This window comes from Amblyomma mixtum, chromosome 8 (genome assembly GCF_055824585.1).
Source record: "Amblyomma mixtum isolate Tamu chromosome 8, ASM5582458v1, whole genome shotgun sequence".
NCBI classification, from domain to species: domain Eukaryota; kingdom Metazoa; phylum Arthropoda; class Arachnida; order Ixodida; family Ixodidae; genus Amblyomma; species Amblyomma mixtum.
In genome coordinates, this window is record NC_143019.1 from 106,413,227 (window position 1) to 106,485,315 (window position 72,089).

At 48.4% G+C, this 72,089-nt stretch overlaps 5 pseudogenes; 4 read left to right on the forward strand and 1 right to left on the reverse strand.

The window, feature by feature from the left end:
- Positions 1 to 12,570: 12,570 nt before the first annotated feature.
- LOC149333807 (uncharacterized) lies at positions 12,571 to 18,672 on the forward strand (annotated as a pseudogene).
- A 4,123-nt stretch (positions 18,673 to 22,795) lies between these two features.
- On the reverse strand, positions 22,796 to 28,844 carry LOC149333808 (uncharacterized; annotated as a pseudogene).
- Positions 28,845 to 30,977: 2,133 nt separating this feature from the next.
- On the forward strand, positions 30,978 to 34,742 carry LOC149333809 (uncharacterized; annotated as a pseudogene).
- Positions 34,743 to 43,707: 8,965 nt separating this feature from the next.
- LOC149333810 (uncharacterized) lies at positions 43,708 to 45,763 on the forward strand (annotated as a pseudogene).
- A 24,266-nt stretch (positions 45,764 to 70,029) lies between these two features.
- LOC149333811 (uncharacterized) overlaps positions 70,030 to 72,089 on the forward strand; it is a 3,990-nt pseudogene continuing 1,930 nt past the window's right edge.

Sequence of the window (72,089 nt, forward strand, 5' to 3'; positions counted from 1 at the left end):
CAGTGAAAACTGCAGCAGAGAAGCCGCCTTGCAGTCTCCCGGTCCCTGCGGCAACGGCTTTGCCCACGAGAGCAGCTTAATGCTCCACTGGGCCCGCCTCGCAAGCCCTCGGTGGCCGAGGGAAAATGGGTCGACGTGCCTTTGCCACCCCTGCAGAGAGGAAAAAAGGGCGAGCCAAGAGAGAGCGCTTCAACCAGATAAGTGGAGGCCTGCTGTACGCTATGCAACAGGAGAACAGGGGGCGCACTGCCTTGAACCTGCCTGCCACCCGTGCATCCCCAGAAAGCTGCCCTGGCCGACTCATCTTAAGCAGGACCTGCGGTCATCAACCCCCTTCAACCCTTGGCTCCACGGTCGTTCCTGCCGGTCGACTGCAGTGTCTTGCTGTCCTGGAGACCATGGCCTTAGACGACGGTGCCGGTGGCTGTGAGCTGAAACTTTTCTTAATTGGTTTTAAAGTTAAACGTGGTTTCACCGGCCCTACTCGGTACACCCCTTGGTGAACGCGCTTGAAAAGTTTGCGAGGGGAAGGCATTCACGCCGCCGTCGTTTCCTTTCGCACCCTGCGGCGACGCTGCCTGGAGACTTTGCCTCTTTCCCCTCTTAGAACGGAGAGACCTCCTCTCCACAATCCGGGTGAAGGCTTGTTTCTCCCAAGGCTCGCTTGTCTTCTAGTGGGAGCCGTGCACACGCATGGATCAGAGATCTGCCACGGAGACCGCTGCCCTTATCACCCGGCCAGTGCGTGTGACTTGACCGCCGCGGGCCGTGAGCGAGGAGCCACGCGAGGTGAGCGGAACCTTCTTCCCCCACATTTTGCATGCGTTCTTTCCTTTGTGCTTTTCACCCCCGTACGCGAGCGGAACACTCTCCCTCGTTACGGCGGTTGTATTGTTGCTGCTGCATTGTATTGCTCGGGAGCAATAAACGCTCCTCCGAGTAGCATACTCGTGTTTGTCCCCTCTGGCCCAAACCCGCCGTGGTGGCGACTTACCGCACCACGGGTTGGGATTCACAGTTCTGACTGCTAGGGCTGGCACGCCGGTGCTAGAAAGCGACTACTGCTTCTAGCCCTTTGAGCGTTATTACAAGAATAACCCCCATGCACTCAAGTTCCTATACTGTTACAAAATGCTGCAAAAAGAATGCAGCTTAAGAAAAGCCTTTTAAGGGTGCAATTAAAACCCAGAAAATTTGCAAAGTGTACCATGCAATGCGAGAAACAGATAAAATGATTTGATAGGTGATTAAATAGGTTCTTACAAAGATGTAACCACAGTGCACTCTGAATTAGTGGTCATTTCAGCCCACAGTGTTGGACACTCCTCACTTCAAATGCACACTACTGCTGCGCCTTTTTCACCTAATATACTACAATGCGAACTCTTTTTTTATAATTTTTTTTTCAGTAGGGATGCAATCAATCGACATTCAGGTAAACTGGATATTCTTCCATTTTTTGGGTCTGCATTAACAAGGTTTTATTGTACATGATGGTCCATGGCCGGAAAATTGTGTACTGCACTAAACCAGTGGGAGATACAGCACTGAACTTTAACAAGAGATGTTTACGACCAGAATGAAGAGAGGTGCTCAGATATTGCAGACCGCTTCTTCAACTCAGTGTTCTTCCTTTTGTTCTCACATTAAATCAGTTCACAAACAACGCATAACATGCATAACTTAGAAAATGTGCGAAATGAGACAGTTGTGTAACATAGGAAAAACGTGAGAATACAGCACTATTCTAACATTTTTTTAAACACCATAATAGTGCTTTGCAAACCGAAAAAGCAACACAGTCTGTTATGTAATGGTAATACATGTACCTGAAGCTTAGTTTTACCTTACCTCTAAAGTTGTGAAATTTTATGAGATATAGTAGAGATATAGTAGTAATCTCAATGTATATATATATATATATATATATATATATATATATATATATATGTATGTATGTAATAACGTGACAGTCTGTTGGCCTTGTCAATTAGGGGTGGGAGCCCCGTCAAGCTACTGAGTTTGTAGCTTTTTGCTCCAACCCTAGCATTTCTTTTCTGTTCAGGACAAAAAATGCTGAATAAAGTTGATTGATTGATACCTAAGTGGTGCACACAATGGAGGCTTTGTCGGCAGTAGCACTGCAGAGTGGCATGTCTACAGTTTATGGTGTCTACAGCAAGAAAAACAATAAAGCATGTAGTAAATGTCACTATAGTCACACAGATGTGCTGTCGGGAGCAAAAGCGGTGCACTCAAGACGGCAAGCAGCAAAGCAATGCAAAGCTTAAGTCCCTCGATAACTACTCTTATAAGAGTAGTTGTTATTGCAAAGCATCTTTACATGCCAAAACCGAAAAAAGTACAAGGGACTCCTGCTGCATCAATTGTGCAGCTAGCAAGGTAATTCTTGTTGTAATTTTTCTTTCAGACCAAAAAGCTCGGATTAATTGGGGGAACAACTCCTGATGAAGCTACACGCCTCATAATGAAAGCCTTTATCAAAACACCAGTGGCCCTGGAGTACACCTTGGAGGGGCGAAGAGATAAGCCGGCCTTCAAAGACCTAAGGCTCTACAATGTGAGAGTTGGTATGTTTCTGTTTTACACTAATTTTATATGTAACTGACCACATCCTTAGTCCCTGTGCCTGACTTCAGGCGTTATGCTTACATGTGTACTGGCAGTCTACAGTTTGAGTGCATCATCAAGAGCAAATTGTACTGCTACAGTGCGATAAATGTATTAGGTTCGTTCTATAGGTGAATCGAACGAACCTGTTAGTGTGATGTTTAGTTTGGTAGGTCTTAGTGTCTACCAAATATTCAAAAATATTCTGGCATAACCTTCTTTGTTTAGATGTTAAGTGCCAATGAAGTTCTATACCTTGAATATAAAAGTAAATTTTACTATTGGCAGCTGCATAGCTGTTTTGATGCATTGGGGCATTCTTTTCAAATGGTAATAAGATGAGTACCGTATTTTCCGGTGTATAAGACGCGGTTTTTTCTTTCAAAAATCTTGCTGGTGCGTCCTATACAAGGGTGCGTCTTATATGCGAATTTTTCGTTTTTTTTTGTGAGTTCAGAAATTACTCAAGTTCATGTTCAAGCTTTTTCCACAGAAAAAATATCGCTACCAATAACGCGGTTGTAACATGGTTAATACTTCAATACGAGGACCGCCGTGCGCAACTTTTTTAGGTGAATTTTATTATGAAACGGCGGAGTTGACCACTTTTAAACACGCGGCCGTTTTGTGGCCCCAAGCAAAGGTAATGGGAAATGACAAAAGATGGCGACAGTCGCGCTTCTCGCCATTGTCAAGACAAGCAAAGAGAAGCCGATGTTTTTTTTTAGTCACCCTTTGCAAGTATGTAGTGCGGAGATTATGCTTCAGACACGTTGCCTTTTCGATAGCGCGTCCGAAGATGAAGACTTTGAAGGTTTTATGTAAAAATAAATTGTTATGGACAGAGTTCTTTCGCTTTTTTTTACTTTTGTGCTAAAACGTGGGCTGGTATGGCGTGAGTGTTGCATTTTTCGATCACTTAGCGTTGCTTGAGAACTTCTCACACGTACGGTGCATTTGCGATGGTCGCATAAGCATGTTTAATTAAGCCTCACTAGCCTAACTGGGTAAATGGGGGTGCGTCTTATACACGGGTGCGTCTCATATACCAATTTTTTCAATGACACCCTGCATATATGGCGGGTGCGTCTTGTACACCGGAAAATATGGTACTCTTCCAGCTGTCTGAATCGATTGTGTCATAAATGAGATTTATGTGATTTCAGCTGCTGTCCAGTGCTGGATTCCGCATGCGGATGTGGCAGTCATTAATAACCGCATCGGAGGGTACTTGAGAGGGGCCCGGGAACGGGATGGCGGCCGCAGGGCGAGGATGAAGTAGGCTGTGCTACAGCAGGACAGCGATTTTAACTTGGGCTGCCCACCACAGGCGTTTTTTTTTCTTGAAATGAAGTGTGTTAATTTGCATTTTGATGGCTTTGCGTACCTGATCTGTGGGCTGAAGTGGCATAGAAAAATACGTCACTTGCTCACAGAATCTGGCATTCCAGTTAACTATTACAGTTTATCTGAATATCATTGCCGCCACTTGCCTGTTCAGGGGCTTAAGCCAACCTAAGAAACAGTAGTGGCGTAACAGTTGCTAAGGTCCCAGCCCACTTAGGCTGCCCAAGTTAGCCCGTTGTGGATCCCATTAAAGGTGCACTGAAGAGGAATCTGAACTTGTCTTTTTGCCGCGGGAACTCGATCTACACGTTCCTAGCATTCTTAGAAACTGCGACTTATTGCCCTGTATGGCCGATTTCCCAAATTAAATCGAATTACCGTCCGGCTCCCGCCCTTTTTTTTTAATTCTTCCTCGTACGGTGGGCGGAGTCAACTAACGCGTGGAGTGCCTTTCACCTAGTCCCGTGGCGGCTTGCCACTCTGCCATCGGCGGAGTAATACATAGTAGTCCGTAGTAGCAAATAGTCCGCACATATTTTTATTTCTGCGGACTTATTTTGCGGCTATATTATCTGCGAATGAAACTATTTATTCATGGAAACCTAAAAAACAAAATAAAGCGAAAGCAAAGCCTCCACGGAGCTGGCTGAAAGGAACTTCACGCGTTGGTCGACTCCGCCCATTGTACGAGGGAGAATTAAAAAAAAAAGGACGGGAGCCAGACGTTAATTCGATTTAATTAGGGAAATCGGCCATACAGGGCAATAAGTTGCAGTTTCTAAGAATGCTAGGAACGTGTAGATCGAGTTGCTGCGGCAAAAAGACAAGGTCAGAATCCTCTTCAGTGCACCTTTAAGGCAGCCCTGAACCTGCTGTGGGCCCTATTGAGGAAGCCTACATAGGCTGCCCACATCAACCTGCTGTAGGACCGACTTAGGCTGCCGATGTAGGCTGCCCACATCAACCTGCTGTAAAATCCACTTAGGCTGCTGATGTAGGCAGCCCACCTACTTTCGCTGTTGGACCGATCAGACGTGCCTCACTTGGGCTGCCCCGATCGGTCCAAAGTGGGACCAATGGGGTAGCTTGGTGGGCTGCCCTCTTTGGGCCTACCGGGGCCCGAGTTGCAGGGCCTGCGTTGGCCCGACAAGCTAGCCCACATTGTGCTAATTGGGTATATCCCTGTCAAGCGCACAAAATAAAGTGCACTGACGGCCCAATCTAAGCACACTTTCCAAAGTGCGCACTCGGGTTGGAGTGCGTTCACAGAACACACTTTAGGTTTACTCGATTTGGCTGCACTTTCTGAACTAGTTCAGAGAGTGCAGCACCTCTGTACTCGTTTTATCAGTGCAGCGCACGCCCCCTGCACCTCGCTAATTCTCTTGCAAAAGTGCAGGTCTAGGTCAGCGCGAGTTCACAAATTTTCTGAACTGCTTGGCGAGGAAGTGCAGCGAAAGTGTAGCGATGGGCTCTTGCATGCCGAATTCCGAGCAGACGACGATGGTCATTCGTGGTACCGACGGCAGAGAAAAAGACGCTACGATTGTCTAAAATCCTGATGGATCATTCCTGCGGGACGGCAGCGGCTACGTTTATCAGACAGCAGGTGAGTACCGAGGCGCGACTGCCTTGAGTACGGTGTCACGGCTTGAAAACACAAAAAAAAAATAATAATAAACAGTACGCGTGCAGTTTTGAGCGCTATTTATATGCATATTTTCTCTTCGGTGCTCAATTTAATGTCTCGTATTGCACTACGAAATGTGGTCCCTTGCGTTTTAAGGTCGGTCATGTGCGGTTATAATGCGCACGTGTGTGTGGTGCGTGTGCGCGCTGTGCAGACATAATTTTGATTACACAAGTGCATCTTTGAGCGGCATTAGTCGCCTGTTTCGATGTTACCAGTTTTTGAGCGACAGCAGTCGCTTTTTGTGCTTTATTTAGGAAATAAATTTTTACTTACATACAAACACAAAGCAGTCTCGGTGATTCTGGGCGAGCATAAATGTTGGCGCTCGTTAAGGCAGCTGTAGTCTGAAAAGCACTGCTGTCAAAATGTGCTGTGAACGAATTTCATTTTTCTTCTGCAGACAGAGAGCGTTACACGCTGGTATTCTCCCAAGAGGCTGCCGGAACACCCCCCTGCCAGCCCCCCTGCCTTTGAAGCCCCCCTATCTGCTTCGGCCGACCATCCAGATTCTGAGCGGCAAACTGGAGGTCATCAAGGAATCGATTACGACCTTTGGAGCACCCGGAAAACAAAATTTCTTATCAGTAAATATTCTTATAGGCAAGAAAGGGGGATTTCGGTGAGTTGTACGATTGCACTTTTTGTTTACCTTGCATACCATCCATGTATTGTAGATCAGTGCCTTAAACTTAATTATTTGCTTTATACTCAGAACCAAAAAGTTGATGTGGCGGAGGATCACTGACCTTATCAACGTGGAGCTTGGTGGGAGCCTGACGCTGACACTGGCGGAAAATAAATGGAAATCCCTTGAACGGGCCTACAAAAATGCAAAGAAAAAAAACAATTCATCGGGTCATAACCGTGTGATGTGCGACTTTGAAGAGTAAGTTACAGCTATTATATTTTTGTCCTATTTTGCTCTTAGCGCTGCTCTGACTTACTGTGACGTGCAGGGAGCTCTCAGGCCTCCTCGAGAAGGAGCATCACATAAGCCCTCCAGTTGTACTGGTGCCTGGAAGGGCACCACTTTTGTCGCAACCAGGAAATTCGGAGTAAGTGCTGGTTAGTGAGTGATAAGTGACATATTCACAGATTGAGCATCTGTGAATATGTACTTCTAGCAACACCACCGGTGACCCAACCGAGGACACCGAGCAACCGCTGCTTTCCCTGCCAGCTGCGGTTGAAAGGCCAGCACAGCCACAAAGGAAGCGACGTAGTGTGTCGGCTGCATAGAACCTAAGCCGCACTTTGGAAAGGATGGAGGATGGCCGGAAGAAGCGCCACAATGAAAAAATGATGCGGCTGGACCGCCTTATTGATTTGTTTGAGAAGCAAGTTCAGGGCAACAAACCGCAGTGAAGTTAGCGGCAGCGCTACAAGTATAGTACTGTCAGGAGACACCTCCTGTAGAAATTACCGGCATTAAATAAACTTTTTTCAAAGAGCTCAGGTTCATTCTTGGCATGGTGGTATTCTTGTCAGATTCCTTCGCAATCATTCCGAAGCACTAACAAAAGGACATGCAGATTGCTAAAGTCCCCTTGTTACCGGGCCAAATCAACTCCACTCATGACTGAATAATAGTAATGTGTCAAGCAACCAGCCAGGAATGTGGTAGCAGTAATATCCCTCACCTTAACTTCTGCAAAACTTCAGTGTGAACATTCGTTATCGACCAACTAATATAGCATATTCATAGGCGATTTGTTCACCAAAATACTCAACACTTTTGCAACCATCAAGATGACAATGAACACACCATTTGGCAGGGAAACGGAAGAACATTTATTGTTCACTTTAGCACACATCTTAGCACTGCTGCATCGCAGTGGCATATCTCTTGGCTTCGGCGGTGTCTACCAAAGTGCGGTCGACATCGTGCTGCACATCTTCATTGCCGACGTCTTCCTGCTGTGGCACAGATGCTTCTTGCAGAAAATCTCTGTCCTCATTGCACAGGTTGTGCAAAACACATGTTGCCATAACTACGAAGCATGCCTGCATTACTGTCTTTGAATCTGCAAGGTACAGCCTTCTGAAACGCTGTTTCAGGAGGCCAAACGAGTTTTCAATGGTAACTCGCTGTTGGCTGAGCCTCCTATTGAACCTTTTTTTCCACGACGGAAACGTGGCCTCATTATCGCGATATGGGGTGAGCAGCCAAGGCATTAGCGGATACGCACTATCCCCCAATATGTATCCATCGCACAGCGCTGCAGCATTCCCATAAAATGGGCCCTCTCTCAAAACACGGGCGTCATGCACAGATCCCGGAAATCCGATACACACGTCAAGAAATTAGTTTTCATGATCACAAATGCCCTGAAGAATTATCGAGGGCCATTTCTTCCTGTTATAGTAGGAGTGTGTCGACACATCTGGCCTCGAAATTTCTATGTGGGAGCCATCAATGCATCCCACTGTGTTGCGAGGCCCTTATCCAGAACTTTTGGCTAAAAAACCAGCCTTAATGCGGGCGATCTCGGCACCTGTGGGCCAGCGTATGACTTCTCCGCTGATGGAATGTAGAAACTGCACGACTCTCTGCACGCATGCGTTCACCGATGAGTCAGTCACATCAAACTTGTCTGCAATAGAAAACACTGACGTCTGCGAACCAAGGTAGGCCAGCGCAATAAGGCACGTCTTGTCTGCGGGGATTTGCGGCCGTCCTCGTCCAGCACTTGGAAAAAAAGACGACATTTTAAACCGTGAGTACAGGCCTTCAAAAGTTTCCTGTGAAAGCCGGAAATGCCTCTTAAATTCCCAATTGTAATATCTAGTCACAACACCCTCACAGTACATCGGCACACGATTGCGCTGTTGTCTCGAAAGTACACAAGCCACAGCCACGAGCACATTGTCGTCGTCTTCGCTGTATTGCCGCCTCCACATACATGCCTACATTTGGCACGTGCGCCATTCTCTTCGACAGCACGCAGCAGTAAAAGTATCGCGAACCACAGGTCACCGCAGCCCAACACCTCGACAACGCATGGAAATGTGCGCTTCCCTTTGTTTGTGGCGCGCAATGCAGACGACAAGGCCTGCACTGTATGCATTCGTTTTAAGTAGCAAGTGAGGAGCGTTGGTGGCGCTGGCGTCGTGCTGCACTTGAACCAGCTGCACGCCATCTGCACATAGTCAGAACCTTCTCGGAACTTACCAGAACTAGTGCAAACAGGGCAGCCAAAACCTTTTGAGGGGCGAGTGCACAGCCTCGACGGCAGTAATGTTTTGCTCATAAAAGGTATTACGTTACAAAATATGTATACAAGTCGCTTTTACCTGTTGAAGATATTTTTTATTTGTGCAATGACTTCATGACAGCCACTAGTAAAACAGCACACAACAAAAAAACGAGACAATCATGTACGCAACTCACAAAGTGGAGCGTGGTGCGGCACTGCGGCGACGCCATTTTCATCTTGGTGGTGGTTCGCATCGTTTGTTCGTTCTCCAAGTTGGTACAAGGTTTACCTGAGGCATTGTTTTACCATTCTGTGGACCACCATTTCAGCTCTCAGTGTTCCTGCCAAAGTGTTTTTCCTATCTGGTATGTTTCTGTTCATAACTTCTTTCAATTACTGGTTGCAGAAAGCTTGCAGGAAGATCTTTTGTATCGTGTGTTGCCGTACCCATCTGTGCAGTGTGCGGTGAATGCGGCGACAACAATTATGGCAGCTGATAAAAGTTGCTAAAGCATGGAACGGACTATGTGGACCAATGAAGAGACGCGAGCCCTAATTAGAATTTGGGAGGACCTTTTGCCGGACCTCCGCCGAATGGCTCCGTGCTGTTAGCATTAACATTTTCAGTCGGCTATTTTCAAGCATTGACAAAAAAAATAGGATTTCTGTACTCGCGATTGTCTCTTGCTATAAGCGTACCTCCCCGTGGGTGTTATTTGATTTTAGGCAGCTGACAAGAACAAGCCTTCGGACGGGTCAAGGGGCATGCCATGGAAGTTTTATTGGGAACTGCATCAATTTCTTTGTTCCCTGCCAGTCAACGATGCAGGCCTCATGGAGGACAGCATCTGCTACGCAAACGTTAGTGTCTCCCCTGAGGAGGTACAGTATCTCTCATTATACAGCATTTTATAGCTGATGCAGAGCCATTTGGTATTGAGTTGATGTAAACGAAAAAGCTACAAGAAATAGGGGCGTACTTGAACAACATAAAAGGAGCACTGATATATAAATGGAAGAAAGCTGTTTTATTGTTTTCATAGTCACAAGAGAGTTTTTTTTTTTGCATGCAATTAGTTTTAGCCTTCTTTCTTTGTATACCTATACTGCAGAAGCATTACATAATATTCTTTCCTCAGATTTTCAACACGGTGCATGATGAAGTAAGGCAGACTGATGAATAGTGTGGCGACCCTCCAGAAATGGAAGCAAGCAGCGACTCCCTGGAACCAGCACCCATCACTAAGGAGTCAGCTGCACCACAGGCACGTACTTCAGTGATACCCGTGTTACACGGGCATTTTCAACAACAGTTGAGTATTTCAACTATCTTTGAAGTCAACTGGATTCGCTTGCTGTTACACGAGCACTTCGCGTTCAGTTCAGTTAGCACACTAACCACGTGACGTCGCATCTAGAGCAAAAGTGAAAGTAAAGGAAAACAGCGTATACATTTTTATTTGTGCAGTAAATGATTGTTGTGTACATATTCTTTCCTATGGCGACAAATTTTGTGTATTTTTTTTTGCTTTTCAGTAAAAATTTGCGCGACGGTGTCGGTTCGTAGCCAAGACTATCCGATGTGGGTCGGTTCGCTGGTCGTCGTCGTTTTTTTTGTATTTTCTCACTTTGATTGCTCAACGCATGCGCTATGTCTTGAGTTGATCGTGATCGCTGCGATAAGCTGCTGCTTCAGCAGCAGGCTTTGGTTTGGCCAATTCGAGCTGCGTGCTCTACTGAAAAGAAAATCCACCATCAAAAACAAGAGGCAAGCAGCGGAGAAGCGGTGCCACTTACTCGTGGCACGTGCAATGCACTTGTGGGCGAAGGAGCCACGAGTTTGGTCACTGCACCGGCCTCCGTCATGGTACGACACCACCGCGCCAACACTGTCGGAGCAAGATTTCAAAGCCAACTTTCGTGTCTCAAGGCAGACGTTCGCCTATGTTGAGAGTTGCTGCAGGCAGCTTCAGAGAGTCGACACGAATATGAGAAGGGCCATCTCCTCGGAAAAATGCGCCGCAATCTCTCTCTATAGGCTCGCTACTTCGGCAGAAGAAAGGTCTGTGGCCAATCTTTTTCGAGTCAGCCGCCCTTCTATGAACATCATATTCAGAGAATTCTGTGACATTGTTGTTAAAGAATTTGAGCCTGTTGTGATCAAGATGCCAACAAGACATGAAATACAAGACCATATCCGCCAGTTTGAAGCGGTGACTGGTTTTGCACAAGGGTTTGGTGCCCTTGACAGGTGCCACTTCAAAGTTTCACCACCTAAAGAGAATGCCCAAGATTAATACAACTATAAGGGGTGGTACAGCATCATCTTACTGGCACTTGTTGATCACACTTATAAGTTTATGCACATGATTGTGGGATCTCCTGGCGAAAACCATGATTCCAATGTTTATGATTGCACTTTGATACCAAGTTAGCTGACACAGGTTTCTTTACTGTGGCAGCAAAGGTGATGGTAGAAGAGGTTGGAGCTGTCATATTATGTGATCAAGTTTTCCCTCTACTGCCTCATCTAATGAAGCCGTACCCTCACCGGCAAGCAGGGGGTGAAGCTGTCAGCGTGTTCAATTATACACTCTCGAAAGCAAGGCAAGGCGTGCAGTTGAAAATGCTTTCGGAAGATTCAAAGCAAGACGAAAAGGTCTCAGGAGTTGGTCCGTTCAAATGCCAGGTTACACACAGATTGCCGTTGGTGAATCGTGCATGTTCTGTAGTTTATGAACTCCCACTCTCATGCAAAAAAGTCTACACTGGTCAAACAGGTCGCTGTATTAACGTTTGCCTGTGGGAACACCTTAACTCACTTTCAGACTCCAGATACTCACATCTTAAAGATAACTGCCGCGATTGTGGGAAAGAAAACAATGGAAAGAAACAGATAAAGTGCCGACCCTTGGTCACAAAAACTGAAATTTTGTTTCGCCACCGGGATAAATTACCAGGGAAATTATGGAAGCCTATTTCATAAGGAAGAAGCAGTCACTAAAGAGGTATCATTTTTAGATAATTCATGACTTTTTTTCACTTGGGTGTTTGAGGGCTTTTGATCGAACTTCGCCAAGTGTGCGGATGAGTTGCGATTGTTTATGATTTTGCTGGACCAATACTCTGTTTTTGCACGCGATTATGGTGTATATATGTTTGCTCCTTTCAATAAAAAGTCAGTTTCGAGTCAGCGCTCGTCTGTGTAGTCTTCTTGCTTCGTCCTTCGTCTTGTTCGCGCTGTACCCCCCTCGATGATATATGGATTCAGCCTGACACTGATGCAGGATATACTGCGTGTTACAAGAACACCAAACCGAAAAGAAAGTACAGGAATGACACACATGTTCATACAAAGAGAGAGGAAGCACAGCTTTAATCCAGAACTGCACTCACACAGAACGAGTGGGAAAGAACATACTACAGAGCACACTAGTTTTAGAACTGAATGTTATGTTGTGTAAGCTTGAAAAAAAAATAGTCTGTTGTTGTCAGTGCACGTGAAATATTTTTATGCAGTAAAAAGAAATTATTCTGCAGTTTCGTATAACTGGAATCAGACGCCCGTCAGAGATGCGCAGGTACTACGTGTGGTATGCATGTGCGCGACTTTGTGTTGCTGTGGGCATAGCTTTTTTTTTTTTTCTATGCTCTGGCATTTGTGAAAATTGATTCGAAGGTGTCTGACCCATTCAAAAAGCCATGTCTTCAAATGCGCCAGCATTTGTGTATGTGAGGTACGAGGACATTAACAGCTGCGCGGTGGTGCCCGTAGCGGACATCAAGGACTTTGCGCTTGCTAATTCGACTGATTTCGGTCCTCGGACCTACTTGGCCAAATGGACCAATAGAGAAGGAGAAGCGGACTTTTACCCGGCCAGCATTCTTATGCTAGGAGGTAATCAACTGCACTCTTCCGTTTGGTGGCGAGTAGAGCTCATCTCTGTCTCTGTCTTAATTGCAGGGAGCCTTCGAAAATGACGTGTACGCTCCAATCAGGCCGAACCGCCACCCTTTTGTATATGCCTATTGTAACAAATGTCAAAAGTGTTGTCCACCAGTTACATGGCCTATCCTTCCCTGGAACTATAGCTTATACAAGTCGCGATTAATGATTGATGTCCAGCGTGCTTTATTTCATGCAGTTTGGGCCTCGCAGTTAAATGCATTGTAAGATGCCAGCAGCAAAATACGTGCGGGTTTTACGCAGTATGGGCATGAAAAAAGAGAAATTAGTATTGTGAGATGTGCACACACATTCTTTACTCAAGTAGATGTTGGAAGGAGGAAATAATTTTGCGGCTGTGTGCTGAAGTGAAACACAGTGTTAGGATGTTTTTAAGCATGCCTTTACAGAAATTCTACCATTCACATGCAGGAGAAAACGTTCTGCACGGCAGTATATTTTCTGTGTTACTGGTAATTCAATTGCATATAAGTGCATCGAAGTTTTTCTATTTATTGATACTGTGATCTTTTCACACAGCCTTAGCACATATGCAGAGTCTTATTTTTAACATCGGAGCTCCAGAGGCGCCAAAACCGCACTGCAGGTGATATTGCAGAAGCTTTTTGGTGAGCTGTTAATGCTTCAGAATCACCAGCTATCCCTAATCGACGCCTTAATTATCAATTGAGTCACTCGACGCTTCTGTTTGTTCTTGGTTCAGGTGATGCCGATATGGCTATATATCAAGTGTGTCGAAAGTACAGATCAAAACGGCGTATTTTGCAGATTCTGAGGTCAAAATCTTTGAGAAAATAAGAACAAGCCGCCTGCGGATTCAAAAGCGCCTACCGAGCAGCGACAGTGAGGAAGAGATGCAAGAGGTATAACTTGTTTTCCTACAATAATTTGTAGTGCTATTTGCTGCCTTGTGTCATGCTTGCTATTACTGTATTCGTTTCAGCCTTGGTGCTTCCATGTTTATTCTTCTGCATAGTGCACAGCACTGCCGAAAAAACAGAAGGAGGCAACTAATAAGGAGACCTGCTGGCTGTCCTTGAGAAAAAGATGAAAAAAATGGGAACTTCAAGAGATAGAGGTTCGAAGCTGCTTATGGATGAGCTTCAAGGAGCACGCACAAAAATGCAGCTCCAAGATAATCAGATAGAAAAATTGAAAGAACAGTTACTGGAACAACAGGAAAAAATTGACAAGATTACAAAGCTTAATAATTATGGGCTCCAAGAGACCATAACTGCCACAGTTTCAAGGCAAAATTTCAAGGCCACATAATCAGGGCAACATTGATGCAATGAAAAATACTGTCCTCACAACCTATTTTCACACAAGCTCCACGGACGCAAGGCCAGATCATTCGCTGTGCCCAAAAGGTGAAGAAAGCTGGTGTACTTACAACAAGGCCGTGGCAAATAAAGAATCCTCCACCTAAGCACCGATACACCCTGCCAGACTATGTTGCAGAGGCACTGTTGCCTATATATACGCGCCTCTCTGACGAGAAATTGCTTGAACGCTGCCAGAGAAGCAAAACGTCGAATTCAAATGAGTGCCTACAGTCGGTGATATGGTCACTCGTACCAAAAAACAGGCACCCCTCTCTTTATACTGTTGAGAGTATGATGGCAGAAGCTGTCACAAGGTTTAATGCTCGCAAAAGCATGCCAGTGAGGCCATCCTCAGGGAACTATGTGAACAAAAGCAGTGTGAGGCTCCAAAGATGCGCCGAGAGGGACGAGCGCCGGCAGGTAGCATCTGAAAGAAAGCATACAGATGCTGAAAACTTCTGGCAGGCAATGAAAAGAAAATGAGGGGAAGAGATTGATGGCGATTATGTGCCTGGAGGCTCCTAGCATAAGATCCATTGGACTACAAGTCTGAATTTACAGAAAATAAACTCTGGACTTGTTTCAAACTTCTTTCCTTGTTTTCTCAAAACTGACTTTTTAACCATGGCACATACTGTTGCCCAAAATATCTCCAGATGTGGTCGTCAGATTTGGACAATTCTTGTTGCGTTTTAAAGCTTATGAATTACTCTGCAATAAAATGAAAACAATGCAACATTCCTATTCTCAAATTTTATTAAAATGGGGGCTATATTTCAAAAAATAAAAATTTTTGAAACATGCATTTCACACGTCTGTAACTTTTATGTCAGTGAACCAAAAATAAAAATTATGATTATGACTGTACACTCTGGCTTTTGCACAACATATAGAGAGCAAATTTTAATAAATATTTTATGACGAACTTAATGAAACCATGGGCACAGTAATTAGTCATAAATTAATGAATATTTCAAAATCTAAAAACACAGGTAAAAATAGATTGCATATTTGTGATCACAACACAAAAATACGTTAGATATGTTAATTTCATCAATGTATGATAAAATTGTCAAAGTTAGTTTAAGGAGCAGTGTCTCCCCTTAAATCCTGAGTAAAAAAAAATTCCCCTTCGCTTTCAGTGATCTCAAGCAACATTCCAGGACACAGGCAGAGCACTTCACCATGGATGTCCCATTCAATGACTTGAAAAGGTTGCTGCAGACTCTACAGAAAAAAAAACAACGCTTTGCGACCCATTTTGCTCTTGAAGCCCACAGCTTCCTAAACAAGTGTTTTGAACGTGGTCACAGTGTAAAAAGTAGCTTAGGTGACTGAGCGGCGCGGGCTGGGTGCGAAGCGGAGAAGGCGCGGAGTTCTCCTTTCTCCACCCGTCAAGAGAGGGCGCTAGCAACTTGCGCCCGCTGAGACCCCCGCGCTCCCTCTTCATGCATGCCTACATCACCGGCTGGTTACCGCTGTCTTGCTGCCACATGGTTGCTGCACACCGTGTTTCAACGCATTTTTCACTTGGCCGTCAGGTACATCTCAGCCTTCGGACTGTTTCATGAGCCTGCATAACGGGAAAGTGCTTCGTACCGTTTTGCAACACTGGTTACAAGTCTTGCAAAGAAAAGTACTCGCTTTTCAAGCCGCCAACCGAAGAAGCAAGACTTGAAGTATGGAGACGGGCTATACCTCGCAAAGACCACACACTCCAAAGGACGGACCATGTTTGTGAGAAGCATTTCGCTTCTCATTCCATCCTGAAGACGTGGTCTGCGGAAATCGACGGTCATGTGTTGATGTCTGGAACAAGAAGAGCGGGCCTTTCAAAAGACGCTGTGCCGTCAATTTTCGAAGGCACTCCAAGCTACCTCTCGAAAAAGATTAAAAGCCCTCGAAAGCATGTGAAACGGCTAGCACTTCCTGTGGCTGCTTCTGTGAGGGACCGGGACAGTGACAGCAGCAGGATGCTGACATCAGCTAGCGACATAGATGTTTTTCCAGCGGACAGTATGGAAACATCTTCTGACGACAACGCTTGTGTTGCAAAATCCAGTGAGAATGATCCATCTCACTCATCGTTTGAGCAGCTTTTCAGTGCAGTATCTTGCATTAGCCTACCACAGCCTTCATGGGCAGCGCATCTCATCAATGTAGCTGAGAGCAAGGGACGTCGTGTTTATTGACGTTGCGGTAGTGCATAGGACAAGTGACGGATCGTCGGTACTGTTCAACAGGAAGGCGGTGCACATCAAAAGAGACATGACCGGGCAAGTCTACATATTCGACAAGTTGATCGACTCTACTGCAGTGGGCGTAAGCCCCTTCGCCACGTCACCCCTTGAAGTTCAAACCATGCTGAAAGTTGTTGACAACACAGAGGTGTGTGGGGGAGGACCTGGTTTGAAGGACTTCCCTGATGTGTCCCCTGAATGTGCTTTTGTGGACCCTCAAAAAAACTGGAGACACAAATGCCTTTTGGTGACATCTCAAGGTGCCATCTGTCGTCTCTGTTCTGGCCTTGCTGACACCCTAAGGATACATGCTGATCGCCGAGCTGCGCAAGCCAAGCAGGAAATACCTTTCAAGCGTTTCAGGTTGTCGGTGCGGCCTGTCCAGCAACAGAAGCTTTCTGCTTTGAGATGTGCAAGGTCAGTCCTTCAGCGTTCAAGAGCACGACTGGCAAAGCGCAACAAGCTTCTACTGGGGCAGTTGCAGGCGGCGATGAAGCAGCTAACAGATTTGCAGGAACAAGATATCAAGGAGAAACTGAAGGGACTTGATATACTGCCAGCACAGCTGCTTTTGTTAGAAGAATGTATAGCAGCGGCTAAGTGAGCATCAAAAACAAGCAGACGGTACACGGACGACTGGATCCTGTTGTGCCTCTTGCTGCATATACGGAGCCCGGCCACCTACTCTTTTTTTACGGAACAATGACATATTGCCTTTGCCGTGCGTCACCACCGTGAGAAAGTATATTAGCATGGTTGGCCAGAAGTGCGGTTTTGATAAGAACTTCTTCAAAGCCTTCAAGATAAAGGTTGCCGCAAAGACCGCGTTCCACCGGAGGGGAATCCTTATCTTGGATGAAATTCAAGTAAGAAAAGAAGTGGCCGTCAACTCGCAGACAATGACGTACACCGGTCTTGTTGATCATGGAGAAAAAAGTAATCAAAGCAATGAAATCGCAGATCAAGGCCTCGTCTTTGCTTTTGCACCGTTTGGTGAAACATACTTACAGCCAGTAGCCGTGTTTGCGTCGAAAGGACCAACAAAGGGGATGCTGCTTTCTCAACTCCTGATGCAGTGTATCGTACACCTAGAAAACGCCGGCTTGTTCGTCGACGGAGCAGTGTGCGATGGTGCATCCACCAACCGCACGATGTGGAAGCAGCTCGGTATCACTGGTTCTCTGGGTCACGTTCGTAATTCTTTCGAGCACCCAATGGACAGTTCTAGAAGTGTGTACGTACTGTCTGATACATCTCATCTTTTCAAGTGCATCAGAAACAGGCTACTAGACAAGAAGGTTCTCAAAAAAGACGGGAAGCTGATAAGGTGGTCCTGCTATGATGCCTTGTTCGTTGCAGACATCAAGAACAAAAACAGAGCTCAAGGTTTGCCCCAAAATAACATACAGCCACATAAACCCTCCCAAGATGCTGAGGATGACGGTAAAGCTTGCCACGCAGGTATTCAGCAAATCTGTGGCTAAAGGGATTCTTTCTTATGAGGCGTCTAATCAATGTGGAGCCAACGGTCGAAGTCACGCTTTTTTTAAATGACTTGTTTGACGCTTTAAACCGGCGCTTTCCGGCAGAAGGCTTAAAACTGGAATGCAAGGATTTTGGTGTCCTGGAATCTGCATCCGAGTGGCTGGACTCGTGGGAGCAACAGGTCGTGAGCAGTGAAATCCACAAGGACCTCTTTCTGACGCAGTCAACTGCCGAAGGCCTACGTTTAACATTAAAATCTGTGCAGGAGCTGTCAATTCACCTGCTCAAGAACTGCGGCTTCAAGTATGCATTGACGGCAAAGATGAACCAAGACCTGCTGGAGCGCTTCTTTGGCATAATCAGGCAAGCTGGTGGGCAGAATGAGCACGCGACGTTTCCCACCTTCCTACAGCTGTACCGCATGCTCAGGTTATATTCTTTGGTAAAACCACCGAAGTTTGGGAATTTTACGGTGCTTGATAAAAGGCAAGCAGCTGTTGTGACTTTGGCTGACATCAGAGAAATATATAAGGGCTCAGCTGCGCAACATGCGAGAAAGTTGCTTGAACTGAAGCAAAGACTTGACGGGCTCATCAATGATGGAAGCTGGGAGCGCGACGATGTCTTCGATTTCGACGACCCTGACACAGATGCAACTGTAGTTGACTGCATTGTCTACTACGTTACAGGGTTTGTGTCAAGAAAACTTTGCAATGGTACAACCTGCTCCATTTGCAAGGGTGCTTTTGAAGGACAGAACCGCATCCTGAGTCGCATCACGCCGTAGCGGCCGACTGCGAACACGAACAAGCTGTCATTCCAGGGTGTGCACTCGACTTGAAGCAAACAAGATGTAGGCTTGTTACTCTTCCCCTGCAGATATGACTGCGATTTCTTATTTGGGCTAAAATTTGCTTAAATGAGGCGATCACATTCCTCTTTATTTTCATATTATTCCAGAAACCACTGTTCAAACAGAGCTGACGAGCCACCAGCTAGAGGCACTGCAGGCCGACAACCAGCGCTTCAAACAAACATTTGACATCAGAGCTTCAAATCTTGAAGGACAAGAGCGCAGCCATCTCCGAGGCATCGCTGTGTCAAGATGCAGGAAAAGTGTCATTTTAAATAGGATTGTCTAAGTTTGTTACGCTTATTGCAGCTTTTGAATAGGTTCAAGTTTCTGCAAGGCCCACTCAACAGAATGGCTTAGAATAGTTTATTGAATTTGTTATTTTTATGATGAATTTAAAATGCAGCTTTCCCTTGCAGGATCCTGCGTACAGATTTGGAGTGTCATGCTCAACTGTAAGCTGAATACTTGAAAAATGGCTGCATGGGACATTCTCGCAATTGGAGTCACAGATTATAGGGGCATCACAGCAGCTGCTGCAGAGTACAAAGCCACACGCATTTTACGATTCTTTCGGAAGCAAAATAGCCATCGCCATTGACTGCTTTGAAGTAGAGACTGAACGGCCATCTGCCCTTGAGCCTAGGAGTGAGACTTGGTCACAGTAAAAAGGCAGTAACACTGCGAAAGACCTGGTAGGGATTGCTCCACAAGGTGTAATTACTTTCATTTCTGAAGGCTGGGGTGGAAGGGTCTCTGACAAGCACATAACTGAAAACTGCGCCATTCTTGACAATTTGACTCAAGGAGACGTTGTTCTAGCAGATAGAGGATGTGACATAGCAGACATATTGGGTTTGTACTGTGCAGAACTGCACATACCTGCTCTTACAAAGGGCAAGAAGCAGCTCTCAGCCATGGAAGTTGAAAGCACTCGAAGGCTGGCGAATGTTCGCATTCATGTCGAGCGTGTGATAGGCTTAGTTCGCAACAAGTTTGTAACCTTGAAGGATATTCAGCCAGTTAGCTTTGTGACAGCCAGGCATGCAGACAAGTTCACAACACTGGACAAGATAGTAGCAGTCTGCTGTGCTCTTACAAACTCGTGTCCGTCTGCGGTCCCCGCTAATTGAAAAGTCCAGGTTTTGATCAGGCATAACAGGTCAGTGCAGTAGCAAAACTTTGGAATATGCTGCTTTATGCTGTGTAGTGCTTCACTCCTTGAACTGGACAGGCTATCCTACACTGACCATAGTAGGTGTTAAGGGCACATTAGCATGAAAGTTACGCGCTGAGAGAGAGCACAGCTAATTTATATTTGGCGGTATATGATCTGTCTAGCACAAGATATAAAATGGTTTTGGTTTCGTGTAGTTTAACATCCCACCACAACTCAGGCTATGAGGGACGCGATAAATTGGGCTGGGGATGACTGACAGCGCTTGGATATCAAAGCACAAACAGGTTTTTATGCAAGTGACATACATATTGTGCATCTTGACGTACATCTAGAGACATGAGGCAGTCGACGACACCGGTGCACCCATTGTCCCCTAAAACCAGCGCCTTTATGTGACGGCAGGTACGTGCCTACTTTCTCAATGTGCAATATTTGATGCATGTAGTGCACAACATACATGCTTTCCTTTGGTTGCAGACAGCGTGAACGTTTGGCTGAATGTGCCGGCAGCCCCTGCCCCACCTACCACCGAGCCCGAGGAGTTGTGGCCTCGAGCCAAAGTTCTGTTCCTGATTGAAGAATACAAAAATTTCAAACAGACCCTTCTAAATGCCTAAAAACTAAAAGACAACTCTGGGAAAATTCGGCCGATTTGGAGAATTCAAAATTCGCACGCCAATTAACCTACTCGCAAATCGAAAACAAGTGGACGGGTCTTGAGAAAAAATATAAAACTGTGCGTCACCATAACAGCCGATCAGGGACGGGCCGGAGAACATGTGACCTTGAAGATTAGGTAGTATTTGTAGAGCACGATCTCGGTAGAGTCTATTGCATGGAAAACTTATTTCGTTTTCCTGATTATATGCACATGTGACGTTTGCCCCTGAAGCAGTTAAGTCATTCCACAAGCCAGTGAAAAATTTTGTGGCACTTTTTACTTTTTCAGTCGAGGTAAAATGTGAGACAGAACACCTGTACCAATTTTGGATGTCTTTTGTCTAAATAATGCAGTTCGTGTTGTAGTGTGAGGGTGTAATATATCACACAGCAATATTTGTATTATGCATGTCGTAGTTATGGGCTATGCATGTGTCTTGTTTTACTGAAGGTATGCGTGAAATAGCATGTTTGCAAAGAGCTGTATGCATATTACTTATAGACCTTATGCGAAACGCACTGCCATCTAGCGGTCGCCGCGCGCGATCCGCCATGTTGGAGGATAGCCGCCGGATTCACAGCACGTACAGGCACACGCTCGTCGCGCTCGAGTCTCACCGCCCTCAATATACTCACATATTGCTTATTGCCTTGCTGTACGCAGAAGGGTCACAAAAAGCCCAGGGAAAAAAGGCAAGAGCGCTTGATTTGAGCGCATTTCTATTTTTGGACTGCGATCCCCGACATCCGCGACACAAATGTTGCAGAACCGTCCCTACATGTCGAGACATCGCGCAACACATTTCGGTATCGCCATGTAGCAAATGAAATTAGAAATACGATTTGTAGGCAGGAAGAAAATGTCACACAAAAGCTGTTTTTCTGCTGCGATTGCCCGTGAAGTGCTGCGATTATCGGCCTCGCAAGAGAGTAATCGTGATCAGCTGTTCAGTGGTACGGGTCGCGCTTTGTGAGAAGAGAACCGTCGCTCCTAGCGTTATCCGCTGCAGCGGTTACACGCGTTAGTTTTTAGAGCGAATATTTGTTTCGACGGAAACACTAGCAAGGGTCAAGTGCCCGTGGCACAGAATGTTTGCGCTCTGCAAGTCAGTCGATCGTTTTTGTTAGACCAGGGAAAGGTGCCTATTTTGTGGAGCGACGGCTTGTATGCATGTAGCGATTTCACTGAACCGGCCGGTTTCCACGAAACCGTGTTTTGTGTAAAAGAAAAAAGAAAGGACCGTAAGGGCAGCCGCTCAAGCGGTACCATATAGTTCCAACTAGTAGCGGGAATGCATAACGCGTGTAGAATACTCCAAAAATCTCAGTGCACAACTGCTTGCTCGTCGTGGTAAAACCATAGACACTGCTGCATTCACGGACTACGTGTTTTTAACGGCGATAGTCCAAGAATGGCAAGCACTTGTGTAGTGGGGTCGTGCGGCGACCCAGGGGTCTATGTGCCCGGTAATAATAATAAAATGTTTTATCTCTCGGTCTAGGGCAGTAGGGCAAATTAGGGGCTCTAGAGCACTAGGGCAAACAAACAAATGCTGTATGAACTTTTCAAGGAAAATGAAAAGCGTCGCATGTTGAGAGGCCACTTTTTTCGACACTACCAACATGAGCGTGAAGTTTACTATATTTGCTTTCGGCGCCGACACAACACACAGAAAACGCAACCACAACAGCAATTCAAGCAGCATGCCCGTCCGCAAAAAGTATCGAACCAAATAAAAACTGACTCAAACTAGACCGAAATGCGCACATTTTTAGCCGTAAACGAAAATTACACTTTCTTCGAACATTTCTTGGTGTTCAGCGTCGGCAAACTGACATAGGACTCCGTGAAAAACTTGTAGCTCCGTACTCGGTGGCGTTCGGAAAGTGGTTTGGACGCGTAGTAAGTGTCTGCGAAGTCACTTAGAAACTCGGGCAGCAGAAACCCGTCGACTGACCATTCAGCCATGTTTACAGGCTCAAGTGACAGGAAAAAGATTTCGAGCCAGCACAGCAGTAAGAAAGCTAACGCAGGGCACGCCTAGATCCAGACAGCAGAGGCGGAACGAGCTTCTGTCATCCTCCAACATGGCGGATTTCCACTGGTTCTTCTTTTCTCCGATAGATGGCAGCAATTTTGCATAAGGTCTATTAGCTGTATGCACTTGTGCAAAGAACAAGCAATGGGTTTGTAACGTGCATGTGCCACAAGCCCACTCACACTGGTCGGTACCCGAGTTTTCATTCGGCACACCCTGTGGCACATAAACGCTCCGTTGCATCCGCACTTTTCAGCCGCGCTTTCCGCCTTTGCTCAAGCATGAAGAAATTCAGATCCGAACTAAAAATCGTGAGGAAGGACCTTTCCAACAACGGGTAACCTCAAAGTATGATAAGAACTGCAGAACGCCGCTGCTCACGTCAAAACATCGAAGCAACGGCCACCAAAAAAAGTAAGCGGGCAAGCATCCCCTACGCTCCAGGAGTCAACGAGGCCTTAGGCAGGGTCTTCAAGGACTACAAGGTCCATGTTGCCCACGTGCCACCAAGTAAACTGAAGCAAAAAATTTTCAGAGTGAAAGACCCGGTTGAACGAAGCAGATTTCCCCGAGTGGTATACATGATTCCCTGCAAAAACTGCAACGCTTCATACATCGGCGAATCAGGCAATTTCATTAGGCACTTGAAACAACATCAAAATGACGTTGACAAAGGCCACATGAAAGAAAATGCCTTGGCTGAACACTATCAAGCTGCATCACATACCATCGATTGGGACAACGCTTCGGTCATCGCGACGGAGAAGTATTTATCTTCCCGCCTACTTTTAGAATCGCGTCACATTCAAGCGACACCACGTTTTATACAGAACGCGGGGTAATCTTCCTGAGATATACGCATGCCAATTACGCCACCTGCACCGTACATACACCACCTTCGTCAATCCGCTGCATTGTGAACAAGGAACCCGTATGGGCCCCGAAACGTCAATTTGTTTAACCTTTTTTCTTTCTTGGCGAGTGTTTCTATTCTCTGCTGCTATGTTCCCTCCTCGCCAGACGGGATTCCGTCAAACCCTCGACTACTATGCATATTAATTGATGTCATATATGTGTCAAATGGATCCTACATTTTTTTGTTCTCAGGGAGCCCGCTGAAATTTTTTTAGAAAACCCATAGTACCAACCCGCCCTACCTGCTGGGGCCAGGATTGGTGCGGAGCACCCAAGAGTGAGTAAATTTTTTGTGTATTCGGCAATTGCGACAGAAAATTTACACGTACTGTAGCAACTGCATGCACAGCCCCTGCCAAAAGTAACTAGTCAATTGGGTTGCCTCTCAGCAATGTACTGGAGCCCTAGCTTATGGTACCACTACACATGAAAGGCCTCAAATAGTAAGCAATGGATCTCCTAACATATTGTCACAGATGGTCCTTAATCAAAAGGGCTAGGCACAGGCCGCAAACAGGGAAGCAGAGTCCCAGCTCCGAGAGCACGCGAGTCCCTCACTTCTTCGCCCTCTAGGCGCCGCCTGGGGACACCTGGAGGCATTATTCCCCCTCCCCCCAAAAAAGAAAGCAAAAACGTGGGCGCACTTTGAGTGAACGGGAGGAAGTAAGCAAGTGAACAAACGGTCACGTGCCGCTCAACGGCTGCAGGCACAAATAAAAAGAAAACGCTAAAGAGGCGGCACCCGTTACAGCGTAAAGTAAGGCTTCATGCGCAGTACGTGCACGACCTCAGGCTAAGGTCGACGGCGCGAGCTCGGCAGAGTGCCATCGGGGAGGACCTCATACGTCACATCCGTGATGCGGCGCAGCACTGTGTACGGTCCAAAGTAGCGGCTCAGGAGCTTCTCCGACTGGCCTGGGCGACGTACTGGGGTCCATACCCACACTTTGTCGTCGGGGGTAGTACTCTACGTGCCGATGTCGTTGGTTGTAGCGTTGTGCATCCGTGGCCTGCTGCCGTCGGATGTGCATACAGGCCAGTTGCCGGGCTTCCTCTGCGTGCTGAGTAAACTCCTTGGCATCTGACATGAGTGCTTGGTCAGCAGGGGTGCACGGAAGCATGGCGTCGAGCATTGTTTGCACGTCACGCCCGTAGACGGAGGCGAAACGGCGTAAACCGAGTCGATTCCTGAATCGCCGTGTTATAGGCAAACGTCACGTATGGGAGGATCTCGTCCCAGGTCCTGTGCTTTACGTCGACGTACATTGCGAGCATGTCCGCTAAGGTTTTGTTGAGGCGCTCCGTGAGCCCGTTTGACTGCGGGTGGTATGCAGTAGTCTTGCTGTAGGTTGTGTGACTCAGCTGAAACACCTCGTGCAGGAGCTGCGCTGTAAACGCAGTGTCCCTATCAGTGATTACAGAGGACGGGGCGCCGTGTCGTAAAACGATGTGGTGTTTGAAGAAATGCGCGATTTCAGATGATGTACTGCGCGGCACCGCCTTGGTTTCCGCATAGCGCATCAAATAATCAGTCGCAACTATGATCCACTTATTGCCAGAAGATGATACAGGGAATGGGCCCAGAAGATGAATGCCGACTTGGTCAAAAGGTGTGCGAGGTGGTTCAATTGGATGGAGCAAACCTGCAGGCTTTAGCGGTGGCGACTTACGACGCTGGCACTCACGGCAACCTCTGACGTAGCGGTGGATGGTCGCTGCAAGTTTAGGCCAACAATAGGCCTGACTCACTCGAGCGAGCGTGCGTGCAAATCCCAAGTGGCCAGAGGTGGGCTCATCATGATGCACGGAAAGGATGTCATCGCGGACGTCTGATGGCATGACTAGGAGGTAGGTCCGGTCACCGTTGCTTGATTTTTTCATGTAGAGTACGCCATTGCGAATGCAAAAAGAGGAAAAGTGGCAGGAAAAGTGTCGAGGTACGTTGGAAGCATGGCCCTCTAGTCCGAACTGCTGATCCGAACTGATGCCACTAAGTCCGAACTGCTGATCACGCCTAGGAAATGATTGTCATCCTCTGTGCTGTCATCAGCTTGCTCGACGGGTGCGCGCGAGAGCGTATCTGCATCTTCGTGTTTACGTCCGGACTTATAGGCAATTGCAAAATCAAATTCCTGAAGGCGAAGGCACCAGCGTGCTAGGCGGCCTGAGGGGTCCCGGAGATTGGTGAGCCAGCACAAGGAATGGTGGTCTGTGACAACTTTGAAATGGAGACCGTAGATATAAGGCCGAAATTTCATCGTGGCCCAGATAACAGCGAGGCACTCCTTTTCTGAGGTGGAGTAGTTTATTTCGGTGCACGAGAGTGTGCGACTCGCATACGCAATCACACGTTCTACGCCTTCTTGATGTTGAACGAGGACGGCACCAAGCCCAATATTGCTAGCGTCGGTGTGTATCTCGGTGGTAGCCTCCCCATCAAAGTGAGCAAGCACAGGGGTAGTGTGCAGCCGTCGTCGCAGCTCTGTGAAAGCAGCCTGTTGCGCGGCAGTCCAGACGAACAGTGTGTCTTTCCGCATTAAACGGGTCAGTGGTTCAGCGATGTTGGAGAAGTCTGCGATGAAACGGCGGTAGTAGGCGCACAAACCCAAGAAGCGCTTGAGCGCTTTCCTTGTAGTAGGACGGGGAAAGTCGGCTACAGCGGCAGTTTTCTCGGGATCAGGTCTTACACCGTCGGCGCTCACAACATGGCCGAGAAACTTGAGCTCTTTGTAACCAAAGTGGCACTTCTAGGGTTTAAGGGTCAAGTCGGCCGATCGCAGGGCATCCAGCACGGTCCAAAGGCGTTCAAGGTGTTGGTCGAAGGTTTCTGAAAACACCACCACGTCATCTAAGTAAACTAAACAGGTTTGCCATTTGAGGTCAGCCAGGACAGTGCCATCATGCGCTGAAACGTCGCCGGCGCTGAACAAAGGCCGAAGGGCAACACCTTAAATTCATATAGGTCGTGGGGTGTGACGAATGCAGTTTTTTCGCGGTCTCGTTCATCAACCTCAATCTGCCAATATCCGCTCTTTAGGTCGATCGACGAAAAATACTTGGCGCGGCGAAGTCTGTCGAGTGAGCCGTCGATGCGAGGCAGCGGGTAGACGTCCTTTTTCGTTACGGCGTTCAGCTTACGATAATCAACGCAAAAGCGCAATGTCCCATCCTTCTTCTTTACCAGAACAACAGGCGACGACCACGGGCTCTTAGAAGGCTAAATAATGCCGTCTGTAAGCATCTCCTTTACCTGCGTTTGGATGGCGTCGCGTTCCTTCAGGGAAATGCGGTACGGCTGCTGTCGTATGGGGCGAGCATCATCGGAAGTGATGATTCTATGCTTCGTGACCGCCGTCTGCCGCACTTTCGAGGAGGATGCGAAGCAGGTTTTGTATTGGAGCAGTAGGGCACGTTATGTCGTGCTGTTGAGTCGCTGAGAGACCGGAGCTAATATTGATACGATCCAGGGACGTGTCCGGATGTACCATGGCCTCAGACGCAAAGCACTCAGTAACATTGGCCAATTGGTCGGCCCACCCGATGGCAGTAGCTCGGAAAAGGCTACGAGGTTCATCCGTAAAATTGGTAATCAGGAGCTCCGACCGACCGTTATGGATGTGGACAAGGCTTCGGGCCGAGCAAATACCGTGTGTCAACAGCAAGGAAAGGTTGCCCTCGGCGACTGCAGGTCCATCACGTAGCCCATCATCGCATTCGACGCTTGCAAAAACACTGGCGCGCGGCGGGATCAAAACAGTCTAAGTGGAAATACGAAGGGCGGAGCTGCGTTGGCAAACGCCGGAGGAGTCGTCGGCTTTCGCTGGAGAAAACGTAACAGTTCTGTTCCGCAGGTCGATAATGGCACCATTCTCACGGAGAAAATCTACGCCCAAAATAAAGTCAAGAGAACAGTTGCCGAGCACCAGGCAGCTAACTATGAACGTCGAGTCGATCTTGAACCTAGCCGTGCACTGTCCTAGCGGAGTAACAATATGGCCCCCCGCCTTCCGGATCTGCATGCCAGAGCAGGGAGTCGTGACTTTCTTGAGAAGCGCTGCCAGTTTGCCACTAATAATTGAAAACTCTGCTCCTGTGTCCAGCAATGCGCTAATGCTGTGACCGTCGAGAAGCACGGGTATGTCGAGTGAGAATCCCTCCTTTAGAAATGGACGGACCGTTTCCTGGCGGATTTTATTGGCTGCAGCACGACCGGAGCCCAATACACACTGCGTGCCTTGCAGAAGCTACCCTTGACTCTTGCGGAGTGCTGAGACTACCATGGCCTCCAAGTGGTGTCGACCTCAATCCAGTTGAGAATATGTGGGGCCTGATGAAAAGGCGCCTCAGTGCTCAAAGTCGCCGCATTGCCAATGCAGACGCTCTTTGGAGAAAGATTCAAGTGGCCCGGAACGCGCTGCGCGCAGACACGGACACTGTTCCTTCTCTGTACGCATCCATTCCGCACAGAATTACCAAAGTTATAGCTGCAGAGGGCCACTACACAGGTCACTAATTTTGTTGCCTTTTGTGGGGACGCCTTCATCCCCTGCGTTCGCTTTCCCTCAACTCACTTGTTCCCTGTGCTTAGCTTCCCCGCAACGCACTCCCTTTAGTGGAGTTACTTCTAACTAACAGGGGAGGGCGCTTGCGTCGCAGCGACACCAGGACCACGGATGGCGTTTCGCTGCGCGCTCGCGGGGAGCGACGGGGTCTCTTCTGCTCGGCACCGGGATGGCGTGTGGACGTTCACGCGCAAAGCTCCGCTCTTCGCCGCGGGTGACCTCGTGTGGAAACATATTCCCCTCAGCTCGCCCCGTCCGGCCTCGGAGATATTCCCTCTGCCCTACCGTGGGCAAACGTTCGCTCGTAACCGTGCTGGTGAGTCGGACATCCTAAATTCCTCAGTGTATTTTGTTGCTAGCTGGCGTTATTGTTGTTATAGCAATAAATGCCTTGTTTGTGTCCGCCAGTGTGTCGTTCCTTTGTTCCCGCAGAGCAAGGCTCGCCGTGGTCGCCGTGCGCTCGGTAGCGCTCGGTATCGCATGCGACCACGGGGTGGGGTCCACGCGGCTTCGAACTGTGTCAGCCGCGCTTAAGCGGGGAGAACGGATTTATCTCCCCATTTATAAACCCCACACTTTATGCTCTTTTGTTTGTGTTTGTCTAGGCAAAGCAACTCATTCTGAATACATCTTTTCCACTGCCATCAATTGCATGCTTCTTTTTCCCACCAGGAAGGAGCTTGGTATAGCCTAATGCTCAAAATGAATCATTGGCACGTTATTTAGAGCAGTTCACACCGGCGCCACCATGGAGGTTTGGAGGCGTACACATTCTACACTTAAGCATTACCACAGGACAAATTATGGTAACATTTTCTCCGAGCGGAATACAAGAACCAATGCGCCGTGGGATAAGAGAAATGACTAAATAAAAATATGACCGTTCAGTGCAGACAACCTCCACAGAAGTCCTTATAAATGGAGCGAAACTTCATATCACGTTTATATAAAAGATCATCAATTCGTATTAGATTTCTCATGCGTCAACGCGAAGGTATTCACCCCAGTGGACAGAGTGTAGTCATAAAATAGACTAGACAAACCTATAGAATTTTTTTCATTTCTTTGTAGCAACATGCATTGCAGAAATAGAGACAAACTTAGCTCCCAAAGCTAGCTTCCTTTAAATGACCGCAGGTGCAATTATATAAAGGCTACTCATTAAGGTCAAGTTGCATATTCCCTTGCATATGCAGGTATAACACATCCCACATCGAGACTCGAAACATCGTTAAGCGGGCCCTTGGTGTTTACAAGCCTTGTTTGGACGTAGGGCTGCAAACCCACCCCTTCCAAAAAAAAGAAACACCATCGCAGCATGTGCAGCCTAGCAGAATTTGGTCTGCTTTTTGAATTTGGTCTTAGCGGCTCTGAATTTGGTTGAATAGTGGTCTGAATTTGGTCTTAGCGGCTCGGTTGCAGCTCGATCACGATGACCAGCGCTGTTCGACCACCTCATGCACTTTTAGGCATGAGGTGGTTACGCAGCCTGGCTTATTTCGGCCCGTTCCTTTTCGTGATTAAGGTGAAGAAAACAAAATGAACCCTCAAAAAAAGCTGCTGGCCAAATGCCTATGCCTGACGGCAGTCTTCAATTGACCATGGTGGGGCATCTGGCAGACAGCTTTCAAGGCGACGTGATGCAGGAGTTACCTATGAAGGCAACGGTACCAGCGGTTAGACAAGTTGCTGGACATTTTGCTACAGTACACCATTGCAGGCTAATGGTTGGTTTATGGTTTGGTTTATGGGGTTTAACGTCCCAAAGCGACTAAGGCTATGAGAGACGCCGTAGTGAAGGGCTCCGGAAATTTCGACCACCTGGGGTTCTTTAACGTGCACTGACATCGCACAGTACACGGGCCTCTAGAATTTCTCCTCCAAAGAAATTCCAGCCGCCGCGGCCGGGATCGAACCCGCGTCTTTCGGGTCAGCAGCCGAGCACCATAACCGCTGAGCCACCGCGGCGGCCGTTCATTGCAGGCTAATGAAGCAGCTTGTTTAACAGGAGAGGGCCAGGGCAAATCACTACCGCACTGCACACTTGTCGTTATCTCAAAATGTGGTGCAAGCAAAGCACCTAATGGTTGCTGGTTTGTGCAGTCGAAATCCTTGCAACAATTGCAGCACTGAGTAGTAAAGGGGAGCTCACCAAGCAAAAATTCCAGGAACAGCTGCAACATATGTTTCCACACCTTGCAATGTTCATGCTTGCACTACAAGTGGCACTGAAGATTGTGCAAGCACATTCATGCAGTTGCACAAGAAAATCAAGCTTTCAGGACCCAGGTGAAGACTTAGTGTTGCCTTCAACTTCTGCACAGAACAGTTCATTTCCACTGCATGAGGCTCAGCCACTTCTTGATAGCGTCCAGGCTGGTATGATCACATCGCCACAAAATTCCAATAGCGCGGACATTCGACCACTAGCTGCAGCGATTGTACAAGTCTTCATGAACAAACAAGACTGTGTTGATTCGGCAATGAGAGAATTGGTGAAAAAGAAACTTCGCGAAGTCAACAAGCTAGCAAAGTGACTCCCAGATTGTGACGTAGTGCAAGTCATGCACACGCGCCTAGCCGCACAGAAGCCGCCCCCATTTCTGTTATCTAACCGCTTGCCTATATAACCGCTCGCCTTCTTGAATAAAGCGTCACTCATGCACCATGCTTCGTCGTGTCCACATGGTGTCAGAAGTGGCCGGTTAGCGACCGTGCAACGCAACCGGGCAACATAACCGACGGCAGAAGCACAGCAATCCGGGAGGCCCGGGTAATTGCATCGGACCAGAGCCATGACAGACGCCGAGCAGCACGTCCCCCAGCCTACCGCCCCCGTCACTTCGCTGCTGCCACCACCGAAGGCCGTGGATACAACGGGAGATGTCTGGCATAGCTGGGAAGCATGGAGGCAAGAGTTCGAGCTCTTCTCAACTGCAACCTACCTGGACCAACAACCGAAAGAGGTACAGGCAGCAACTTTTCTCATCAGTATTGGAGAAGACGCACGCAAAACGTACAGCACTTTCGTATTTGATGCTGGAGAGGATAAAAGCGACATTGCTGTACTGAAGCGAAAGTTTGAAGCGTTCTACAAACCAGCACTAAACCTAGCTTATCACGAGTTTCGATTTGGAAAGTGTGACCAGAAGGAAGACGAACATTTTAACGATTGGTTAACGGAGCTGCGTGTACTAGCAAAAAGCTGTGAATTCGGCGAGCTGGAAGAACGCATGCTAAGAAGCAGAATCATTCTGGGAATGAGAGACAAGAAACTTCAAGAAACGCTTCTTTCAGAAAATGCTTCCTTGGCCAAAACTGTTGAAATGTGTCGAGCTCGGGAACACGGCAAAGTGCAAAGTGAAGAAATATACTCCAGCAAGAACCGTCAAGTGGAGGTCAATGCAGTCCTCCAAATGAAAAGTCGCTGTAACAAATGTGCTCGTGTTCACAACAGTGCAACATGCCCTGCAAAGGGACGCACGTGATTAAAATGTGGCAAAAGAAATCATTTTGCAGCTGCGTGCAAAACGAAAAACCTCTGCGTGAAAGCGCAAAAAGTGGCTTCACTAGAAGCAAATTCAGACGGACAGACAGATAATTTCTGGTTGGAAACTTTATCGCCAAGCAGCAAGAAAGATGACCGCTGGACTGCAATCGTGAAAATAGAAGAAACGCCAGTTGCCTGCAAGCTTGATACAGGAGCCAATTGCTCGGTCATATCACGCAGCCAGCTGCAGAAGATAACTCAAAAGCAACCCAAAAACTGCGCTGTCATGCTGAACACATTTTTTGGCTTTCAGAAAAAAGCAACGAAACGTAGTCACCTTCATGTGACCGGACCCGAGGAAACATTTGAAACGATATTCTTCGTAATGGAAGACGACATAACCGTGACTCTTAGCGGCTCGGTTGCCGAGAAGCTAGGCTTGATTCGCCGAATTGCTTCACTGGAGCACAAAGAGCTGTACAACGTAGGCAAGCCGTATGAAGACGTCTTCTCCGGATTAGGCGAGTTCAGGGGTGTCGTCTACCACCTGAAGCTCAAGCAAGGTTCTCAAGGAGTGGTCAAAGCAGCACGCCGGATTCCGTTTGCAGTCGAGGACAGAGTAAAGGCGGAACTGGACTGCATGGAAGCAGCCGGAGTAGTTTCCAAGGTGACCGAGCTAACCGAATGGTCCAGCCACATGGTTACCGTCATAAAGAACGACAAGGTACGCATATGTCTCGATCCATCTGATTTGAACAAAGTGCTGCTGAGGGAACATTATCCTATGCCAACGCTAGAAGACATTGCACCGTCTCTGTGTGGAGCACAATACTTTTCGACTTTGGATGCCGCTACGGGATTTTGGCAGATAAAACTGGATGAGGAAAGCTCCAAAATTTGCACAATGAGCACTCCGTACGGTCGTTACAGGTTCCTACGTATGCCTTTCGGCATTTCTTCGGCTCCGGAAATATTTCAGCGTGCCATGCACAAAGTACTAGAAGGTCTCACTGGCACAGCAGTCGTAATGGACGACATTCTAGTCTGGGGTGGCACTAAAGAAGAGCATGACGCAAATCTTGTCAATGTGCTGACAAGATGTCAAGAGCACAACTTGAAACTGAACAAAAAAAAGTAACTTCTTGCATGAATCTGTCAAGTACCTAGGCCACGTGTTGACGCGCGACGGGTTGAGCCTGGATCCAGGGAGACTGGAAGATATTTTCCACGTGCAGGCCCCTTGCAACCGGAAAGAGCTACAGACATTCTTGGGTATGGTGAACTTCGTTTCCCGCTTCATTCCTAATATGTTAACACTCACAGCATCGTTCCGAGAACTTTTGAAAAAGAATGCCGCATGGGTTTGGGAAGACAGACATCAAAAGAGCTTTGAAGCAGTGCGCGAAGCACTAGCAACGGCTCCCATATTGGCATATTACCAGAAGGGCAAGCCAATCACCCTATCTGTAGACGCCAGCCAACACGGAATCGGCGCTGTGATAATGCAGGATGGACACCCCTTAGCTTACTCATCTCGCTCGCTGACAGAAGCGTAGCAAAGGTACACGCAGATAGAGAAAGAGATGCTAGCAATCGTCCACGGCTGTGAAAAATTCAAAGACTACATTTTTGGACAGCCAGAAGTCATCGTGGAATCTGATCACAAGCCGCTCGAAATGATTTTCAAGAAGCCATTATGCCAGTGCCCTCTTAGCCTGCAGCGTATGCGTCTAAACCCACAAAAATACCTTATAAATGTCAAGTACACTCCGGGAAAACAACTGTTCATCGCTGACGTGTTATCACGTTTTCCTAATAAAGCACAGCTCGTAGAACAGTGCACGCATTTCCACGTTAACACTATCGCTTGTCTTCAAGCTTTAGACAGGTGCCTGGAACAAGTTCTGCGCGAGATGGACCATGACCCAAGCATGGTGAAACTTCGACAGTATGCAAGCACAGCGTGGCCCATTGACAAGGCTGACGTCACTCCCGAGCTAGGCAGCTACTGGAGCTTCCGCGACGGGCTGCATACTGAATCCGGCCTTGTGTTCGGGAGCAATCGCCTTATCATTCCTGCCAGACTGCGCAGTGAGGTACTGGCTTCTCTTCATGCTGCGCACACAGGAGCAGAAAAAATGAAGGCACGCGCCCGAACCGTTGTCTTCTGGCCAAGTATAAACAGCGATATTGAGGAAGTCGCTCAACGCTGTCAAACATGCCAAAAGTACAAATCAAGAAATGCGCGACTACCGCTGTTAAGTCACGAGATACCAACTCTGCCCTGGGAGTCAGTAGGAGCTGATATCTGTCATCACGACGGTGCCGAGTACTTAATTGTTGTTGACTTCTACTCTTTCCTTTTTGAAATCAGGCTTGTGCAAGCGCCGTCAGCTAACAAGGTTATTGCAGCATGCAATGACATCTTCGCAACACATGGCTTCCCAAGGCGACTTTGCACAGACAACGGACCACCCTTCAGTAGCCAACAGTTCAAGGATTACGCCGATAAGATTGGCCTGCAACACGTCCGGTCTAGTCCGTACTATCCCCGCTCGAATGGAATGGCAGAAAGAGCAGTACAGGAAGCTAAGAAGCTGTTAAGGCGGTTCCGTTTCGGCAGCACTGAATTTTGTGCCGCATTGCTTCAGTGCCGAAATTCACCTCGGGACTCTTCTCTGAAGTCCCCTGTGCAGAGGCTCATGGGTTGACAGACAAGAACGCTGCTTCCTGTACCAACCAGCCACCTACAGCCACAAACAATGCCACCGAAGACCGTGCGACGAAGGCTAGAAGACATTAAGAGCAAGCAACGCTGCTTCTACAACAGAGGTACACTGCCTCTTCCAGAGCTTCGCACTGGCTCGACCGCAACTATGTACAACGCGCCCTCAAGATCATGCTCCCCTGTCACGGTCGTAAGGCGGGCTGAGACTCCTCGTGCCTACATCATCAAAACGGAAGAGGGTCAACAGTTTCAGCGCACAACACAACACCTCAATCCGGCTCCTCCTCCCTCGTATCCAGACCACGAGACACCCGCGCCACTGCCAGCTGTGCAAGCCCAAGACACTACAGGGACATCAGAATCTACACAACTCCGCAGGAGTGAACGGAAGCGCCAACCGCCACGAAGATATCCGGCGCCAGAGTTATAAAACTCTGCTTGTTTCAACGATAAAAAAAAAAGAGGGGAGATGTGACGTAGTGCAAGTCATGCACACGCGCCTAGCCGGACAGAAGCCGCCCCCATTTCTGTTATCTAACCGCTCGCATATATAACCGCTCGCCTTCTTGAATAAAGCGTCATTCATGCACCATGCTTCGTCGTGTCCACACAGATAAGCAGCCATCAGTACTGAAGACCACTGTTAGCAATGAAAATCCAGGAAATGAGCCCGAGATTATTCGCCATAAAGCCCCAAACCTCTGCTTCCACTGCGTCTGCACGTGTTCCAGCTCCTATGCCTCTGCAGCAAGACTATTTAAAACAACTGCAGCAGGACGATTTGTAGGCGCGTGTCAGTACTACAGACAATCACCATTAATATTAGCATTGTTGCAACAAGGTGTACAGCAAGCTCATAGTCGTCATAACTCTGGTGCAATTATCAGACACAGTGCAAGATATGACATTTTGGCTTACATCGCGCCTCATTTTAAAGGAAATTTTATCAGAGGAAAAAATGTTTGAAATTTTTTTTAACTATACGGAGTCAAGCAGCGAGTATACAAAAGCAACCTCAGCTCAAAAAAAAAAACTTCACAAAGGAGCAGATGCAAGAGAGACTTCGAATCCCAACAAATCATCTTCAGTGATGAGTCAACGTTCAGGACATACTGGGACCAAGAGAAATGTGTATGGCACTCGCTGAGAAGCAAATTTCAGTGATCACACTCATAGGCAACTAAAAACGTGGATGAAGCCAGACGAGTGTACTTCTTTAGCACTGTAGTGGACAAATCCCTAAAGCTGCCGAAGCAGCTGCGAGGTCACTACACAAAAGGCTCAAGGCAAACGAGTTCACCGAAAGAACTGGGAGCAGCTATGGTCTTGGTGGCAAAGCGGTCATGGGAGTTTAGTCAAGCGATTAAGTTTTATAGAGACTGCCGCCGACCCAGAAATTAAGCACTGAACGCACATTTATTTCTGATATTACGTGCTAACAGATTTGTGCCAGCCATTGTACGGTATGTTATGCAAGGTCCCGAGCCACTTTCATGACAGTTGTATCTATAGTGTGTACAAGTGTGTATACAGAGATAGTTACTACAGGTGCACAGTGCAAAATCTGTCTATACAGTCAAACCTCATTTATTTGGCCCCTGTTAATTTAAATATTTTGACCTGCTGCTCCCTCCCTTCAAAAACCTGCATAGATCCATAGCAGAGAACTCATTAATTCGGCGTGCACCGATTAACGGCTGGTGCTGAAGCGAGTTTTAGGAGTACAAGTACAAAATTGGAAATGAGGAGCAGATGGACCCCGATGACTTTGTCAGTATGCAGATGTGGATCCATGCCCTGGAAGAAAGCCCAGATTCAGGATTGCTATAAGCTGATAAAGACTTGCTATCACAAAAAGATGTCAAGAACATTAACATGGACCTTAAAACCTGCACCCAGAGGGAAATGTAGCTCCGCTATGGCGGCAAGGCTGTCTGCATTGACTCAACCCACGGCACCAACTCTCACGGGCTACAACTTACGACTGTGCTTGTAATTGCAGCTGACCGGACAGGCATTCCTTCAGCCCATCTTACAAGTACAAGTACAAAACTGGAAATGAGGAGCAGATAGACCCCAATGACTTTGTCAGTATGCAGATGTGGATCCATGCCCTGGAAGAAAGCCCAGATTCAGGATTGCTATAAGCTGATAAAGAGTTGCTCTCACAAAAATACGTCAAGAACATTAACATGGACCTTATAACTTGCACCCAGAGGGAAATGTAGCTCCGCTATGGCGGCAAGGCTGTCTGCATTGACTCAACCCACGGCACCAACTCTCACGGGCTACAACTTACGACTGTGCTTGTAATTGCAGCTGACCGGACAGGCATTCCTTCCGCCTATCTTACAAGTACAAGTACAAAACTGGAAATGAGGAGCAGATAGACCCCAATGACTTTGTCAGTATGCAGATGTGGATCCATGCCCTGGAAGAAAGCCCAGATTCAGGATTGCTATAAGCTGATAAAGAGTTGCTCTCACAAAAAGACGTCAAGAACATTAACATGGACCTTATAACTTGTACCCAGAGGGAAATGTAGCTCCGCTATGGCGGCAAGGCAGTCTGCATTGACTCAACCCACGGCACCAACTCTCACGGGCTCCAACTTACGACTGTGCTTGTAATTGCAGCTGACTGGACAGACATTCCTTCCGCCTATCTTACAAGTACAACTACAAAACTGGAAATGAGGAGCAGATATTTGAGCAGGAGCAGATAAATGAGGAGCAGATATAAGGAGCAGGCCACGCTTATTTTTCAGGTGAAAGGCTGTAGCCTATCGCAGCTATTGAGCGCGAGCATAAACATGTCTACGACTAGACATTCAGACCGTCCACCACGTCAATACGTGAGTGCCCAGCGCGGCGATAACTCCACGAGGTTGAGTAATGAACCTTACTCCTTCAGGGGAGTGCGCGGAGGGGATCGCGGTCGAGCCGACCACCTGCGCACGAGGCGGGGTGGTCCTACCCAAAAGCGAGGGAGCGGTCAAAAGACCACGCCGACGCCAGCCTCAACGTCGCGCGGCTCCCCGGCCGACGAAGGCCCTCCTCAGGCTAAGTTCCTTTCAACGGTCGGCACCGCACAAAAGAACGACTGTTTGTGGGGAGAAACGTACTTTGTCGATGCTGGGCACGAGTTGAAGCAATCTCCTCAGTGCCATACCTTCACTCCTGGCGCGGATGGACTTACCAACCTGGTGGATGAGGTTTACTCTAGCCTCACCGCCAAAGCGCCCACTTTTGGAAGAGTAGTGCCCAACTCCTGTCTGGGCTACTACAGTGCAGCAGCATGCTACGCTCGCATGCTATACATCCATCATGAGAACAAGAACCATCTGACCTATGACGAAAAGGTCTTTGTGCAGCGCATGATGGAGATGATGCCAGCGCTGCCAGAACCCATATCCGACTTCGTGTCTGGATTTGGGAACGTAAGGCTCCCAGACGGAACCTTACTTGAATTTGAGCTTCCGCCCCGAACCTACAAGTTTGTGAAACCCACATACGGTTGGTTCGGCAAATTCACAGCGGACACTCACTATTTGTACAAGTCCATTCCTTGCCTGGCTGTGTACGCCCAGAGAATCTGTGCGGACCTTGAAGCCAGTCAAGGGAAAGGTTCACCCGCATGGGATGTACCAGTGACTCTCCGACCAGAAAAGCACGGAGATGTATCCAGCAACCCCACACGAAACATCTTGGGGGATGACAAAGCAACGGTTTATCGCACTGACGCGATAACGTTCATGAAGTCGCTTGGGATTCGCTCTGACGATTTCCCAACTGAGAACAACTCTATCCCGTTCTCCCCCAAGCTACTACAAGCCATTGCTGTCCACTTGAGGGGCACCAATGTGTTTAGACTTGTGGAGGCCGCCTACGACACAGTAGGTTCACAGGCCCTTGTCCCGTTCCAGAGATCTGTCTCTGGGATTACAACTACAGAAGCGTCCGACAGGACAATGTTGACAGGCGAATTAGTCGCCCCATCTGCACAGCTAGTAGATAGCAGGTTGTCTACAGCTTCTTCGATATACCTGTACCGGCTGTTCAACGAGCCTATCTACAGGCAAGTACTTCCAGAAGTGAAGGCGCCCCGCGCGTCCTCCAAACCATTGCCTGCCGCGCCTCATCACGTCTCATCAGATATGGGTTGGTCAGCTCATGTAGATTATGTGGCAAACAAAGCTATGCGGAAGTTAATGTATCTAAAACGGGCCCTGCGGTACTCTACGAGGGAAGCCAAACTTTTGGCTTATGTGATGTGTATTCGCCCGATCTTGGAATATGCGAACGTGGCATGGTTTCCGTTTGCCCAAAATCAAATATCTACTCTCGAAGCTGTCCAGCGGAAGGCCGAACGTTTTATCTGCAACAGATACCAGCGCACCGACTCACCCACGCTGATGCTGACCGAGATTGGGCTTCATACACTAACCAGCCGTGCGCTGCTACAACGTCTGAAATTTTTGTACCTTATCTTGCATAACATGATTAAAGTAAATCCTGATACCTACATTTCTTTCAATACTTGCAGAGAAACCCGTCATAAGCATCAATTCACACTCCAAGAATATTTTTGTGCCAATAATACCTAGTTTTTCGTTTTTCCCGCGAGCTGTGCGTGAGTGGAATTCTTCAGATCAGAGTGTGGTCTCGCAGTCTTCAATTGACAAATTTGTTGACGCTTGTGTAGTTGTAATCCCAGAGACAGATCTGACAGTGAGATCAGCAGCTGACTGGACAGGCATTCCTTCCGCCTATCTTACAAGTACAAGTACAAAACTGAAAATGAGGAGCAGATAGACCCCAATGACTTTGTCAGTATGCAGATGTGGACCCATGCCCTGGAAGAAAGCCCAGATTCAGGATTGCTATAAGCTGATAAAGAGTTGCTCTCACAAAAAGACGTCAAGAACATTAACATGGACCTTATAACCTGCACCCAGAGGGAAATGTAGCTCCGCTATGGCGGCAAGGCTGTCTGCATTGACTCAACCCACGGCACCAACTCTCACGGTCTACAATTTACGACTGTGCTTGTAATTGCAGCTGACCGGACAGGCATTCCTTCCGCCTATCTTACAAGTACAAGTACAAAACTGGAAATGAGGAGCAGATAGACCCCAATGACTTTGTCAGTATGCAGACGTGGATCCATGCCCTGGAAGAAAGCCCAGATTCAGGATTGCTATAAGCTGATAAAGAGTTGCTCTCACAAAAAGACGTCAAGAACATTAACATGGACCTTATAACTTGTACCCAGAGGGAAATGTAGCTCCGCTATGGCGGCAAGGCTGTCTGCATTGACTCAACCCACGGCACCAACTCTCACGGGCTACAACTTACGACTGTGCTTGTAATTTCAGCTGACCGGACAGGCATTCCTTCCGCCTATCTTACAAGTACAAGTACAAAACTGGAAATGAGGAGCAGATAGACCCCAATGACTTTGTCAGTATGCAGATGTGGATCCATGCCCTGGAAGAAAGCCCAGATTCAGGATTGCTATAAGCTGATAAAGAGTTGCTCTCACAAAAAGGCGTCAAGAACATTAACATGGAACTTATGACTTGTACCCAGAAGGAAATGTAGCTCCGCTATGGCGGCAATGCAGTCTGCATTGACTCAACCCACGGCACCAACTCTCACGGGCTACAACTTACGACTGTGCTTGTAATTGCAGCTGACCGGACAGGCATTCCTTCCGCCTATCTTACAAATACAAGTACAAAACTGGAAATGAGGAGCAGATATTTGAGCAGGAGCAGATAAATGAGGAGCAGATATGAGGATCAGGCCACGCTTATTTTTCAGGTGAAAGGCTGTAGCCTATCGCAGCTATTGAGCGCGAGCATAAACATGTCTACGACTAGACATTCAGACCGTCCACCACGTCAATACGTGAGTGCCCAACGCGGCGATAACTCCACGAGGTTGAGCAATGAACCTTACTCCTTCAGGGGAGTGCGTGGAGGGGATCGCGGTCGAGGCGACCACCTGCGCACGAGGCGGGGTGGTCCTACCCAAAAGCGAGGGAGCGGTCAAAAGACCACGCCGACGCCAGCCTCAACGTCGCGCGGCTCCCCGGCCGACGAAGGCCCTCCTCAGGCTAAGTTCCTTTCAACGGTCGGCACCGCACAAAAGAACGACCGTTTGTGGGGAGAAGCGTACTTTGTCGATGCTGGGCACGAGTTGAAGCCATCTCCTCAGCGCCATACCTTCACTCCTGGCGCGGATGGACTTACCAACCTGGTGGATGAGGTTTACTCTAGCCTCACCGCCAAAGCGCCCACTTTTGGAAGAGTAGTGCCCAACTCCTGTCAGGGCTACTACAGTGCAGCAGCATGCTACGCTCGCATGCTATACATCCATCATGAGAACAAGAACCATCTGACCTATGACGAAAAGGTCTTTGTGCAGCGCATGATGGAGATGATGCCAGCGCTGCCAGAACCCATATCTGACTTCGTGTCTGGATTTGGGAACGTAAGGCTCCCAGACGGAACCATACTTGAATTTGAGCTTCCGCCCCGAACCTACAAGTTTGTGAAACCCACATACGGTTGGTTCGGCAAATTCACAGCGGACGCTCACTATTTGTACGCGTCCATTCCTTGCCTGGCTGTGTACGCCCAGAGAATCTGTGCGGACCTTGAAGCCAGTCAAGGGAAAGGTTCACCCGCATGGGATGTACCAGTGACTCTCCGACCAGAAAAGCACGGAGATGTATCCAGCAACCCCACACGAAACATCTTGGGGTATGACAAAGCAACGGTTTATCGCACTGACGCGATAACGTTCATGCAGTCGCTTGGGATTCGCTCTGACGATTTCCCAACTGAGAACAACTCTATCCCGTTCTCCCCCAAGCTACTGCAAGCCATTGCTGTCCACTTGAGGGGCACCAATGTGTTTAGACTTGTGGAGGCCGCCTACGACACAGTAGGTTCACAGGCCCTTGTCCCGTTCCAGAGATCTGTCTCTGGGATTACAACTACAGGAGCGTCCGACAGGACAATGTTGACAGGCGAATTAGTCGCCCCATCTGCACAGCTAGTAGATAGCAGGTTGTCTACAGCTTCTTCGGTATACCTGTACCGGCTGTTCAACGAGCCTATCTACCGGCAAGTACCTCCAGAAGTGAAGGCGCCCCGCGCGTCATCCAAACCATTGCCTGCCGCGCCTCATCACGTCTCATCAGATATGGGTTGGTCAGCTCATGTAGATTATGTGGCAAACAAAGCTATGCGGAAGTTAATGTATCTAAAACGGGCCCTGCGGTACTCTACGAGGGAAGCCAAACTTTTGGCTTATGTGATGTGTATTCGGCCGATCTTGGAATATGCGAACGTGGCATGGTTTCCGTTTGCCCAAAATCAAATATCTACTCTCGAAGCTGTCCAGCGGAAGGCCGCAATTTTTATCTGCAACAGATACCAGCGCACCGACTCACCCACGCAGATGCTGACCGAGACCGGGCTTCATACACTAACCAGCTGTGCGCTGCTACAACGTCTGAAATTTTTGTACCTTATCTTGCATAACATGATTAAAGTAAATCCTGATACCTACATTTCTTTCAATACTTGCAGAGAAACCCGTCATAAGCATCAATTCACACTCCAAGAATATTTTTGTGCCAATAATACCTACAGTTTTTCGTTTTTCCCGCGAGCTGTGCGTGAGTGGAATTCTTTAGATCAGAGTGTGGTCTCGCAGTCTTCAATTGACAAATTTGTTGAACTTGCTAGCATTTCTGTACTGTCATCAACGCGGATGTGATGTCATCACTTATGTGTCTTCCTTTTGCTTTTTATGTATAAATGTAAATCTGTGATAACGTCAGTGCATGAATGACGGTATCCTAAGTGTTTTTTTTTATGTGCTTGCCTCTTTTTTGTTGCAGTGTCTTCGCATACTCTTGTGTACAAACGCGTGTATGGTTCTATGAGCAAATGTATACGGGCACTTAATCCACTCCTGTAAAAATCCCTAAAGGGATTGACAGTATCTCCAAATAAATAAAAAAAAGATAGACCCCAATGACTTTGTCAGAATGCAGACGTGGATCGATGCCCTGGAAGAAAGCTCAGATTCAGGATTGCTATAAGCTGATAATGAGTTGCTCTCACAAAAAGACGTCAAGAACATTAACATGGACCTTATAACTTGTACCCAGAGGGAAATGTAGCTCCGCTATGGCGGCAAAGCTGTCTGCATTGACTCAACCCACGGCACCAACTCTCACGGGCTACAACTTACGACTGTGCTTGTAATTGCAGCTGACCGGACAGGCATTCCTTCCGCCTATCTTACAAGTACAAGTACAAAACTGGAAATGAGGAGCAGATAGACCCCAATGACTTTGTCAGTATGTAGATGTGGATCCATGCCCTGGAAGAAAGCCCAGATTCAGGATTGCTATAAGCTGATAAAGAGTTGCTCTCACAAAAAGACGTCAAGAACATTAACATGGACCTTATAACTTGTACCCAGAGGGAAATGTAGCTCCGCTATGGCGGCAAGGCAGTCTGCATTGACTCAACCCACGGCACCAACTCTCACGGGCTACAACTTACGACTGTGCTTGTAATTGCAGCTGACCGGACAGGCATTCCTTCCGCCTATCTTACAAGTACAAGTACAAAACTGGAAATGAGGAGCAGATAAATGAGGAGCAGATATGAGGAGCAGGCCACGCTTATTTTTCAGGTGAAAGGAGCTGCCTATCGCAGCTATTGAGCGCGAGCATAAACATGTCTACGACTAGACATTCAGACCGTCCACCACGTCAATACGTGAGTGCCCAACGCGGCGATAACTCCACGAGGTTGAGTAATGAACCTTACTCCTTCAGGGGAGTGCGCGGAGGTGATCGCGGTCGAGGCGACCGCCTGCGCACGAGGCGGGGTGGTCCTACCCAAAAGCGAGGGAGCGGTCAAAAGACCACGCCGACGCCAGCCTCAACGTCGCGCGGCTCCCCGGCCGACGAAGGCCCTCCTCAGGCTAAGTTCCTTTCAACGGTCGGCACCGCACAAAAGAACGACCGTTTGTGGGGAGAAGCGTACTTTGTCGATGCTGGGCACGAGTTGAAGCCATCTCCTCAGCGCCATACCTTCACTCCTGGCGCGGATGGACTTAGCAACCTGGTGGATGAGGTTTACTCTAGCCTCACCGCCAAAGCGCCCACTTTTGGAAGAGTAGTGCCCAACTCCTGTCCGGACTCTCCGCTGTGTTACCGCTGCTTCTCTTTGTCACCGAAAATTGTTGTCCATTGCCTGCTGACCATGTCTGTTCCTCCGATTAAATTGGTTATGAATTTCGGATGGAGCAAGTCTTCCCCTGCACCGGCTGCGGCCTAGCGTCGGCCTACCACAAGTACGGCCACCGGTGGCGACGGGCCCGGCCGCTAGGCCTAACCCGACGACGAGTACGACCAAGATGGCGTCCGACATGGAAGTGGCCACGTCGATGGGAGACAACATAACGTCAGCGCCGAGCATCGGCAGTCTCGGCGGGCGTACGTCCATTGAAGTTCCCGGAGAGGACATTACACCGGAAGAAGCCGAAGGCTGGTCGGCCTCCGGCAAGCGCATCAAGCAGATCATGGCCGGCAAGGAAAACGGTGAGTCCGCCGCCACTACTCGCCAGTCTAGACCCAAGACTAGGGCCAGTTTTGCTAAGAGAGTTGCAGCCTCGGTAACGAAAGCGGCGATGATGCCGATAGACATGCCGAAGGAAGACACCAAGATAGTCATTAGACCACGGGGAGGTCTCAACGTAGCGAGAACTGAGGTTTCAATAATTATGTCGGCCGTCATGACGGCGGTTCGAATAACGAAGGAAGAAGCCAAAGCACACACCATCTGCACGAACGCGCAGCAAAACATCATCGTGGTCAGCACCCCGGACGAGAGGCGTGCCACGCTGTACTCTTAGGTCAAAACCCTAAACGTAGGAGAGAAGGCATACGAAGTCAGCGCCTACCGAACGGCGCCGGACGGCACGGTCAAGGGAGTCATCCGAGGCATTGCCGTACACGACACCCCGGAAGAGATAACCGAAAACATTGTGAACCCATGCAACCCCCTAGCGGTGGAGGCGCACAGAATCGGCAATACAACCACAGTGATAGTACTCTTCGCTGGACAAAAAGTACTGAACTACGTCAAGTATGGCTCGATATTAGTCAGGTGCGGGCTTTACCGCAAGCACTTTGACGTGTGCAGGCAATGCGGCAGGATCGGCCATAGAAGAGACGTATGCCCGAATCCCAATGCCAAAGTATGCTTCGGCTGCGGAATCGTGAACCCCAGCGAGGATCACAAACGCGAATGCAAGCCCAAGTGCAAGCTCTGCGGGGGACAGCATCCAACGGGCGAGAGGGAATGCAAAAACAAGTACAAGATGCCGTATGTGGTCAAAAAACGGCAATGGGAACGCAAGATGGAAGCCATGCAGCAACAACTGGATCCGAAAAGCTTTCCGCCGCTGCGAGCGCCGTCTGCTGAGAGACCCCGCGGGGATTCGAGGCAGCGCGACAGCAGCCGCAAGAGGGACAACAGCAAGGGAGGCAGGAGCGCCAGCCGCCACAGACCGTCGCAGTCGGGGGAAATAGTCACCTGGGCCGAAGCAGTCAAGGCTAACATGGCAGAGAAGAGACAACCACCGGCGCAAAACGCTACGAAGAAGTTCCAAGAAGAGAATGGAATGGTAATAAAAGCCCTAAGAGACGAGAACGAGAAGCTAAAGCAGAGAATCGCCGAGCAGGACGCAACCATCAAGGAAATCAACGCGAAGCTAACGACATTAATTGCGATGCAGCAACAGCAGCAGCTGCTGCCGAAGCCCGCACAAGAGAGGGAACAAGAAGAGATAACCGAGGACGAACTAGAGGTCGAGGTGGACCCGAGAGCCACGAAAACGGCGGGACCGGCTCCCAAGAGGAGAGCCATAGAGGTCGCCAAGGAACGAAAGACAATGGAGAGAAGCGAAAAACAGGACGTCAGACTCGACCGTCTCGAGGCGACCAGCAAGGAAACCAACGAACGACTTACTGCGCTCGCGCAAACGGTTCAGCAGATGACAACGAATATACAGAGCACGATCCAGAACATGATGGCGCAAATGCAAGCACAGCTGCAGACGCAGATACAGGCACAAATACAATGTATGGAAGCACAGATCACCGCCAAACTGCAGCAATCATGGACGGGACAGCAAGTACAGCAGCATCCACACCCCCAGTGAGAGACCTCTTGGTCTGGCACTGGAACTGCAACGGCTTTACCGGCAAGAGAGCAGTGCTGCAGCAACACTTGCAGCAACTAACGAGGAAACCAGACGTCATAATGATTCAAGAAACACACAGCGAAGAGACGCCGAAACTACCGGGCTACCGGTCGCACGACAGCCCGCCGAGCAAAAGGGACACGTCCAAGGGCAAGGGCAGAGGGGTCTGCACCTTCGTTAGGAGAGGGATCACCTTCGTGGAACACGAACTGATCGGCAGAAGCGCCATCGAACACTGCACGGTGGAAGTAATCACGGGAAAGAAGAGGAGGGAGAGCACTTTCCTGGTGAACGTCTACAGCAACCCGTCCCACGGACAACAGAAATTCAAGGCACTGTTCCACAAGGCAGCTTCAGTCGCGGGAAGCAATACGCTCGTAGTGTGCGGAGACTTTAACGCACCGAGCCAAGACTGGGGCTACCACAGAACGACGGTCAAGGGGAGAGAGCTGATGCAAGACGCCACCGACGTCGGACTGAACCTAATCACGGATCCGGCCTTTCCCACCAGGATCGGCACATCTGTTACGAGAGACACAACTCCGGACCTTACCTTCATCAAAACTGAAGGAGGATCAAGAGAAGCGAAATGGAGAAACACGGGCCAAGAGCTGGGCAGCGATCACTACATCGTAGAGGTCGTCATACTGCTCGAAGGCCAAGGCAACACCGGCATAAGAAAGCATCGCATTACGGACTGGGACGCCTTTCGAAAGGCGCTACCCGCGGTGCAAGAGGACATTACGGACATCGAGCAATGGGCGGCCAACGTCGTTGAGACGACGGAAGGAGCCACCAAAGAGCTAGAGACGGACGAACGGATAGACAAGATGGACAGTCGGCTGGCCCACCTGATAGAAGCCAAGCAGTCCATAAAGGCGAGGTGGCAGAAGCGACGAACCAACCGAAGTCTAAGGAAGAAGATCGCCGAGCTCAACAGGCAGATCGAGGTCCACTGCAGGGTGCTATGCACCCAACAGTGGAACGAGGCCTGCAACGAAGCCGACGGACAGATGCACAAGGGCAAGACGTGGAACATGCTGCGGCACCTCCTCGACGAAACCAAGACCAAGGGCCACCAACACAACAACCAGGCCAGGATCCTACACAAGGCAATCTGCGAACACGGGGAGGACGAGGTCAAGCGGCGCTTGGACGCCAAGTACCTGCCGACCACCCCCACGGAAAGACACCCGTATTACCAAGGCAAGGAGAACGAGACGCTAGATCGCGACATCCAGACCTGGGAAGTAAGAGTTGCCCTGCAGGAACTCAATGGAAGGTCTGCCGCGGGTCCCGATCGAGTGACCAACAGAGCGCTCAAGAACCTCAACGAAGCGGCCATCGAAACGCTCACGAACTTCTACAACAAGTGCTGGCAAGAAGGAAGGCTACCCAAGCAATGGAAAGCAGCCAAGACGATCCTCATCCCCAAGCCTGGCAGGCCGCCCAACATAGAGAACCTCAGGCCGATCTCACTCACTTCGTGCGGGGGAAAGGTCCTCGAGCACGTTCTCATGAACAGGTGGCAGCGTTACCTGGAAGAATCGGAGCTTTACCCAAACTCCATCATCGGGTTTCGGAACAAACTCGGGACGCAAGACGCCATGATCTTACTGAAGAACGAGATCATCGACGATACGACGGGCACCAAGGACAACAGAGCCGTACTCGGGCTGGACTTGCAGAGCGCCTTTGATAAAGTGAGGCACTCGGCTATCCTGGCCCAAGTATCCAGGCTAAACATGGGCAGGAGGACATACCAGTACATCAAAGACTTCCTGACGGAACGAACCACCGAAATCTGTGCGGGAGACCTACAGCTCAAAGAGAAGAAGCTGGGCAGCGTCGGAACTCCGCAGGGGTCGGTGATCTCCCCGCTACTCTTCAACCTCGTGATGATCGGGGTGGCCACCCGGCTAGAAAGAGTAGCGGGAGTCCGGCACACCATCTACGCCGACGACGTGACGCTATGGCTACCGGGAGAAAGCGACGGACACATCGAGACAACGCTACAAGAAGCGGTCAACGCCATCGAGGAGCAGCTGGACGGGTCTGGACTCGTTTGCTCCCCGGCCAAGTCAGAACTGCTGGTGATTCCCCCGAAAGGATCGTGCAGGAAGAGAAAGAATATGGAAGTCAAGTACGAGCGTACCAAGATCACGGTCAAGACGGCGGGAGGACAGGTAATACCGGAGGTCGAGAAGATTCGGGTACTCGGGCTGCTCGTCCAGCGAAACCGAGTCAACGGTGAAACGGTCAACAAGCTCGCGGGCAAGGCGGCTGCGGCAATGAGACTCATCAAGAGGGTGTCCAACAGAAAAGCGGGGATGAAGGAGGAGAGCCTGACTAGGCTCGTTTAATCCTTCGCAGTTAGCCAGATAACGTACGTGGCCGCCTTCCACAACTGGAGGCAGAGTGAACGTAACAAGATAGACGCCACCATACGCAAGGCGTATAAGGCGGCACTCGGTCTCCTCAGGGGCACGAGCACCGAAAAATTCATGGCGCTGGGAGTCCACAACACGCTGGACGAAATAGCCGAAGCACAGAGAACGGCGCAACTCGAGCGTCTCTCCGAAACGAGAACCGGAAGACAGATACTGCGGGACCTTGGCCTCGAACCGAGGGAAGGCAAGCAGGAGAAAGACGTACCTATACCAGATAGCATCAACAGAAAGCTCAGGGTCTTCCCGATCCCGAAGAACGTGAACCCCGAGCACAACAGGGAGCGGAGGTTGGCGAGGGCCAGGGCTCTCGTGGACCTCCACGCCAGAGAAGAAGGCGCCGCCTACGTGGACGCGGCAGAGTATCAAGGGAGCACCGATGCATACGCGGCGGTGGTTGTCGGGGCATCGACGGGTGCAACGAAGACCGCGGTGAGCGTCCGGACTCGAGAAGCGCACCGGGCGGAGGAGGTGGCCATCGCCTTGGCCGTTTCCGACCCCGGATGTACTACAGTGTTGTGTGACTCTAGAACGGCAGTGAAGAACTACGCCAAGGGTAGGGTATGTAGTGAGGCCGCGCGCATACTGCGCAAGGCCGAAGACATCGGACGCAACAGTCCTGTGGTGATCAAGTGGTTTCCGGCCCACATGGGCAGTGACGTGTCGGAACGCGGAAACGTGAACCACAACGAGACGGCCAACTCGGCCGCGCGAGGACTAACCAACCGCGCGGCTGAAAGCACGGCCGACTCGGAGTCCTGGTCGCGACGCAGTGCCAAGGACAAGATGACCACCTTCAACGAAATAGTGAAATGGTACAGACTGAACAGACAGACTATGCCGCCACCTCACCCGGGGCTTACCCGGAAGGAGGCAGTGTTATATAGACAGTTACAGACGGGGTCCCTGCTCACCCCGGTGCTAGCTAAGCACGTGTGTCCGAGTGTGTACGCGAGCGACATATGCAGACTGTGCGCGAAGGAGAGAGCCACCGCGGCTCACATCCTTTGGGACTGTAGCGTAAATCCGCGCGAAGCCAGCGAGAAGACGACGATCCCGCAGCTAGAGGCTGCAACGAGGAGCTGCGATCAAAAGACACAACTCAAGGCCGTCCAGCAGGTCTCGGCAGCTCTCGAGAGGCAGCGACCGAGCGAAACCGAGGAGAGGGGGGCGGCACCCCCAGAAAGTGGGCGGCGGCCCTCTCGAACCCGCGGAAGTAGCGAGGGACGAAACAAGACCTCAAGGAGCACAACGCACTAGATTGACGTAGTGGCCGCGTCGCGGTAAAAGCTTGTCCTCCCTGCTTGGAGGGAGCCTAACCGACTCTGCAGGCTTTCTAAATAAAAGTTGTTCTCTCTCTCTCTCACTCCTGTCTGGGCTACTACAGAGCAGCAGCATGCTACGCTCGCATGCAATACATCCATCATGAGAACAAGAACCATCTGACCTATGACGAAAAGGTCTTTGTGCAGCGCATGCTGGAGATGATGCTACCGCTGCCAGAACCCATATCCGACTTCGTGTCTGGATTTGGGAACGTAAGGCTCCCAGACGGAACCTTACTTGAATTTGAGCTTCCGCCCCGAACCTACAAGTTTGTGAAACCCACATACGGTTGGTTCGGCAAATTCACAGCGGACACTCACTATTTGTACAAGTCCATTCCTTGCCTGGCTGTGTACGCCCAGAGAATCTGTGCGGACCTTGAAGCCAGTCAAGGGAAAGGTTCACCTGCATGGGATGTACCAGTGACTCTCCGACCAGAAAAGCACGGAGATGTATCCAGCAACCCCACACGAAACATCTTGGGGTATGACAAAGCAACGGTTTATCGCACTGACGCGATAAAGTTCATGCAGTCGCTTGGGATTCGCTCTGACGATTTCCCAACTGAGAACAACTCTATCCCGTTCTCCCCCAAGCTACTGCAAGCCATTGCTGTCCACTTGAGGGGCACCAATGTGTTTAGACTTCTGGAGGCCGCCTACGACACAGTAGGTTCACAGGCCCTTGTCCCGTTCCAGAGATCTGTCTCTGGGATTACAACTACAGAAGCGTCCGACAGGACAATGTTGACAGGCGAATTAGTCGCCCCATCTGCACAGCTAGTAGATAGCAGGTTGTCTACAGCTTCTTCGGTATACCTGTACCGCCTGTTCAACGAGCCTATCTACTGGCAAGTACTTCCAGAAGTGAAGGCGCCCCGCGCGTCATCCAAAGCATTGCCTGCCGCGCCTCATCACGTCTCATCAGATATGGGTTGGTCAGCTCATGTAGATTATGTGGCAAACAAAGCTATGCGGAAGTTAATGTATCTAAAACGGGCCCTGCGGTACTCTACGAGGGAAGCCAAACTTTTGGCTTATGTGATGTGTATTCGGCCGATCTTGGAATATGCGAACGTGGCATGGTTTCCGTTTGCCCAAAATCAAATATCTACTCTCGAAGCTGTCCAGCGGAAGGCCGCACATTTTATCTGCAACAGATACCAGCGCACCGACTCACCCACGCAGATGCTGACCGAGATTGGGCTTCATACACTAACCAGCCCTGCGCTGCTACAACGTCTGAAATTTCTGTACCTTATCTTGCATAACATGATTAAAGTAAATCCTGATACCTACATTTCTTTCAATACTTGCAGAGAAACCCGTCATAAGCATCAATTCACACTCCAAGAATAATTTTGAGCCAATAATACCTACAGTTTTTCGTTTTTCCCACAAGCTGTGCGTGAGTGGAATTCTTTAGATCAGAGTGTGGTCTCGCAGTCTTCAATTAACAAATTTGTTGAACTTGCTAGCATTTCTGTACTGTCATCAACGCGGATGTGATGTCACCACTTATGTGTCTTCCTTTTGCTTTTTATGTATAAATGTATATCTGTGATAACGTCAGTGCATGAATGACGGTATCCTAAGTGTTTTTTTCTATGTGCTTGCCTCTTTTTTGTTGCAGTGTCTTCGCATACTCTTGTGTACAAACGCGTGTATGGTTCTATGAGCAAATGTATACGGGCACTTAATCCACTCCTGTAAAAATCCCTAAAAGGATTGACAGTATCTCCAAATAAATAAATAAAAAAGATAGACCCCAATGACTTTGTCAGTATGCAGATGTGGATCGATGCCCTGGAAGAAAGCCCAGATTCAGGATTGCTATAAGCTGATAAAGAGTTGCTCTCACAAAAAGACGTCAAGAACATTAACATGGACCTTATAACTTGTACCCAGAGGGAAATGTAGCTCCGCTCTGGCGGCAAAGCTGTCTGCATTGACTCAACCCACGGCACCAACTCTCACGGGCTACAACTTACGACTGTGCTTGTAATTGCAGCTGACCGGACAGGCATTCCTTCCGCCTATCTTACAAGTACAAGTACAAAACTGGAAATGAGGAGCAGATAGACCCCAATGACTTTGTCAGTATGTAGACGTGGATCCATGCCCTGGAAGAAAGCCCAGATTCAGGACTGCTATAAGCTGATAAAGAGTTGCTCTCACAAAAAGACGTCAAGAACATTAACATGGACCTTATAACTTGTACCCAGAGGGAAATGTAGCTCCGCTATGGCGGCAAGGCTGTCTGCATTGACTCAACCCACGGCACCAACTCTCACGGGCTACAACTTACGATTGTGCTTGTAATTGCAGCTGACCGGACAGGCATTCCTTCCGCCTATCTTACAAGTACAAAACTGGAAATGAGGAGCAGATAGACCCCAATGACTTTGTCAGTATGCAGATGTGGATCCATGACCGGGAAGAAAGCCCAGATTCAGCCTTGCTATAAGCTGATAAAGAGTTGCTCTCACAAAAAGACGTCAAGAACATTAACATGGACCTTATAACTTGTACCCAGAGGGAAATGTAGCTCCGCTATGGCGGCAAGGCTGTCTGCATTGACTCAACCCACGGCACCAACTCTCACGGGCTACAACTTACGACTGTGCTTGTAATTGCAGCTGACTGGACAGGCATTCCTTGCGCCTATCTTACAAGTACAAGTACAAAACTGGAAATGAGGAGCAGATAGACCCCGATGACTTTGTCAGTATGCAGATGTGGATCCATGACCGTGAAGAAAGCCCAGATTCAGCCTTACTATAAGCTGATAAAGAGTTGCTCTCACAAAAAGACGTCAAGAACATTAACATGGATCTTATAACTTGTACCCAGAGGGAAATGTAGCTCCGCTACGGCGGCAAGGCTGTCTGGATTGACTCAACCCACGGCACCAACTCTCACGGGCTACAACTTACGACTGTGCTTGTAATTGCAGCTGACTGGACAGGCATTCCTTGCGCCTATCTTACAAGTACAAGTACAAAACTGGAAATGAGGAGCAGATAGACCCCGATGACTTTTTCATATGCAGATGTGGATCCATGACCGGGAAGAAAGCCCAGATTCAGCCTTGCTATAAGCTGATAAAGAGTTGCTCTCACAAAAAGACGTCAAGAACATTAACATGGATCTTATAACTTGTACCCAGAGGGAAATGTAGCTCCGCTACGGCGGCAAGGCTGTCTGGATTGACTCAACCCACGGCACCAACTCTCACGGGCTACAACTTACGACTGTGCTTGTAATTGCAGCTGACTGGACAGGCATTCCTTGCGCCTATCTTAAAAGTACAAGTACAAAACTGGAAATGAGCAGCAGATAGACCCCGATGACTTTGTCAGTATGCAGATGTGGATCCATGACCGGGAAGAAAGCCCAGATTCAGCCTTGCTATAAGCTGATAAAGAGTTGCTCTCACAAAAAGACGTCAAGAACATTAACATGGACCTTATAACTTGTACCCAGAGGGAAATGTAGCTCCGCTATGGCGGCAAGGCTGTCTGCATTGACTCAACCCACGGCACCAACTTTCACGGGCTCCAACTTACGATTGTGCTTGTAATTGCAGCTGACCGGAAAGGCATTCATTCCGCCTATCTTACAAGTACAAGTACAAAACTGGAAATGAGGAGCAGATAGACCCCGATGACTTTTTCAGTATGCAGATGTGGATCCATGACCGGGAAGAAAGCCCAGATTCAGCCTTGCTATAAGCTGATAAAGAGTTGCTCTCACAAAAAGACGTCAAGAACATTAACATGGACCTTATAACTTGCACCCAGAGGGAAATGTAGCTCCGCTATGGCGGCAAGGCTGTCTGCATTGACTCAACCCACGGCACCAACTCTCACGGGCTACAACTTACGACTGTGCTTGTAATTGCAGCTGACCGGACAGGCATTCCTTCCGCCTATCTTACAAGTACAAGTACAAAACTGGAGATGAGGAGCAGATAGACCCCGATTACCTTGTCAGTATGCAGATGTGGATCCATGACCGGGAAGAAAGCCCACATTCAGCCTTGCTATAAGCTGATAAAGAGTTGCTCTCGCAAAAAGACGTCAAGAACATTAACATGGACCTTATAACTTGTACCCAGAGGGAAATGTAGCTCCGCTATGGCGGCAAGGCTGTCTGCATTGACTCAACCCACGGCACCAACTCTCACGGGCTACAACTTACGACTGTGCTTGTAATTGCAGCTGACTGGACAGGCATTCCTTGCGCCTATCTTACAAGTACAAGTACAAAACTGGAAATGAGGAGCAGATAGACCCCGATGACTTTTTCAGTATGCAGATGTGGATCCATGACCGGGAAGAAAGCCCAGATTCAGCCTTGCTATAAGCTGATAAAGAGTTGCTCTCACAAAAAGACGTCAAGAACATTAACATGGATCTTATAACTTGTACCCAGAGGGAAATGTAGCTCCGCTACGGCGGCAAGGCTGTCTGGATTGACTCAACCCACGGCACCAACTCTCACGGGCTACAACTTACGACTGTGCTTGTAATTGCAGCTGACTGGACAGGCATTCCTTGCGCCTATCTTACAAGTACAAGTACAAAACTGGAAATGAGCAGCAGATAGACCCCGATGACTTTGTCAGTATGCAGATGTGGATCCATGACCGGGAAGAAAGCCCAGATTCAGGACTGCTATAAGCTGATAAAGAGTTGCTCTCACAAAAAGACGTCAAGAACATTAACATGGACCTTATAACTTGTACCCAGAGGTAAATGTAGCTCCGCTATGGCGGCAAGGCTGTCTGCATTGACTCAACCCACGGCACCAACTCTCACGGGCTACAACTTACGATTGTGCTTGTAATTGCAGCTGACCGGACAGGCATTCCTTCCGCCTATCTTACAAGTACAAAACTGGAAATGAGGAGCAGATAGACCCCAATGACTTTGTCAGTATGCAGATGTGGATCCATGCCCTGGAAGAAAGCCCAGATTCAGGATTGCTATAAGTTGATAAAGAGTTGCTCTCACAAAAAGACATCAAGAACATTAACATGGACCTTATAACTTGCACCCAGAGGGAAATGTAGCTCCGCTATGGCGGCAAGGCTGTCTGCATTGACTCAACCCACGGCACCAACTCTCACGGGCTACAACTTACGACTGTGCTTGTAATTGCAGCTGACCGGACAGGCATTCCTTCCGCCTATCTTACAAGTACAAGTACAAAACTGGAGATGAGGAGCAGATAGACCCCGATGACTTTGTCAGTATGCAGATGTGGATCCATGACCGGGAAGAAAGCCCAGATTCAGCCTTGCTATAAGCTGATAAAGAGTTGCTCTCACAAAAAGACGTCAAGAACATTAACATGGACCTTATAACTTGTACCCAGAGGGAAATGTAGCTCCGCTATGGCGGCAAGGCTGTCTGCATTGACTCAACCCACGGCACCAACTCTCACGGGCTACAACTTACGATTGTGCTTGTAATTGCAGCTGACCGGACAGGCATTCCTTCCGCCTATCTTACAAGTACAAAACTGGAAATGAGGAGCAGATAGACCCCAATGACTTTGTCAGTATGCAGATGTGGATCCATGACCGGGAAGAAAGCCCAGATTCAGCCTTGCTATAAGCTGATAAAGAGTTGCTCTCACAAAAAGACGTCAAGAACATTAACATGGACCTTATAACTTGTACCCAGAGGGAAATGTAGCTCCGCTATGGCGGCAAGGCTGTCTGCATTGACTCAACCCACGGCACCAACTCTCACGGGCTACAACTTACGACTGTGCTTGTAATTGCAGCTGACTGGACAGGCATTCCTTGCGCCTATCTTACAAGTACAAGTACAAAACTGGAAATGAGGAGCAGATAGACCCCGATGACTTTGTCAGTATGCAGATGTGGATCCATGACCGTGAAGAAAGCCCAGATTCAGCCTTACTATAAGCTGATAAAGAGTTGCTCTCACAAAAAGACGTCAAGAACATTAACATGGATCTTATAACTTGTACCCAGAGGGAAATGTAGCTCCGCTACGGCGGCAAGGCTGTCTGGATTGACTCAACCCACGGCACCAACTCTCACGGGCTACAACTTACGACTGTGCTTGTAATTGCAGCTGACTGGACAGGCATTCCTTGCGCCTATCTTACAAGTACAAGTACAAAACTGGAAATGAGGAGCAGATAGACCCCGATGACTTTTTCAGTATGCAGATGTGGATCCATGACCGGGAAGAAAGCCCAGATTCAGCCTTGCTATAAGCTGATAAAGAGTTGCTCTCACAAAAAGACGTCAAGAACATTAACATGGATCTTATAACTTGTACCCAGAGGGAAATGTAGCTCCGCTACGGCGGCAAGGCTGTCTGGATTGACTCAACCCACGGCACCAACTCTCACGGGCTACAACTTACGACTGTGCTTGTAATTGCAGCTGACTGGACAGGCATTCCTTGCGCCTATCTTAAAAGTACAAGTACAAAACTGGAAATGAGCAGCAGATAGACCCCGATGACTTTGTCAGTATGCAGATGTGGATCCATGACCGGGAAGAAAGCCCAGATTCAGCCTTGCTATAAGCTGATAAAGAGTTGCTCTCACAAAAAGACGTCAAGAACATTAACATGGACCTTATAACTTGTACCCAGAGGGAAATGTAGCTCCGCTATGGCGGCAAGGCTGTCTGCATTGACTCAACCCACGGCACCAACTTTCACGGGCTCCAACTTACGATTGTGCTTGTAATTGCAGCTGACCGGAAAGGCATTCATTCCGCCTATCTTACAAGTACAAGTACAAAACTGGAAATGAGGAGCAGATAGACCCCGATGACTTTTTCAGTATGCAGATGTGGATCCATGACCGGGAAGAAAGCCCAGATTCAGCCTTGCTATAAGCTGATAAAGAGTTGCTCTCACAAAAAGACGTCAAGAACATTAACATGGACCTTATAACTTGCACCCAGAGGGAAATGTAGCTCCGCTATGGCGGCAAGGCTGTCTGCATTGACTCAACCCACGGCACCAACTCTCACGGGCTACAACTTACGACTGTGCTTGTAATTGCAGCTGACCGGACAGGCATTCCTTCCGCCTATCTTACAAGTACAAGTACAAAACTGGAGATGAGGAGCAGATAGACCCCGATTACCTTGTCAGTATGCAGATGTGGATCCATGACCGGGAAGAAAGCCCACATTCAGCCTTGCTATAAGCTGATAAAGAGTTGCTCTCGCAAAAAGACGTCAAGAACATTAACATGGACCTTATAACTTGTACCCAGAGGGAAATGTAGCTCCGCTATGGCGGCAAGGCTGTCTGCATTGACTCAACCCACGGCACCAACTCTCACGGGCTACAACTTACGACTGTGCTTGTAATTGCAGCTGACTGGACAGGCATTCCTTGCGCCTATCTTACAAGTACAAGTACAAAACTGTAAATGAGGAGCAGATAGACCCCGATGACTTTTTCAGTATGCAGATGTGGATCCATGACCGGGAAGAAAGCCCAGATTCAGCCTTGCTATAAGCTGATAAAGAGTTGCTCTCACAAAAAGACGTCAAGAACATTAACATGGATCTTATAACTTGTACCCAGAGGGAAATGTAGCTCCGCTACGGCGGCAAGGCTGTCTGGATTGACTCAACCCACGGCACCAACTCTCACGGGCTACAACTTACGACTGTGCTTGTAATTGCAGCTGACTGGACAGGCATTCCTTGCGCCTATCTTACAAGTACAAGTACAAAACTGGAAATGAGCAGCAGATAGACCCCGATGACTTTGTCAGTATGCAGATGTGGATCCATGACCGGGAAGAAAGCCCAGATTCAGGACTGCTATAAGCTGATAAAGAGTTGCTCTCACAAAAAGACGTCAAGAACATTAACATGGACCTTATAACTTGTACCCAGAGGTAAATGTAGCTCCGCTATGGCGGCAAGGCTGTCTGCATTGACTCAACCCACGGCACCAACTCTCACGGGCTACAACTTACGATTGTGCTTGTAATTGCAGCTGACCGGACAGGCATTCCTTCCGCCTATCTTACAAGTACAAAACTGGAAATGAGGAGCAGATAGACCCCAATGACTTTGTCAGTATGCAGATGTGGATCCATGCCCTGGAAGAAAGCCCAGATTCAGGATTGCTATAAGTTGATAAAGAGTTGCTCTCACAAAAAGACATCAAGAACATTAACATGGACCTTATAACTTGCACCCAGAGGGAAATGTAGCTCCGCTATGGCGGCAAGGCTGTCTGCATTGACTCAACCCACGGCACCAACTCTCACGGGCTACAACTTACGACTGTGCTTGTAATTGCAGCTGACCGGACAGGCATTCCTTCCGCCTATCTTACAAGTACAAGTACAAAACTGGAGATGAGGAGCAGATAGATCCCGATGACTTTGTCAGTATGCAGATGTGGATCCATGACCGGGAAGAAAGCCCAGATTCAGCCTTGCTATAAGCTGATAAAGAGTTGCTCTCACAAAAAGACGTCAAGAACATTAACATGGACCTTATAACTTGTACCCAGAGGGAAATGTAGCTCCGCTATGGCGGCAAGGCTGTCTGCATTGACTCAACCCACGGCACCAACTCTCACGGGCTACAACTTACGATTGTGCTTGTAATTGCAGCTGACCGGACAGGCATTCCTTCCGCCTATCTTACAAGTACAAAACTGGAAATGAGGAGCAGATAGACCCCAATGACTTTGTCAGTATGCAGATGTGGATCCATGACCGGGAAGAAAGCCCAGATTCAGCCTTGCTATAAGCTGATAAAGAGTTGCTCTCACAAAAAGACGTCAAGAACATTAACATGGACCTTATAACTTGTACCCAGAGGGAAATGTAGCTCCGCTATGGCGGCAAGGCTGTCTGCATTGACTCAACCCACGGCACCAACTCTCACGGGCTACAACTTACGACTGTGCTTGTAATTGCAGCTGACTGGACAGGCATTCCTTGCGCCTATCTTACAAGTACAAGTACAAAACTGGAAATGAGGAGCAGATAGACCCCGATGACTTTGTCAGTATGCAGATGTGGATCCATGACCGTGAAGAAAGCCCAGATTCAGCCTTACTATAAGCTGATAAAGAGTTGCTCTCACAAAAAGACGTCAAGAACATTAACATGGATCTTATAACTTGTACCCAGAGGGAAATGTAGCTCCGCTACGGCGGCAAGGCTGTCTGGATTGACTCAACCCACGGCACCAACTCTCACGGGCTACAACTTACGACTGTGCTTGTAATTGCAGCTGACTGGACAGGCATTCCTTGCGCCTATCTTACAAGTACAAGTACAAAACTGGAAATGAGGAGCAGATAGACCCCGATGACTTTTTCAGTATGCAGATGTGGATCCATGACCGGGAAGAAAGCCCAGATTCAGCCTTGCTATAAGCTGATAAAGAGTTGCTCTCACAAAAAGACGTCAAGAACATTAACATGGATCTTATAACTTGTACCCAGAGGGAAATGTAGCTCCGCTACGGCGGCAAGGCTGTCTGGATTGACTCAACCCACGGCACCAACTCTCACGGGCTACAACTTACGACTGTGCTTGTAATTGCAGCTGACTGGACAGGCATTCCTTGCGCCTATCTAAAAGTACAAGTACAAAACTGGAAATGAGCAGCAGATAGACCCCGATGACTTTGTCAGTATGCAGATGTGGATCCATGACCGGGAAGAAAGCCCAGATTCAGCCTTGCTATAAGCTGATAAAGAGTTGCTCTCACAAAAAGACGTCAAGAACATTAACATGGACCTTATAACTTGTACCCAGAGGGAAATGTAGCTCCGCTATGGCGGCAAGGCTGTCTGCATTGACTCAACCCACGGCACCAACTTTCACGGGCTCCAACTTACGATTGTGCTTGTAATTGCAGCTGACCGGAAAGGCATTCATTCCGCCTATCTTACAAGTAAAAGTACAAAACTGGAAATGAGGAGCAGATAGACCCCGATGACTTTTTCAGTATGCAGATGTGGATCCATGACCGGGAAGAAAGCCCAGATTCAGCCTTGCTATAAGCTGATAAAGAGTTGCTCTCACAAAAAGACGTCAAGAACATTAACATGGACCTTATAACTTGCACCCAGAGGGAAATGTAGCTCCGCTATGGCGGCAAGGCTGTCTGCATTGACTCAACCCACGGCACCAACTCTCACGGGCTACAACTTACGACTGTGCTTGTAATTGCAGCTGACCGGACAGGCATTCCTTCCGCCTATCTTACAAGTACAAGTACAAAACTGGAGATGAGGAGCAGATAGACCCCGATTACCTTGTCAGTATGCAGATGTGGATCCATGACCGGGAAGAAAGCCCACATTCAGCCTTGCTATAAGCTGATAAAGAGTTGCTCTCGCAAAAAGACGTCAAGAACATTAACATGGACCTTATAACTTGTACCCAGAGGGAAATGTAGCTCCGCTATGGCGGCAAGGCTGTCTGCATTGACTCAACCCACGGCACCAACTCTCACGGGCTACAACTTACGACTGTGCTTGTAATTGCAGCTGACTGGACAGGCATTCCTTGCGCCTATCTTACAAGTACAAGTACAAAACTGGAAATGAGGAGCAGATAGACCCCGATGACTTTTTCAGTATGCAGATGTGGATCCATGACCGGGAAGAAAGCCCTGATTCAGCCTTGCTATAAGCTGATAAAGAGTTGCTCTCACAAAAAGACGTCAAGAACATTAACATGGATCTTATAACTTGTACCCAGAGGGAAATGTAGCTCCGCTACGGCGGCAAGGCTGTCTGGATTGACTCAACCCACGGCACCAACTCTCACGGGCTACAACTTACGACTGTGCTTGTAATTGCAGCTGACTGGACAGGCATTCCTTGCGCCTATCTTACAAGTACAAGTACAAAACTGGAAATGAGCAGCAGATAGACCCCGATGACTTTGTCAGTATGCAGATGTGGATCCATGACCGGGAAGAAAGCCCAGATTCAGGACTGCTATAAGCTGATAAAGAGTTGCTCTCACAAAAAGACGTCAAGAACATTAACATGGACCTTATAACTTGTACCCAGAGGTAAATGTAGCTCCGCTATGGCGGCAAGGCTGTCTGCATTGACTCAACCCACGGCACCAACTCTCACGGGCTACAACTTACGATTGTGCTTGTAATTGCAGCTGACCGGACAGGCATTCCTTCCGCCTATCTTACAAGTACAAAACTGGAAATGAGGAGCAGATAGACCCCAATGACTTTGTCAGTATGCAGATGTGGATCCATGCCCTGGAAGAAAGCCCAGATTCAGGATTGCTATAAGTTGATAAAGAGTTGCTCTCACAAAAAGACATCAAGAACATTAACATGGACCTTATAACTTGCACCCAGAGGGAAATGTAGCTCCGCTATGGCGGCAAGGCTGTCTGCATTGACTCAACCCACGGCACCAACTCTCACGGGCTACAACTTACGACTGTGCTTGTAATTGCAGCTGACCGGACAGGCATTCCTTCCGCCTATCTTACAAGTACAAGTACAAAACTGGAGATGAGGAGCAGATAGACCCCGATGACTTTGTCAGTATGCAGATGTGGGTCCATGACCGGGAAGAAAGCCCAGATTCAGCCTTGCTATAAGCTGATAAAGAGTTGCTCTCACAAAAAGACGTCAAGAACATTAACATGGACCTTATAACTTGTACCCAGAGGGAAATGTAGCTCCGCTATGGCGGCAAGGCTGTCTGCATTGACTCAACCCACGGCACCAACTTTCACGGGCTACAACTTACGACTGTGCTTGTAATTGCAGCTGACTGGACAGGCATTCCTTGCGCCTATCTTACAAGTACAAGTACAAAACTGGAAATGAGGAGCAGATAGACCCCGATGACTTTTTCAGTATGCAGATGTGGATCCATGACCGGGAAGAAAGCCCAGATTCAGCCTTGCTATAAGCTGATAAAGAGTTGCTCTCACAAAAAGACGTCAAGAACATTAACATGGACCTTATAACTTGCACCCAGAGGGAAATGTAGCTCCGCTATGGCGGCAAGGCTGTCTGCATTGACTCAACCCACGGCACCAACTCTCACGGGCTACAACTTACGACTGTGCTTGTAATTGCAGCTGACTGGACAGGCATTCCTTGCGCCTATCTTACAAGTACAAGTACAAAACTGGAAATGAGGAGCAGATAGACCCCGATGACTTTGTCAGTATGCAGATGTGGATCCATGACCGGGAAGAAAGCCCAGATTCAGCCTTGCTATAAGCTGATAAAGAGTTGCTCTCACAAAAAGACGTCAAGAACATTAACATGGACCTTATAACTTGTACCCAGAGGGAAATGTAGCTCCGCTATGGCGGCAAGGCTGTCTGCATTGACTCAACCCACGGCACCAACTTTCACGGGCTACAACTTACGACTGTGCTTGTAATTGCAGCTGACCGGAAAGGCATTCCTTCCGCCTATCTTACAAGTACAAGTACAAAACTGGAAATGAGGAGCAGATAGAACCCGATGACTTTTTCAGTATGCAGATGTGGATCCATGACCGGGAAGAAAGCCCAGATTCAGCCTTGCTATAAGCTGATAAAGAGTTGCTCTCACAAAAAGACGTCAAGAACATTAACATGGACCTTATAACTTGCACCCAGAGGGAAATGTAGCTCCGCTATGGCGGCAAGGCTGTCTGCATTGACTCAACCCACGGCACCAACTCTCACGGGCTACAACTTACGACTGTGCTTGTAATTGCAGCTGACCGGACAGGCATTCCTTCCGCCTATCTTACAAGTACAAGTACAAAACTGGAGATGAGGAGCAGATAGACCCCGATGACTTTGTCAGTATGCAGATGTGGATCCATGACCGGGAAGAAAGCCCAGATTCAGCCTTGCTATAAGCTGATAAAGAGTTGCTCTCGCAAAAAGACGTCAAGAACATTAACATGGACCTTATAACTTGTACCCAGAGGGAAATGTAGCTCCGCTATGGCGGCAAGGCTGTCTGCATTGACTCAACCCACGGCACCAACTCTCACGGGCTACAACTTACGACTGTGCTTGTAATTGCAGCTGACTGGACAGGCATTCCTTGCGCCTATCTTACAAGTACAAGTACAAAACTGGAAATGAGCAGCAGATAGACCCCGATGACTTTGTCAGTATGCAGATGTGGATCCATGACCGGGAAGAAAGCCCAGATTCAGCCTTGCTATAAGCTTATAAAGAGTTGCTCTCACAAAAAGACGTCAAGAACATTAACATGGACCTTATAACTTGTACCCAGAGGGAAATGTAGCTCCGCTATGGCGGCAAGGCTGTCTGCATTGACTCAACCCACGGCACCAACTCTCACGGGCTCCAACTTGCGACTGTGCTTGTAATTGCAGCTGACTGGACAGGCATTCCTTGCGCCTATCTTCTCTAACGAGGCACATCGGAGGAAAGTATGATTCGGTTTTTCAGGCAATTAAAGCAAGAGAGACTTTGAATGACATCAAGTCATCTTCAGTAATGAGTCAACGTTCAGGACGTACTGGGACCAAGAGAGATGTGTATGGCACTCCCTGATGAGCAAATTTCAGTGACCCCACTCATAGGCAACTGAAAATGTGGATGAAGCCAGACAAGTGCACTTCTTTAGCACTGTAGTGGACAAATGCCTAAAGCCGCCGAAGCAGCTGCGAGGTCACTACACAAAAGGCTCAAGGCAAACGAGTTCTCCGAAAGAAGTGGGAGCAGCTATGGTCTACGTGGCAAAGCGGTCATGGGAGTTTAGTCAAGCGATTAAGTTTTATAGAGACTGCCGCCGACCCAGAAATTAAGCATTGAACGCACATTTTTTTCTGATATTACGTGCTAACAGATTTGTGGCAGCCATTGTACGGTATGTTATGCAGGGTCCCGAGCCACTTTCATGACACTTGTATCTATAGTGTGTACAAGTGTGTATACAGAGATAGGTACTACAGGTGCACAGTGCAAAATCTGTCTATACAGTCAAACGTCATTTATTTGGCCCCTGTTAATTCGGAGAGTTTGACCTGCTCCTCTCTCCCTTCAAAAGCGTACATACGTCTATACCAGCGAACTCTCGTTAATTCAGCGCACACCGATTAACTGTTGGTGCTGAAGCGAGTTTTAGGAGCACGCATCGCTATGACCATCATCCGGAAACTCGTGCCGGGCCGGATTGCCCCCTCCATTACGAGGGGTAGCGCTGCTATAATTTCTAAGGCGAGTTTCCAGAGCACGCATCGCTACTGTCATCCCTTTGCTCAGAAGTAAGAAAAATACCTAGGTAGGTATAGATGTGCATATCGTGGTATTGTGCCAGTTTAGCAATGGCTCTGCAAGGCGTCCTTTGGCGACATCCAAATGAAGCGATTGTGCAGTACTTGCCCAAGTGTACGCCTGTCGGTTGAGACCTGCACATCGAGCTTCGAGGGCTACAATGCCCTGCGCCTCGCAAGCGCTGTGCTGTGCCTTAATCTTAAGCGTGCAGATTTTGCAGCCGTGTACGTTGGAGGGAATCACATTAGGAGGCCTAATGGCAGTTCGCAAGCGATATGCGACAGACTGAAGGTACATGGTTGCTCACCGCATCCAATTCCTATCGAGTTCAGTATGTAATTCTCATATATTTCCCATCACAGGCCCTTGTCATGACGAAACACCGCGGCAAGATTTTCGCTATGAACACGACAGGTGCCACATCGTGCAGCAGGAGCAGGACGAGCGCTGAGGCAAGCCGTCGCTTTTTTAACCGCAAGTTGACAGCTGCGTTTGAGCGGATGCCATGTGTAGGCATCTTGGATGCCATGTGTAGGCATCTTGAACCCAGACGTGAGTACCGATTCATGCTTGCCTTAACTGTTGCGCGCCTTTCACAGAAAGGCAAGCGCAGTCAGCAAGCCTGCAGAGCGCTGTAGCGGTGTGCCGATGAACAATAAAGGGGAAAATTGGCTCAGCTGCTCTGTACCTTCTACAGTGCAGTTGACAGGACAAATAGTATGCCAACGCACCTTTGGTCTAGTGCCCGCATGTTTTTCACAACCGAGTACACGTCCAAAACTTTCACTTTCTTTGTCTCATCGGGTGGCGTTCTAGCGCTTTAAACAGACGCGCTCGTGCCGAGGACTGTACAAGGAAGATGAGAGAAATATAGTGGTGCTTTACAACAATGCTTGTGCACGGAAAAACAAATAGTCGTGGAGAAAAAGTTCAACACCTCCACATGACAGTGAACTTGCAAACTGTCCTGATAAAAGTGAAGGCGAGCAGACAGTGACACAGTCCCCTTGGTGTTCTCAGAGCCCAAACTTTCCTACGCCAGTCAACCTTTGTTTTTTTTATAGAGTCTGTGAATTGAGGTGTCCACCTACAGTTACAGCAATGCCGTTATCCTTCAAGGCCAATATCCAGGTGGCTGGCATACTTTCAAAGCCTTTGGTAACATAGCAGCTATACTCTTGCAAGCATTCTAATTATTGCTTGGTGCACTGAAGGGGATGCAGTATACCATACACACTTGTCAAACTCTTAAGAAGTAATTACATGAGGTGACATTCTTTGGTGATGTGTCCCGCTACACCATTGCCTATCACTGGCATGCCCTCGAAGAGTCACCGTGTCGTTCAGTCACCTCACGGCATTGGGGAAGTGCAATTACACTAGCTCCCTGTTTTTAAGACTAAGCACCATGAAGTATGACAACAGTGCTAATGAAAAATCTTCTGGTAATATACTGCATTTCTAATGGATGCTTTAAGTGTTGGAAAAATTTGCAAGAAGTGACTTTCGTCACCCACAACCATAATAGTTAAAAATAGGTAGCCAAAATGACCTTCCTTGCTCCATTATGCCTACCAAGCTCTCACTTTACTAGAGTAAAGTCCGTTCGATACACCCTGCACGATCTACACTAGTTCATGCAGTGCACAGCAAGTGCTACACTCATGCGGCGCCAGTTCAGACGTGCAGGCGTAGCGTGACACTAGTGCCAAACAGAAACAAGTGTTAAAGTACAGAACTCGTGCAAGTCTTCTGCTTCATTTGCAACGCACGCGCACACTTGTCATGCCTGTTATTGTATGCCGTAGAGCACTGCACGGGCCTCAATCTGAGGCCCAAGCCCAGCCCAGGCCCACGGCTTCCAAGCTCGGGCCCGGCCCAGGCCCGCTAAATTATCGCTGTAGCGAGCCCGGCCCGGCCCGTGAATCCCAAAGTGAGGCCCAGCCCGGGCCCGGCCCGTTTCAGAGTAACGCTTGAGGTATACCGCTCACTCGAGCAAGTAGACTGCTACTGGACCGATAAGAAACTGGCCGACAAAGGTTCTGAAACCACAGTTTGGCTTGCAGAAAGTTGGTTATTTTTAACCCAGAAGGAAGTGATTAAGAGTTGTGCTCGGCAGGCCCGTCTTTTGGACAGTGATCTCGTGTAGGTGCGCAATGATAAATTCGGGGAGTTCCGAGAGCCAAACAAAAAGGGCTGCATACGCGCGCAGTAGACTACTTTGCATTCCCCCATGATTTTAATCAGTTATATTTTGCCGCCCGGATGTATAAACATTAAAGCAAGCAGTGGGTGACATTTTTTTAGTGGACGCAATCTCAGAGGCTGAACTCATAGCCGAACTGGTCGCCTTTCAGCAGAAACGAAATGCTGAAAGGCATTAGTATTTCACGGTGTGTGTTTTGAAGACTATAAGCGTCCTAAACTAATATGTTCTTCCCGAATGCATTTTATTAGTGTATAAGCATGTTTTGGGATGACGAACGATCAATTGCCAATTAAGACCGGTTGAATTTTACTCTTATTGGTGGAACAGAAGATAGCGCGCGAACCGCGTGACAACACTTGCCATGACAATCAGGATGAAGTGAGGAGGGATAGACTTATGAGATGAGATTTACAAACTCTCGCGAGATTTTCTGGCTATTTCATTTACGAGACGTTCCGGTCAGGTGATCAAAAAGAAAACCGAACGCGCTTTAGTTTTTGAATTTTACCCCATGAGAAAAATATAGCTATAAAATAAAAGCTATGTTTTTGGTGCTTAAGGGCCCAAGGGGAGTCACGCTGTCAGAGACACCGAAGCAGAGGGCTCCGGATAATTTCAACCACCTGAATTTCTTCAACGAGCAATAATACTACAAAATACATGGCTGTCATGCTTGCCGCCTAAATAGAAATGCGGCCGCCGAGGTTAGGAGCAAACCGTCGTTCCCCGGCTCAGTAATCAAGCGCCTTGACCACTAAACCACCGCGGCGTGGAAATAAGGAAATAGATAAGTCAATGAACAAAGCTTAGTTTTTTTCTCAGCGCGTACCATGGCCCATAGCTCATCCATGTCGCTGCTCCAATGCCGCAGTTGTGTACTTAACTCTGCAATAGTGAGTGAATAGTCGGACACCAGCCGTTTCTGTATGGACCCAAGCCTGACTCAGGTCCGCAGCTTTAAGCCCGAGCCCGGCCTGGGCCCGCAACTTCAGGCCCGGGCCCGGCCCAGGCCCGGCAAAACAAACCATGTACCGGCCCGAGCACGTGCAGTGCACTTGTATGCCGTGTGTTCTCTGAGCTATGAAGGAAAAGAAAGTGGACCGCGACCTGCTGCCAACGGTTATACAAACAGCTATGGAGCTTGTAGGCTCCGACAGCAGTGACGAAGAGGAACTTACTGCAGTGGCAGTGACGAGGAACTGCATGCCTCGTCACTGCGAAGAAGCCGTAGGGCGATATTATGACTTTGAGTTCAAGCGTTTGTTTCGCCTGTCTCGTAGCACCTTTGAAACTGTTGTAAGTTCTTTCGAAGTGTCGCAGTTTTTTCCAGACTCTACAGGAGGTCGTCCTCAAGTGAGTGCCGAAAAGACTTGTCTTATCTCTCTAGGCTACCTCGGGCACCAGAAAAGCATGTATTCGCTGGCCGACCGATTTAAAGTGGCAGTCTCGGCAGTAAGTGCTTGCGTTGATAGAGTGCTGGACTTTTTGAACAGCATTAGTACATCCGTGATCGCCTGGCCTGACCAGCGTCAGCAGGAGCGCATCAAGGCTGCCTTCTTGGCGGAAACCGGCGGCAAGGGACCACGCAACACAATCGGCTGCGCGGACGGCTGCCATGTCAAGATCAACAGGCCCGCAGAGTCGCCGCAATCATACCACAACCGTAAAAAGTGGCCGCCGATAATACTGCAGGGCATGTGCGACGATCGCAATAGGTTCATTAATGTGTTCATTGGGTTTCCAGGGTCGGCCCATGATGCTAAGGTATTTCAAGAAAGTCCTCTGTTTGAAGACTGTCCTCAGAAATGCAGTAATGGATACTTGCTTGGTGACTCGGCATATCCGCTACTACGTTGGCTTTTGGCTTCATACTGGGACAATGGGCGAAGCCTTCCTTCGTGGAAGAATAAGTTCAATAAGGTGCACTCGCAGCAAAAGGTCGTAATGGAAAATTCATTTGGACTGCTTAAGCAATGTTTTAGAAGGCTGTACATTATGGACGCCACAAGCGGCATCCATCCGCAAGAGGCATCAACGAGGCCTCATCGTAATGGCGGCATGTGTGCCGCACAACATGTGCAACGAAGAGAGGGACTTCTTTTAAGACCTAGAGCCCCTACCCCAGCAAGAAGAGGTCGAAAATGATGAAGACGGTGACCTCATCTTTGACAGTGCTGGCAAGTGCGAAAGCATGCGAAATGCTATTGCTCAAACGCAGTGACGACGCTCGCACCGCTCGCACGATGCAACGGTAGAAAACTGACAAGTCTGCGAAACAATGGAGTCATGTGATCATGCACAAATAAAAGACCGAATTAGATTCCCATAAAAGCAAAACTATAAAAACTTTCGATAAGAATTATAAGCATTGTTTTGAAACCTACTCAAAAAATATTTCAGCTGGACAAACAACACAAACAAATGTAGCTAGGGGAAGGGAATTAGGGATTTCTAAGAACAGGTGGGTGAAGTCAGACCTGGGAAACACTCTGATGGGTTGAACTGCACAAAGAAAAAAAGAAAGCTGCTCCTTCGCAGGTCTTAGGCTCTTCGCGCTCAGAACAGTTCTTTTAGCCTCTTTAGTTCTTTCGTTCCTCCACACTAGAGAAGGAGCCATTCTGCAGCTTTCCACGTGGAAATTAGCCCTCCTGGCACGTTCAGTGTTCGGTTGTGGTGGAGCACGTGCACGCGTGTGTGCGCGTGCTTGTGGTGCTGTTGTGGCATTTCGTTCCACCTTGATGGCGACACATGCTAAGTGGGCTAAGTAAGCGGCCAAAGACTTGGTCCAAAAGGTGGAAATTCTGAAGGCGCTAAGCAAGGAGTCTCCCGTGAAAAGGTGATGCGCCGGTTCGACGTAAAGTGAAGCACCCTGGGAACTTGTGTGAAAAATGAGGCACAAATCTTAGAAGCTTTCCAAAACGAAAAGTTTCATTCAACTCGCAAGCGTATGCAACCCACAGCCCACCCTCAATTGAAACATGCGTTGTTGCGGTGGATTGGGACCGCAAGGGACGAGCGGCTCCCACTAAGTGGGCCATTAATCTGCACGCAAGCAGAAAGCTACGCCCTCCGCATGGACATTGATTCCTTCAAAGCACCGGAAGCCTGGCTTGCGTGGTTTAAGGAAAGACATGTACTGATATTCAAAAGTGTGCGGGGAGAGAGGTGCGGTTGACGAAGAAGTCAGGGACTGGCAGAACATCCAACTTCAGGAACACATCGCAGCCTACAACCCAAACGATGAGTTCAATGCGGACGGGACAGCACTATTTTATAAAGTGCTGCTGGATAAGATGATTACCTTCAAGGAGGACCCTTGTAACGGAAGGAAAAGGAGCAAGCAGCGTGTGACCATGCTTCAGCGGCCAACATGACACGCACAGAGCGCCTTCCTCTTCTTGTCATCGGGAAGGCTTAACCTAGATGTTTTTATAATATCAACCACTTCCAGTCAACTAGCGCTTAAATAGGAAGGCATGGATGACTTCTGAAATATTTCATTCCTGGCTACAAGAGCTGGACCGTCGATTTAGGACCAAGAAACGTAAGGTGCTCCTAGTGGTGGACAACTGCTCCGCACAATGCAGCGTTTCTGATCTGCAGGTGATCAGACTGGTATTTCTACCGTTGAACACGACCACTGCGCTATAGCCGACGCATCAAGGCATCATCCAGTACGTGAAGAAAAATACCGGAAGCAAGTTTTGGAGCATACGCTGCTCTGCCTAGAGTGACAACAACCCTACAATGTACCACTCCTGAGCGCAATCCACATTTTGGCACACGCGTGGTCTAACATGCCGGCAGCAGTAGTGGCCAACTGCTTCAGGCAGAGTGGATTTGTGTAACCGAAGCTGCCTGAAAGCCCGGAGGTCGCAGCGCCTGACAAGGATGAAGACAATAGGGCACTCATTGCCCTGCTTCCCACTAAAGTACAGCTTACCGACTATTTTGGCATTGATGACGGCGTTACTGTAGCCGGTTAGTTGACTGACGCAGAAATTATCACCAATGCCCTTAGTGCGACTGACGAGGCGTCCGGCACAGCGTACCACTAAAGAAGCTCCGGATGCCCTTGCTGTTTTGGGAGGAATTTCACCTCGATGCTTCGCATAATACGCTTGGCCATAACACAATTGGCCACATGACCAACACTCAAAAAGAGAATGCAGCTCAAATAGAGCAAGAAAGCTGTGCACACTACGGCACGAACTCACATGACCTCCACCTTACAACAGTGCTGGTAACCGCTGACGAGTGGTCAGGAATTACTTGTGCCTACCTCCACTCCAACGGCAGAAAAGAAGAATGGTAAAAAAGCTATGTGCATAGACTCAACTCAACTCATGGAACGAACTCACATGACCTCCAACTTACAACAGTGCTGGTAACCGCTGACGAGTGGTCAGGTTTAGTGTCTGCATTTAGTGTTTACTAGATGCAACTTACAGAACCAACAAACTTAAGATGCCACTTTTTCTTTTGCTAGTACAAGATGGTTGTGGAGACAGCCAGGTGGTCGTATATGCTTTTGTTGCTTCTGAACAGTGTCACCATGTCTCCAAAATGTTGGAGCTTTTCATCAAGGAAAACCCGTGTTCCGAAAAGACATGTAATAATCATAGACAATGATTTTTCAGAAATCAGTGCAATTCAGAGCACTTTTCCTAGTGTGCCATCTGTACAACTGTACCGATTTCATGTTGTAAAGGCATTCAGAACGGCAGACAGCCAATTTGCAAGGTCTGTCGAAGAGCGAGAACTTATGATGGAGGTATTCAACCAAATGTTGCATGCACCAACAGCAAACAAGTATGATGAAGCAAGACGCGAGTTTGAAAGGTCTGCTAGTAAAGAACCTGTGCAATACATGAAGAACTGGAACTCTATGAAGAAAAGAACATGTGGGCCCGTTACATCTGTGACCAAGAGTTTACCTGTGAAGCAAACACAACTAACCGAGTAGAGAATGGTTTCATAAAAACAGCCCTCTCATCGTCTACAAAGCTTCATGATACCTTTAGCAGATTACTGAATTTAGCAACCATAATGCAACAAAAAGCAGACCGCTCAGTAACCCTGCTCAAAACTTGCCAGTTTTAGAACCACATGAAAGTAGTTCAAGAACTGTGTTCAAAAATGTTGACACCATATGCTTGCTTAGTGATCAGGAAACAGCTAGCCAAAGCTGAAGATAGTGACGCGGAAGTGAAACAGACGTCTGAAAAACAGTATGCTGTGGCTTCTACAACCGGTGATAGCTGGCATCACATATCACTAGAATAACAAGTACGTGACTGCACTTTCTTTTCCAAGATGGGCCTACTACGTCGCCATTTCTTGGCCGTTCGCGTAAAGTTTGATGTTCAGCCGGACCTCCAACAGGCAGTTCGAAAGCGCTGGTTTTAAATGATATCAGAGTGACTTCGTGTCATCAAATGAGCAAGCCAACAATTAAGAAATTGGAGGGAACATTCAAGCTCCACCTTGAGGGTATGACGCGATAGCGTAATGGGAAACACGCAGAACTCAAGTTGCAGGCGTAGTTCGTCGACATATCGTTCTCGACAAACCTGATGACACGAACACCAGCATAGCTTCCGTGCCTAACGAAAGGGCAGCAAGACACAAGCTTCGTGGTGAACACTTCTTGGATGTGACTTGCGTTCGCCCCTTAACGCGTGATTCCTGCATCCCCGCCCGGCCCCACTGCGCCCGAAAGAGACAAGCGGGAAGTGCTGCCAGCGCGCTATCTGTTGGGGCAATGGCGTACATTGCAAGGAGGAGGATGAGGGAGTGGTTTTAGTGGGCGCTGCCTGATGGCGCTATGTGCGCGCCAAGCGGAGAGGAAAAGAAGTGGAAACGTACTTTGCTACTTCCTTCTGTAAAGTATTACTTGTACTACTACTACTACTACTACTACTACTACTACTACTACTACTACTACTCCTTTACTACTTCCTAAGACTTCTGTAATTTCCATGCTCATTATTACTAATATACACCACAGTACTATCAGCGTCAAATGAAATGCGAACAAAACACCTGAAACGCGAGCACAAAAAATCAAGCATATTAGAGGCTGGAGGTGAAATACAGGCGTGGGCTATTAACATTTCAGAAGAGCGGTCTTTTCGGCTTCGATGTGACAATCAACTGCTCATGTATTTTGCCTCCCTAGTATAATATCTGCAAGTTTTGCTG